The sequence below is a fragment of the Camellia sinensis genome, chromosome 4 (genome assembly GCF_055761805.1).
Source record: "Camellia sinensis isolate YWXY chromosome 4, ASM5576180v1, whole genome shotgun sequence".
NCBI classification, from domain to species: Eukaryota; Viridiplantae; Streptophyta; class Magnoliopsida; order Ericales; family Theaceae; genus Camellia; species Camellia sinensis.
The window spans coordinates 109091670-109163758 of record NC_138964.1 but is presented as its reverse complement, the minus strand read 5'-3'; the positions used below and the strand labels follow the sequence as shown (position 1 = coordinate 109163758).

Below are 72089 nucleotides of genomic sequence, written 5' to 3'. Positions count from 1 at the left end.
TACATACCCAACTCCGCCATCCTCATCAACATCAATCCAAAACATTAATTTCATTTATCATTAAAAAATCAAGATTTGATATTCTTAGGGAAAAAATCCCCTTTTCTTTATAATTAAATTTCAAAGGTAAAAATCCATCATTTTATCATAACTCAACAATAAATACATTTCCTCAATCATTTCCAACCATTCATTTGAAAACCCCTCTTTTGATTTTTAACCCAAAACCCTAGTTCTGTACAAAATCTCCAAATCACAATATAGTCTTAGAAAATAACAAATAACTAGTTAAAAATCATAAGAAAGTGCGGAGAATCCCTACCTCAAGCTTAGAAGACAAGAGAATGAATAGAGAAACTTCAATGACCCCGAAACCCAACTTTGCTCCAATCAAATGGAAGCTCTTGGAGTGTTCTACTTTTTTTTTTTATCAAAGGGACACGGGTGAAGAAATCAATGGATGTAAGTGTATTTATAGAGAGAATGTGATTTTTGGAGAGAGAGGGTTTCAACTTAGGGTTTTTAGAATGTTTAGAAAGAGAGATATATGAAAAAGTGAACCAAAATGGTGACTTTACGAACTGATATACGCGCAGACCGCTCGAGCGCATGAATGGTCGCTCGAGCGACCAGACACAATAAATGTGACCACTCGAGCGCACAAAGTGACCGCTCGAGCGAAGAATACAAACTCCTAAAAGTTTTATAGATTGAGAACCATCACTCGAGCTCAAGAAAGACTGCTGGAGCCAACATCGCTTGAGCGTAAGAAGTATCGCTCGAGCGTAGAATACTAACTCCCAATATCTATGCAAGCCTGCAAAAGTACTGAGAGATTTCAAAGACCGCTCGAGCGCAAGAAGTATTGCTCGAGTGAAGAAGCCAAAATCTGGACATAAACCATTTTGAAAAACTAACTCCCGACCTGTTCCAAACGCAAGCAAGGAACTCCAATAACCAAACTCAATGAGGAATAAGGAGAAATAAGACATTAACAATCGTATTAAGGCACTACAACCCAGATCCAGAATATCAAATGGGTCGGGTCTAAACCAGAATTGCTAGTGGGGTTTTCAAATTTTGTACTGCCCTACATCACAAATAATGAGGAGGTTGTGGAAGATAAATAAAACAAAATAAAAATATAGAAAAAAAAATTAAGAAGTTGGAGATGATAGAATTATGGAAGAAGATTCCCCGAATGAAGTCGAACAAATAGGTAGAGATATAATCTTATAATAAGGAAATGCTATCGAATAAGCTTTAAAAAAAATCAAAGGGAAAATTTATCAGATAAACTTAAAAAACAATTTAAAAATTGAAAGCCTTGAGAGAGGATGAACATGGGAGTAGAAGTGTAGGAGTGGAAAACGTCTAACTAGTGGGAGTGCAATTTTTTTTTTTTTTTTTTTTGGGCTGGTTTCAGACAAGCATGTTCATCTTTTATTTTTCTTTTAATTGTGGCAATTCTTTGACAATAGTTAATAATTGATTGACCAGATGCAAGAGATAATAATAATAATAATAATAATAATAATAATAATAATAATAATAATAATAATAATAATAATAATAATAATCTTAAATTAGTTAATTCGTCTTCTAAATCAAAAATATATTGAATACTATTGTTAATTTCTTGACACAGATCAGAGATTAAAAGCATAACAAAACAAACAATGCTTATATTAAAATACGAAATCAAAATAACCAAAACTTACAATAGGTCACAAATCCTGGTAGCAGATTGGACATAACATCCACTAAATACAGTCAGACTCTTGATACACTCGAAACACACTCATACTAAACGCACTGAAATTGTGAGAACCCGAATATACAAATAAAATAAATAATTAGATAACAATAATTTTACGAATCTCAAATATTTTATTGTGAATCTTTAAGTGCGAATTAAATATTATTGGAGGGTCTTTTAATTAATTTTAAACTTAAAATAAATTTATGGTGAAAGTATTTAATTTAGAGGCAAGATTTATTATTTTTTTTAAAATAGAGGGTAAGATAGCAAGTATATTTTGTTATAATAATAGTTATATTTTATTTAAATTAATGGGTTAGAAAATAAAATAATATAAACAGATAATAATTTAGAGCCCTTTGTTTAGATATATAAAGTAACCCTAGGTTGCCTAATACAATATATAACAACAGCAACAGCAACCATGGGGAGAGAGAGGTTGAGAGAAAAGAAGAAAAAAAAAGGGGGTTGCAAACAAGGAAGAACTTTTGGGTGTGTGGTAGGTCTCTATCTTTCGTCTTCTCTTTGTTTTTGTTCTTTATCCTTACTCTATTATTATTTAGTTCATTGATGGAGAGGTTGTAGATTTATGTATTTTGTATATATATATGTTAAGAAATCTGAGGAGAAAAACTGGTGCGTAAGGAATTGGTGTAATTCTTAGTTTAAATATTCTATACAGAACCACAAACTTTAAAAATCAAGAAACCATATCAAACGGATGAATTTTGAGCTAAACTTTTTACAGTAGATTAATTACATATTGAATCGCATATCAAAAGTTTCTCATAATTTTTTGGAGTCAAAATCTATACAAACTGATGCGTTCAAATTTATCTAGAAAACTAGTGTAAAACAGTAACTTCAGAAGTGTCATTCTCTTTGGGTATAAATCATAAAATTATCAAATTAGTGTTATTAGAACCAGTTATGAGTCTATTTTCATACATTTTTGGCCTTGTGTTGATTGCTCATGTATACTAAGAGAACCATTAATTTCTTTAAAGTGCTGCAGAAAACAACCTGTTTGGATATAATTAATTGTAAATAATTATTTTGATAAGTAGATCAAGTGAAAACAATTGGGTTTGAAACTTAGGATATATTATTTGATATCTGGAGGGTTTTGGAATTTTTTGAACAGCGTGGAGTGGGTTTTGTAATTTTCAAAGTTAGCGAATAGATTGGGAAAACTTGTTTAAAACTCTGATTTATCGTAAAGTTACTTTTAATTAAGTTTCAATCTGAACCCATGTCTTGGGTAATTTTAGACCTTGAAGAACATGAGCTTAGACAATATTTAAGGATAACGGTGAGTTGGGTTGAGCTGTGTTAGTGCACTTTAGTGTGGGGTACTTAGTTTATTATTCTCTTCAGTATTTTTAAATTAGTAGTGGCTTGTAATCTTCATACTTGGTTCAGGCACTAGTTGGACTTTCATACTCTATTCAAGGATTATATTATTTTGTTTTGAGGTGAGTAGTTGCATGCTACATATTTTTATAAATGTTCCCCTACCCTAAACTGTTGGAAAATAAAATTGTTGTTTCAGAACTAAACTGTTTTGATAAATTATTATATTATCAATGGAATTAAATTATTTCTGAAACATGTATGAACTTGGCATACTGTAAACTATTTTTTTTGTCTCATGTTTATAATGGTGAATTACCATGTTTTACGAAACTGATATGTATTGATTATTGGGACCATCTGTATATTTTAGTCCAGGAAAATTATTCCACTGTGTGTGGTGACTTTGGCCACTAGGGAACCGATCCGGGTTGGGCCGTGATGACTCTAGTGCTCAACGATTGTAAGGAAAAGGCCTAAGTTAAGCTAGGTAACCTTCAATCGGATCGTCTTAGAGAAAAGGCCCGGGTTGCCACCCTGAGGATGACTCTTAGTTCGGTATTGGATCCAACGGGTCTTATAGCCTGGAGAACTGTGTGACATATTACTTGTTATTTCTTGGTACCTAGAAAATTATTTGTGTTCATGTTATAATCTATTTTAAGTGGAAAATGTCATTTATCATGTTCTTGAGAGACATGAGTATTTTAATTGTTGAATTGTGAAACCTTCTTCTTGAAATAGTTTTTTTTTACCAAACTGTATGCCAATCTAGTTTCAGTGATACATATCTTATTTTAGAATTGAACCCCGTTTTCAAAATTGTATTTACTATCCATGTTGCTACTCACTGAACTATCAACTAACTTAGTTGTTTATCATTTCCAGGTGTTAGAAGGACTCAGAGTGGACTCATCGTGTAGTGGGGACTCAATTGCATGGACCTCTAGGACATTCATTATATTGTTTTAGATTGTTATGTGAAGTTTGTGCATATTTCTTTTTATTTTTATGGAGGTTCATTTAGGATTATTTTGATATGTGGGCTGTTTATATCCTATAAGTTTGGATGGTATTGATTACGGTTGGTTTGTCATTTATAATTGCGACTTGTCACTGGTTTGGGTTTTGATTTATTTATTTCTGGGCTATCATCACATTTATTCTTTGCGATTTTGGGTTCATGTTTAGGCTTACATGTGCCTTGGGCTAAGTCCCTGTGGGCCACGGCTGGTCATACCTGAGTTTGGGGTGTGACACAAATTTTTTCAGACAATTTCTCACACTATATTACAATAAGCTTTTGATATTCAAGAAAGTATGTCCTCTTCTGAAGTGTGGCTAGCTTTATATAGATGAATGAGTCTGGAATTGAAATGAATTGAAATCTGAAGGAATCTGCTTTTTGCTTTATGGCTTTATCCTTTTTGTTTCGTTTGATTGCCTTTGCTTCAAATAATTGATGAACAAACAACTCAAATTGAAGAACGAGTTGATAAACTCTATCTCTCAGTCCCTCCAGATCAAACAAGCCAACCCCCTCTAATAAAAAATTTACCATACCCAGCCTATTCCTTTACAAATCCTTCTGATGAATTCTTAGCAGAATTAAATAAACGAAAAGAAACACTCATCAAAGTACTGAATGATAATGAACCCATTCATTACCCTACTATCGACACATCTACTCCTCCCAATCCATCAACACCAAAAAGAGAAGGAAAAGACCCCGCCAAACATAGTGGCACCATCAGCGTCCTACAAGATAACGATATGTTACACAATTTATATGAACAATTCACAGCAACCACTCCAAACCAAATCCACAAAACTTCTATTGTTGCCGCTCAACCACCAGTTCGTAATTATTACCCTCATCCAATCCCAATCAATTTACAACTAGAAGAACATCATTATGACACCCCTTTCTCATATTTCGGTAGTGACCTTCAAGAGTGGAATCTAGATGGAAAATCAGACTATCAAATTTTAAATCTTGGCCAACATATGTGTTAGGTCCCTACTTGTTGCCAATTCCGTAAACAAGCTTGCGTTAAATGCATTGTAATTTTCCTAGTGTTATTGGTTTTGCCGCTTGAGCCCGCAAAGATGCACTGGAGCGGAGTTTGTACCTTCTCAGTAGTTTGGCTTGTCTATAAAAATACTAGGAGGCTTGTTTTTGTGGTCGAGCATGATTTTCAGCGCTTGAGCGTAGACCTGTTTAATCACACGCGTTTTAGTGACTCCGCTCAAGCGGCAAGTCCTGCACTCGAGTGGGGATCGCGCCCTATTTGCTTTAAAAGCTGCGGTTTGTCTGTTTTTAGGGTTAATGCTTCCAGATCTATTTTGAGGGCTCTAGGGTTTTCTTCTGGGGCTATTTTGCTAGCTTTCTTTGATGTCTGGTTGGGTATTAAACTCATGGTTTGAAAAGTGTACATCAAAGAGGTGATTGTTTTATTCAACAACAAGTGTGTTCTTCTTCGGTGGAATTCAAAAATTCAAGCGTGGAGTTTTCGAAGGAGTTTGATGCTGTGCACAGTCGTTGATTCGACAATGGGTGTTATGGATTTAACATCAATCTGATCAATTCCGAGACGAAGGTTGCAGTGAAAGAGATAGAGATTGTTGAAGACAAATTGACAGTGTTTGGGAAATTTGTTTGGTAAATTTATACTCTGTCTTCCTTTCATAGTGGATTGATTTGTGGCATTTTGCCTGTGATTTTTTAATCACAATTGGAGGTGCTCCAATTGTGATTTTTCCACGTAAAAAATCGTTTATGTTGATTTATTATTTTTGAAGCAACAATCTAAATCACTTTTGTATGTGCTAGATGATTTAAATTGTTAGTTTTAATTGTTTGGGAATTGGTACAATTAAATCTTCATCTAATCAAGAATCACTTAAGTTTTTCAATTGGTATTAGAGCAGGTCACTCTTTGTTTTTATCAAAACTATAGGAGTGTGATTTTGTGTGATTGGTGATATGGATTCAATTTGCAAAGGTAACTCGACGTATAGACCTCCGTTACTTGATGGTACAAACTATTCTTAATGGAAAGCTCGTATGAGAGCGTTTTTAAAATCTTTCAACGAGAAAGTTTGGCATTGTATGATCTATGAGTGGAGTGAACCTGTTGTCACCATTGACGGTGTTGATATTCCCAAACCTCTTGATAAATGGACGCATTCAACTATTAAAACTCGAGTTGGAACAGTAAGGCTCTCAGTTCCCTCTTTTGCTCTGTCACACCTGAAAAGTTTCGTCGTATTTGCACGTGTGAGGTAGCAAAAGAGGCTTGGGACATTCATGAAACTATTCATGAGGGTACTACTTCTGTTAAAAAGTCAAAACTTTAACGACTCACCTCCTCTTTTGAAACTCTTTTTATGCATGATGATGAGACGTTTGATGATTTTTATGCTAAACTTAGTGAGATTGTGAATTCATGTTTCACACTCGGTAAAAAAATCCCTGAAGCTAAGGTTATTGGAAAAATTTTGAGGTCTTTACCCGAGTTGTTCCAATCAAAAGTTACAGCTATAGAGGAGGCTCAGGATGTTGATACCCTGATCAGTTGGTTGGAAACTTGCAAACTTATAAAGCCCACCAGATTTCTAAGAAAAAACAAAAAGATAGTGTGTCTTTTACCAGTGCTTATGAGACTGCTAAGACCCTTGAGATTGAGTTTGATCTAGAGTCCAAAATGACGGCTATGTTTACCAAATGGTTCAAAAAAAAATTTAAAGAAAAAGAAGCCTAATTTCAAGGATCCTAGTTCAAAAGATAAGGGTGGTGAAAAATCCAAAACTTTTCCACCAAAAGCTGCTCCAAAAAACTGAAAAGAAGACTGTGAAGCACCAAGGTGTCAAGTGTTACGAATGTTAAGGGTTTGGTCATATTGCTCTTGAATGTCCATCGAAAAAGAACCAGAAGAAACTCTATACAATGACTTGGGATGATGAAAGTAGGTCAGAGCAAGAACCCGAAGACACCGAATCCGATAAAGACGAAGATAGTTCCTACATGGCATTCTGGTCTACTATCACCCAACCATCTCCAAAGCCAATTGAGTTTGCTCATGGTCAGAATTTGCATCGTGCTCCTACCTTTGATGAGAGTAATTACTTGTTCTGGAAGATCAGAATGAGGATGTTTCTGAGAGCTCATGACCCTGAGGGTTGGCAAGTCATTGAAGAGGATGTTGAAAGCGCTGACAATCCGAGCAATCAAAGAGTTTTGACTCCCATCCGTGAAGCAATTTCTGATGAAGAATATCAACGGATTGCTCAATGCACAAAGGCTAAAGATACATGGGACATTCTGAGTCAATTTCATAAAAGAGGAGAGTCATCTTCACCACCATCTATCAACTTTCATGCCTTAGTTGCTCAATTGGATGAGGTCCAGGAGAAAGATGAGCAAAAAGAAGATGATGAAACCTCGAAAGACAATGATGAGATTGATGGTGATGACCTACAACAAGCTTATGAAAAGCTTTACAATGAATCTCTGAATTTGTCCAAGATCAATGATAAACTAACTCTCAAGCTCAAAGCATGTGAAAGCAAGAATGTCAAGCTAAAGGGAGAGATTGGAGCTGCAAAAAGAGATGTCTTCATGATCTCAAATGACAGGCAAGACCTCTGCGAAAGCTTCTAGCTTGTGAAACCGAGAGGAATGAACTTTTGATCATCTATGCCAAATATAAAGAGAAGATTGGAATCCTTGAGATGTCACAAGCCACGTTGGAAGAGTTGATTGGTCAAAAACAGGAAGAACTCAAAGTTGCTAGAGCCACGATTGATATGTGGAACAAAGGGTCAAAGACATTTGAAGGCATCATCGGGTCTCAATAAATGAGTTATGACAAAAGTAGAATAGGCTATACTGCTGCAACATTTGAAAAGGGACAGGCCTCTACATCGCATGACCTGAAGACTCAAGCAAAAAGAAAGCTCAAGGGTGATCCTTCTCTTCATCAACCCAAAGGGGGTAAGATCGACAAATTGGAGGTAAAACCTGTGTTTGTTTGTCATCATTGTGATAGGTATGGCCATATTCGTCCTTATTGTTTTGAGTTGTTTGGTAAAGTGTTTAAAAGAGGTAGAAATTCTAATACTTCTTGAGTTAGAAGACAACCTTACATGTCTAGGCAGAATACCGAGATTCTTGTGGGTGTTCACAACGCTAAGACGTCTACCAAGATTGCCAGTCCTGCTTCTACTAAGACCAAAAAGATTTGGGTAAGAAATAGTGACTTAACTTGTTTTGTTGTTCACACTGCACTAAAAGCACGTGACTCACACATGTGGTATCTTGATAGTGGGTGCTCTCGTCACATGTCTAGTGACAAATCCTATTTCACATCTCTTGATAAATATGAAGGATGATTTGTTACCTTTGGAGATGGTGGCACTTCTAGAGTCATTGGTAAAGGCTCTATAAGTGTGGCTGGTCTTCCTAAGCTTGAAAATGTTTTCCTTGTTGATGGCCTTAAAGCTAATATGTTGAGCATTAGTCAAATGTGTGATTCCCATCATGAAGTATTATTTTCAAAAAATAAATGTGAAATTTTGGATAAGAAAGGAAATACTGTCATGCATGGGGTTCGCACATCTGATAATTGCTATGAGATTGTTACCACTAATGATCTTACTTGTCACTCGGCCGTCATAAGTAACCTTGACCTGTTGCATCAAAGATTAGGTCACATGAATTTCAAAGACCTAACTAAGATTGCCAACAAAGAGCTTGTGAGAGGAGTACCTAAAATAGGGAAGATTGTGAACCATATGTGTGGACCTTGCCAACTTGGGAAGCAAACTCGTACCCCTTATAAAAAAAGTGAACAACTTCATAACTAAACGTCTTCTTGAACTGGTTCATATAGATCTTATGGGACCCACTCGTACTGAAAGCATTAGAGGTAAATGATACATATTTTTAACCGTTGATAATTATATTCGTTTTTCATGGTTTAATTTTTTAAGAGAAAAATCTGATACGTGTGATGCTTCCCAGGCCTTAGTCCTTAAAATCCAAAATAAGCAGGGTGTTTCTATTGGGCGTATTATAAGAATCCAAACAGATCATGGTCGTGAGTTTGAAAATTGTTCATTTTCGAATTTTTGTGATACGCATGGAATTAAGCATGAGTTTTCTACTCTGATTACTCCACAACAAAATGGAGTTGTTGAGAGGAAGAACAGGGTTGTTCAAGAGATGGCCAGGGTCATGCTCCTTAGCAAGAAAGTTCCTCCTAAGTTCTGGCCTGAAGCCTTAAATATAGCTGTTTATGTTATGAATCGTGTGTATTTAAAGCCCAGCACTTTACAAAACTCCATATGAATTGTTGAAAGGATTGAAACCTAATGTAACACATTTCAAAACTTTTGGGAGTAAATGTTACATTTTCAAAGATAGAGAGCCTTTGGGCAAATTTCATGAAGGTATTTTTCTAAGGTATTCCGAAGTGATGAAGGTATTCCATACTTTGTCTTTAATGGAATCGATCAATGTGGTTATAGATGACACAGGTTCTCCTACTTCAGCAATAAATGAGGAAAAAAATGGTGAGTCTCCAATCCTGAATACTAAACCACAAAGTCAAGAAGAAACAAAGGTCCAAGCTCAAGAAGGTGAGCCAACACCAGCTTTTAAGGTAAGTTTGAGTCCAAAGAGTGCACAAAGAGATACCATTTCTGATGCTCCTATCACTACAAGTCCAAAGTTCAAGCCATCAGCAAGGGTAAAACTGAATCATCCGGCTTAACAGGTGATTGAAAGTGTCTCAGATCGAATGAAAACCTAAAGACAAATTCGGGAAGAGGTATCTCATATGTATTATGCTTAATTAATTGAACCTAAGAATATAAAAGAGGCCTTACTGGATGATAGTTAGGTCAATGCTATGCATAAAGAGTTAGGTCAATTTGAACGTAACAAAATTTGGACTCTTGTTCTTAGACCTAGAGACATGAATGTGATAGGTATCAAGTGGATATTTAAAAATAAATCTGATGAGAATGGTACTGCGGTTAGAAATAAAGCTAGGTTGGTTGCTTAAGGCTATACACAAGTAGAGGGTGTTGACTATGATGAGACGTTTGCCCCTGTTGCACGTCTCTAATCTATTCGTATTTTATTTGATGTTGCATGTTTTCTTGGTTTTAAATTGTTCCAAATAGATGTGAAAAGTGTCTTTCTGAATGGGTACTTGAAAGAAGAGGCTTATGTTGAGCAACCAAAAGGGTTTGAGGACCTAAAATGTCCTCACCATGTCTATAAGTTAGACAAGGCATTGTATGGGTTGAAACAAGCCCCTCGGGCTTGATATGATAGGCTTACTACCTTTCTTCTTGATAATGATTTTTAAAGGGGTAGTGTGGACCAGACCTTATTTGTGAAACATACTAAGTCTCATATACTTGTTGCTCAAATTTATGTTGTTGATATTGTGTTTTGATCCACTGTTGATCATCTTGTGAAATATTTCTCAGATTGCATGACACATGAGTTTAAGATGAGCATGATGGAAGGGTTCTCTTATTTCTTAGGACTTCAAATTAAACAGTCTCTTTCGGGTATGTTTGTCCCTCAGACCAAGTATGCCAAAAATCTTGTGTCTAAGTTCGATCTCGAGTCAGCTAAACATGTACGCACTCCCATGAGCACCAATCTTCACCTTTCCAAAGATTCCTCTGGTACTGATGTTGATCCTACCCTTTATAGGAGTATGATAGGGAGTCTCTTGTACCTCACATCCAGGCATCCTGACATTGCATTTAGTGTAGGTGTTTGTGCCCGTTACCAAGCCTGTCCTAAAGAGTCTCACCTTCTTGTGGTCAAAAGCATCATTAAGTATGTTAATGGGACTTTGGGTTATGGGATTTGGTTCTCGATTGATACTACAGCTGAAATCACTGGTTTTTCTGATGTCGACTGGACAGGATGTGCTAATAATCGTAAGAGCACATCTGGAGGGTGTTTTTACCTTGGGAATAATTTGGTTGCCTGGCATAGCAAAAAGAAAAATGAAATTTCTCTTTCAACCGTTGAGGTTGAGTACATTGCTACAAGGAGTTATTGTGCCCAAATGTTATGGATGAAACAAATGCTTCATGATTATGGTATAGACCAGAACACTCTCACCCTTTTCTGTGATAATACAAGTGCCATTAATATTTCTAAGAATCCTGTCCAACACTTTCGCACCAAACACATTGACATTCGTCATCATTTCATTAGAGAGTTAGTGGAAGAGGGCCTTGTTGTTCTTGAACATGTACCTACTGAGCATCAAAAGGCTGATATTTTTACAAAATCCCTTGATCTTCTTAGGTTTGAGTTTCTTAGAAAGACCTTGGGTGTAGGGTTTAGTCACTAGGGACTTGTTACTTGTGTGGGTGAGCGTGATTGGCTTTATTTGTACTTGGATGCTATAATCTCATTGTCATTGATTCCTGTCATCTCAGCATTTAGACTCATATAAACACCCCCCATGCTGCTTGCAAGATTTGTTATTCTTTGTTCATAGCTCATTCTGAATGCCCATGCTCATTGACTTCATGATCTTATTCTATACACATCCTTGAGATAAACAGTTGCAGGGGTTTCCGTACAAGTGATCAAAGTTCTCTATGGACCACTAATAGTGTCTCTTATACATTTTTAGAGGAATTGACCTATACTGGCATATCATGGGTGATGTTGAGGCTCTTAACCATCTACTATCGTTTTTCATTTCCACGGTTCCTCCCTTAGTTCATTATAGTCTGGGCATTAGGAAAAGGCTACCTCAGAGGCACCAACCAGGCTATCCTTATTGATTTCATGCTTCTTTGGTTTGGTCTCCATACTCTTGAGCATGCATGCCACCAATGAGTGCCCACAAGAAAGAATAGTCAACAATTAAATAAATAAATAAATAAATGACTCATTGATTGAGGGGGAGCCTCCGCTTTTACTCAACGAATACCTCTTGATTTCTAGTGGTTTGACTTTTCTCAGTGATGTTTAGTTACTCTTGCCGGAGGTACAACCATCCGATCACTACAAGGATTAACTCTAGCTCTATGGCCTCTCAAGGATTGCACACACACACACCTTCATTACATGAGTATTCATGTTTGTCTGTGAGTTGTGTATTCTCATGTAGCTTATGCCCATTGATCAATATTTATCTGATTTGCTCATGATATTGTGTTTCATATTTTCAAATTGCGAGTTAGCAGGCTTCATGGTTTTTGGATTATCTCTTCTTAGTGTCACATTCATGCTATTGTGCTCATCTCTGTTTGTTTCAGGTCCCACTTAACAAAGTGAGTTGGTTTTAACTGCTCAAAAGGGTGTTTCTTGCCTCTAGTGTTTTTTTTTGTTCCGCTCGAGCAGCAAACATAGCGCTCGAGCGTATTTTTCCATTATCTGGTACTTTTACAAAAGTGAACGAGATTCTGAGAGGTTGTTTTTTACGCTCGAGCTCTCTCTTTTTCGCTCGAGCAGAGAGACGCGCATAAGTGAGTCCACTCGAGCGTTAAGTCTCACACTCGAGTGGTAAGCCCTAGTATAAATTCTGCCACCCTTCGTTTCAGACTCATTTTTTTCCCCTGTTTTTGCGATTGTCTCTCTCTTTCCCCTAGGGTTTCCATTGCGACTTACTTGGGCTGTGATTTGGTTTTACTTCTTCATTTTTCTCCTCTGGTTCAACTCTGGTAAGTTTCTCACCCCAATTTTTTTTTTGTGTTTTCTTTACTCTCTCTCTCTCTTACAGTATGTTTTTGGGGTTTGATTGTTTTTTGTGCTTTAGTTTGTTTTTGTGATTAGTCTGTGATTTGGTCACTTGTTCACACATTTATACAGAAGGTTTTTGAGCATGTTGATGTTGTTCTATGTTATATTGGTGAGAGTGGGCATATTATTTTTGGTCCATGTTATGCTGTTCACACACTTGAGCATGTCCAGTTTTTTTTTTTTTTTCATCTGTGTGCTCCATTGCTGCTACTGTGTTATTTTGCTTTGGCATTTGTCCTATGGCTGTTTACTAATGACTTATGCTTTGTTTGGGCTTTGGAATTTTGGTTATACTACTTTGGTTATAGTTCTTGAGTTTAGTTCCTACTACTGTCTATTACTAATGATTTTTGTTTTGTCTTCCCTGTTTCAAATTTTTTTTTTTAGGGGAGAGGGGTGATCTGTCTAATTAGTGTTGGTTTTTGCTATTTGTTTTATGATGTCTACCTCTAAATGTTGCAAATCCACCGCTAATCGCCCCAGTTCAATTCTGCATGTTTCTCTTCCTCTGACAAAGCCAAAAACTTTAGGGAAGCCTTCATCTCCCGGACTGTTTACCTTGAGCGTCATGTACAACCTAACACTTTTGAGTCTATCCCGATTAGATCTGTCTTTGAGCCTTTAGGAGGTGACCTCGTTCTTTCCTTCTCAGGGCGTCAAAACTTGGATTGGGTCCGGGAGTTTTACTGTAACATCGATGGTGTTGATGATATAGGACTGTCTTTCAAAACCTAGGTTCGGTCTAAAGATACTTTTGTCGATCAGGACCTTATCCGCTCTCTCCTCAGCATTGGCCAGGTTCTTCACTCTAGGTTTCCATTCTGTGTTCGCCTCGATTGTGACTTCAATAAGGTGGCCACTGCCTTGTGTGGTACACCCCGCACCCAGATTCAAGGGGCTCTAATCAAGCAAAATAAGCTCATTCCTAAGTTTAGGAAGCTCATTCCTAAGTTTAGGTTGCTCAATCTCATAGTGTGTGCCAATCTCATTGTCACAACCCATAGCTCTGAAATAAACCAAGACCAAGGTTATACTTTGTACTGCATTGATCACCAGTTGCCCATCAATATTGCCACTCTTATTCTCCGCAAAATGATTGTTGTTATTGGGAACAAACAATTAGGGTTGCCCTATGGTTGTCTAGTCAACAGTCTCCTGTCTAGACTTGAGGTCTCGGTCTTCAAGGAAGATGAGTGTGCCACTCCCATTAAACCCTTTACTAAGAAAACCGTGTCTCAAAGTCATGCTCATGTTAAGGGGGAGTCATCTAGGGCAAGTCCTTCTTCTACAGGTGATACTAATCTTATGGCAGAGGAGGCCGAGCTTGATGCCACCACAGCAGGTGCAAAGGAGCCAAATTTTTCTCCACGGACTATGCATGACCAGCTTCACTGCTTTGAACAGTCCATAACTCAGCGGTTGGTTCACATGGATGCTCAGTTGGCTGCCTTCGATGGTCGACTTGATCATCTTGAGCAGTCTGCCACACAAACTACTCTTCAGCTTGCTCAGATTCTTTATTTGCTTTAGTTGCAGCAGCCACACCCCCACTGCCAAATCATTGATTTTGTTCCTTCTTGGACAGTATTTTTCTTCACTTTTGGACAGTTTTTGATTTTTTTTTCTCTTGTTTCTGTTTGTCTCCTGGACAAAAAGGAGGAGTCTTAATTTTTTAATTTTGTTTAGGATATTGTTGGGTTGAATACTGCTGTTTTGTTTGGGATACTGCTAGGTGGAATACTATTGTCTGGACACACACACACACATTCTTTTGGCATGGATAATTGTTATATATCTTTTGGCTTATTTGACTTGTCTTTTGGCATGGATAATGGTTATATATCTTTTGGCTTATTTCTCTCTATTGATCTTATTATCCAATTTCCACAGTTTTGGTTTGTGTGTTGTTTCACTAGGTGTTTTGGTAACCAGATTGGTTTGAAGTTTTTTTGCTTGTGTTCTTAAGTGTGTCTACTGCATGTGTTTTCGAGCAAGCAAAGATGCGCTCAAGCGGAGTTTGTACCATCTCAGTAGTTTGGCTTGTCTATAAAAATACTGGGAGGCGTGTTTTTGTGCTTGAGCATGATTTTCAACGCTCGAGCATAGACCTGTTTAATCATACGTGTTTTAGTGATTCTGCTCGAGCGGCAAGTCCTGCGCTCGAGCGGGTATCACGGCCTTGTTTTCTTTAAAAGCTACGGTCTGTCTGTTTTTAGATTTAATGCTTCCAGATCTATTTTAAGGGCTCTTAGGGCTATTTTGTTAGTTTTCTTTGATGTCTGGTTAGGTATTAAACTCATGGTTTGAAGAGTGTACATCAAAGAGGTGATTGTTTTATTCAACAACAAGAGTGTTCCTCTTCGATGGAATCTAGAGATTCAAGCGTGGAGTTTTTAAAAGAGTTTGATGTTGTGCACAGTCGTTGATTTGACAATGGATGTTGTGGATTCAACATCAATCTGATCAATTCCAAGATGAAGGTTGCGGTGAAAGAGATATAGATTGTTGAAGACAAATTGACAACGTTTGGATAATGTTTACTCTGTCTTCCTTTCATAGTGGATTGATTTGTGGCGTTTTGCCCATGGTATTTTAATCATAATTGGAGGTGCTCCAATTATGGTTTTTCCACATAAAAAATCATTTGTGTTGATCTATTATTTTTGAAGCAACAATCTAAATCACTTTCGTATGTGCTAGATGATTTAGATTGTTAGTTTTAATTGTTTGGGAATTGGTACAATTAAATCTTGATCTAATCACGAAAAGTTTTTCAATATGGTTATGGCCGCCAATGCAATCCTAGCCAAACACCCTCCCACCAATAATGATGGTACAATTGCCTGAATGCTTATCTCAGGATTTTCTGGCCAACTTAAAGGTTGATGGGACAACTAGCTTACCCAAGAAAAACGTCAAGCCATTTTAACTGCTGTTAAAAGAGACTATGATAACGTCCCAATCCTAGATCCTATAACCATACAACCTACTAGTGATGTTGTTACCGCTCTACTTACTGCTATCACCCAACATTTTATTGGCAATGCACAAATTGTTTTACAAAGATCCAAAGAACTTCTTATCAATTTACGTTGTCCAACCCTCACTCATTTCCTCTGGTATAAGGATTTATTCCTCTCTAAATTCTATCAAAGACATGATGCAAACCAAGATTTTTGGAAAGAACGTTTCATTGCCGGTCATCCAACACATTTTGCAGAGAAGGTTAAAACCCGCATCCGTGCTAAACATAATGGTCAAATTCCATATAATCAATATACCTTTGGCGAACTCATATATGAGATTTGTGCTTAAGGGATTTCCTTACGCAATGATATTAAACTCAAAAATCAATTGAAAAAAGAGCAAACCACTGGACGTACAGAACTTGGTCAACGTTTTTACCAATTTGGTTACAATTCTGTCCTTCCTCCAATCACCGGATCTTCCTCCTGAAAAATTCCTACTCGTAAATCTCGAAAATACACATCCAAGAAATACAATAAATTTTTCAATTACAAAAAAAAAACCTTACTATAAAAAGAGAAATTTTTCCAATAACAAAAATACATCCACTTCTAAATCTAAACCCAGTTCCTCAAAAACGTCTGTCACTTGCTGCAAATGTGATAAACCTAGTCATTATGCCAATAAGTGTCTTACTAAAAAGAAAATTCATGAATTAGATGCTTCTGATGAACTTAAAAGCCAATTAGAATCTATTCTCCTCCTAGACAAAGAACCTCAATCAGAATCTAAAAACTCTTCTGATAATCCATCTGATGATGATTTCCAATTAAATAAAATAGGCAATGATATTATTACCTCCTCTGATGAAGAACCAGAAGACCGTCCTGAATCCTCTCATGAATGTCATTGCCAATCAACCACTGATTATTATAAAGCTATTTTAGAAATGAATGGTCTCAGCATTAATTGAATTTATTGATAGCATTGATGATCTCGAGAAAAAGCAACAAGCCATGTTTAAATACTCCAATTCAAAACAAAGAAATTCTCCAACAAACCATGCCACACAAGAATTAAAATATGATACATATGATTTCAAAGATGTCCTTGATCGAGTCAACAAAGTTCCTACTCCTTTAAACACACCCACAATTCAAGATTTACAAAATGAAATTCGTACTCTTGAGATTGATATCCAAAATCTCCAATCTAGAGTTTTAGCCCTAGAAGAGAATCCTGCCAATACAAATGATTTCATGGCTCATACGGCATTCCCTTATGAACCATATCTGCAAGAATCATCCAATAAACAACCTGACAAAAAACCACTTGTTATTAATGATTCTATCAATTTACTCCTTAATTTCATCACATTTCAAAAATGGTATATTGAACTTAAAGTGGTAATTCATGATTTCATCCTAACCACAATTGCGCTAGTTGACTCTGGTGCTGATCTTAATTGTATCCGAGAAGGTCTTGTACCTTTCAAATATTTTGAGAAAACTGATCAATCTCTCAATACTGCTAATGGTGGCTCAATGGAAATTAATTATAAAATATCTCATGTAGAAATTTGCAAACAAGGCAAATGTCTTAATACTGAATTCTTATTAGTTAAAACTATGTCTCAATTAATTATCTTAGGAACTTATTTTCTAACCATGATTGCACCTTTTACTGTCACAAATGAAGGTATTTAGACTACCCTTATTAATTGTTCATAAACTTGTTTGATATCATAACTTGTAACTGGAGTTGTTCTGGAAGTGCGGGTTCCTTCTATAGGTGGTTTGTTGGATGGTTTGGCGTAAAAAGAAAATCCAGCACCTCGAAGAGTGCAGGTTTTGCTTGGAGAGTGTACGAATAGAACTAGTTCACTATTAAGGACATGCCAATTTTTTTGTATAACATTAAAATGTGCAAAAAGAAGATGTAGAGGAACTATGGTTCGATGTTGTGGGCAATATTGATTAAAATACCAATGGAAAAAAGGTATATGTTGTTATGATTGCTATAAAGTAAGAAAATATTCAGATCTAATAAGTTGTTGTTGCTTAGTGGAATGATTTTGTTTAAAATAAATTTTATTTTTAGAATTGTAGGGAGCATTATATTCTTTGGAAAGTAGATCATGGTTAATTTTAAAATCATTTTGGATAACATTAATGGACTCGATGTCAAAATCGATGTCATGGAAATGACTAAAATCAGTTGCATAATTTGTGTATGGGAATTGATTTGGTTGTTGTCGGGTTGAATGTAAAGGTAGATCTATAGAATGACGAGCATGATTTTGTGGAGATTGAACGAGAGTATGATATCTTGTAAAAGGTGGTTGGGAATGTTGGAACAATCTTCTGTTTACAATAAATAAATTGAAACCAAATCAAACAAATAAAATAAATAACTTATAGGATTTATTTTACTGAACCGAATGAATGTTGAAAAAGATCAAGTCGAGTATGGGACACTCTGTCCTTAAGACAGATTCGCTCCGCTACGGTGCTTACGGACAAGTGGCGTCTATCTCCCAGGATACAATGATCTTCACAAATTATAGTAGCATTCCAAATAACTTGTACGGCGAACAAAACCTTGTGTTCTATACTCTCTCTAATTTTCCTAAAAACTAATATAAGGAGAATTTATGCAAATAAGGAAACAAGATAGCAAAATGAAATTTTTCAGTCTATTTTTTGGATTAGAAAATCTACTGGAATGCTTTGGTATAAATAGACCCAAACAGGTCTATAAACCAAACTGAACAAGTAGGTTTTTTGAATGAACAGGTGCAACAGATAACTGCTGGGCAGTTTCTATCTGTTGGAAAACTGGTGGCAGATTTGAATCTGTCCGGGTGAAAAACTGTTTGGACTAATTGAACTGTTGTGGAATTCAGATCTGAAAAGAGGCACATTATGGACAAAAAGTTTTGAATTCAAATTCAAATTACATTGGCGTAAAATTTAAATTAATTTTTCGCATAAGAAATTTTGGAAAAAATTCAAATAAATTTTGTCTAAAAAATTAATATTAGAGCCGACTCGACCCACAATCCACACTTGCACTCGGCACGGCATAGCTCGGTCAACCGGTCGGACAGACGGTGGCGGCAGCGTGCGCGCGCATGTATGGTGGTTTGGGCTAAGGTTCATTTTGTTTATAACTCCTCCCTTCTACAAACTTGGGGTGCCCCTTGGGACTCAACCCAAGTGTTGCCACCTAGAACTTATATACACACATAAGTTCTCTTAAGTTTCCAATATGGGATAACCATTTCAAGAAAACCCACATTTTACTTCTTTAAATGTCCATTTCACGAACTCGAAAACGACGTCAAGTTCCCATTCACTCATAAATGGTTTTGACGAACCGTCTTCACCATGTGACTTGCCACGCAGCAAGGAACACGTCACCTCTTCAGACCCACCCCAAAAGACGTGTGGACTCCACTCAATTTTGGGCTCAAAGATGGCCCAAAATAAGCCTATATAAAACCAATTTTCCAACAATCCCCCGCATAAAGGGAATTTGACGGAGAGAAAATGCAACAATATGATCTAATTACAGAGAGTACAGAAATTGGAAATATTTTGCAAAGGATAGGTAGCTTTTGGCTTTGAACCTTCCCTTGTGAGACACTATCGGGTTTACTTGCTAACCAGTGAATATGATGTCTTGAACTGTTCAGCCATTTGTGTAAACCAAGACAATAGAAGTCACACAGTATATCCTCAGACACAGTTTAGTTCTCACTTTTGTGTTCATTTTGGCCCTGAACAACCTGGTCTTTTATAAGTGCTCTAGAGAATTGTAGCCCTTCACAAATCTCATAGAACCGGCCCAGTTCACAATAACATAGGTGATTCTTATGAAAAGTATCCTGCCATACTCCACTAGGTTTACCTAGATACAAGAATCATTAAAGTTTTATTTAACCTAAAACGATGCAGATATCACTATTTCATCATAGAAATAGGTACGAATTTGACTCCCTAATGATCCTTATGAGTCATACACAACTCGGTTGTCCCTTTGAACCTAGATCTTAGGATCTCCAGTCAACTAGGTTGGGTTGTCGTTGTGGTAACTCTTATGTAATAGGCTTAAGTCCCATTCCCCTCGGTGAATTCTCAACTAATTATCTTGCTAACCCTTTGGTTAGTGGATCCGCTATGTTGTCTTTAGACTTCAGATATTCAATGGAAATATTCCATTAGAGAGTAGTTGTTTCACGGTGTTATGTCGACGATGAATGTGTCGTGACTTACCGTTATACATATGACTTTGTGCTCTACCTATTGCTGATTGATTATCATAATGTATGCATATAGAAGGCACCGGTTTTGGCCATATTAGAATATCTTCAAGGAAGAGGCGAAGCCATTCTGCTTCTTCCCCAGTTTTATCTAAAGCTATAAACTCTGATTCCATGGTAGACCTAGTGATGCAAGTTTGTTTGGAAGATTTCCAAGATACAGCTGCCCCACCAAGAGTAAAGACATACCCACTAGTGGACTTTAAGTCTCTAGTATCCGATATCCAGTTTGCATCACAATATCCTTCAAGTACTGCTGGATATTTGGTATAATTAAGCCCAATGTTATGAGTAAATCTGAGATATCTTAGAACCCTTATAATTGCTTTCCAGTGTTCTACTCTTAGATTACTCGTATATCTATTTAATTTACTTACTGCATAAGCTATATCTGGGCGAGTGCAGTTCATCAAGTACATTAAGCTTCCAATAATTTGGGCATACTCTAATTGCTAAATACTTTTCTGTACATTCTTAGAAAGAAAGAAATTAATATCCACAGGTGTTCTAGCAAGATGATCATCATCTTTGCTACATTTATCAGGTATTTTGTCAATGTAATGAGATTGTGACAAAGCATAACATTTTGATGTTTTGGTAATTTTCATACCAAGAATTACATCAGCAATGCACATGTCCTTCATGTCAAAATGTTTATCAACATTTTCTTGGTAGTTTTAATCATGTCATTATTACTACCTCTGAGGAGCATATCATCCACATAAAGACATACTATAACATCGTCTTTGTTTGTGTTTTTAATATAAACACATTTGTCACATTCATTAATTTTGAATCCATTTGACATCATTGCTTTGTCAAATTTCTCATGCCATTGCTTTGGCGCTTGTTTTAAACCATATAATGATTTAACTAATTTACACACTTTCTTTTCTTTTCCTGGAATAGAAAATCCTTCTGGTTGTTCCATGTAAATTTCTTCATCTAACTCACCATTCAAAAAAGTGATTTTTACATCCATTTGATGAATTTCTAGATTATATAAAGATGCAATGTGTCAATTAGCATTCTAATGGATGTTATTCTAGTAACCGGTGAGTATGTGTCAAAGTAATCAAGACCTTATTTTTTTCTAAAACCTTTGACCACAAGTCTTACCTTGTATTTGTCAATTGATCCATCCGCTTTTATTTTTCTTTTGAAAATCCACTTGTACCCAAGAGATTTACAACCTGGTGGTAAGTCCACTAATTCTCAAGTGTGATTTTGCAAGATGGACTCAACTTCAATATTGACAGTTTCTTTCCATAAAGGAGCTTCAAGACTGGACATAGCCTCTTTAAAAGTTAAAGGCTCATTTCCTAACAAAGATGTTAGAAAATCTGGACCAAAAGATTTTGAGGTTCTAACACATTTACTACGTCTAAGTTCCTCTTTATCAATTTGATCTATCTCTTGCTCTTGTTCTTGATTATGTTCTTGATACTGACTAGTAATAACATCATGAGATATTTTATTATTACTAGTCTCTTATCCAGTCTTATTTGGAAATATATGTTTAAAGAACGATGCATTCCGAGATTCAATAATAGTATTTACATGCATTACGGAATGTTCTAATTTATGAATCAAAAACTGATATGCACTACTATTCTTGGCATAACCAATGAAAATACAATCAACGGTTTTAGGACCTATCTTAGTCTTTTTAGGACTAAGAATAACTACTTTAGCCAAACACCCCCACAGTTTTAAGTATTTTTAGGATGGTATTCTCCCATGCCACATTTCATAAGGTGTTTGATTCACTTTCTTTCAGGGTATTTTATTTAAAATATAATTAGCAGAACGTATTGTTTTCCCCCCACAAGTTCTGAGGTAATCCAGAACTTATTAACATGGCATTCATCATTTCTTTTAAAGTCTTATTTTTCATTTCAGCAATTCAATGTTGCTGAGGTGAGTAAGGAGCAGTGATTTGATGAATTATTCCATGTTCTTTACAAAATTCACCAAAAGGTGATTCATATTCACCACCTATATCACTTCTAAGTTTCTTAATTTTCTTACCAAGTTGATTTTCAACTTCATTCTTATATTGAATGAAAGTTTCCAAAGCTTCATTCTTGGTTCGAATTAAATAAACATAACTATATCTAGTATAATCATCTATAAAAGTGATAAAATACTTTTTTCCACCTCTAGTTTGAATTGATTTAAAATCACAAATGTCACTATGAATTAATTCAAGTGGTTATGTACTTCTTTCAATTGAATGAAAAGGAGTTTTGCATAATTTTGCCTCAACACAAATTTCACATTTATGATTTAAATCAATGTCACATTTAGGTAAACATTCCATATTAATTAATCTACACAAAGATCCATAATTAACATGTCCAAGTCTACTATGCCATAAATTTGAAGACTCAAGCAAGTAAGAAGAAGATGTATTTTTATTAATAACAGAGGGTACAACAGTCTTTACATTCATTTTGAAAAGGCCATCAGACATGCAACATTTTCCTGCATACATCCCGTTTTTGGTAAGTATAAACTTGTTACTTTCAAAAACTAGCCTAAACGCATTTTTACTCAACAAAGATCCGGAAACAAGGTTCTTGTAAATGTTCGGTACATGCAGCACATTGTTGAGAGTGAATTCATTTCCAGATGTCATCTTCAAAATAATCTTTCCTTGTCCTTCAACTTTAGAAGTCGAGGAGTTGCCCATAAAAAGTTGTTCACCGTTGTCCACCGTTGTCCACTATAAAGTAAGATATGAACATCTTTTTGTCGGCACAGATATGGCAAGTAGCACCAGTATCCACCCACCATTCCTTAGGATTTTTGACAAGGTTTGTCTCAGAAACAACTATAGAAAGATTTATATCATCGACACCATTGGAAATATTGTTCACTTTGGTCATATGGGCTTGAGCAGGCTTCTTGCTTGTTTTTCTTTTGCTTTTGCCTTTGCTACTGCAATCTTTGGCCTGATGTCCCTCTTTGTCACAGATGTAACACTTACCATTAAACTAGTACTTTTTAGTTTCCCCTCCTTTAGAGCCTTGTGAGGAACTTTCTCCTGAAAACTTCTGCTTCTTTGCTTTTGGAGCACCTTCCACCACATTTGCCTTAGACTCCATTGGATACTTACTAGCCTGCTTTTCAGAATTGCGGTTGTCCTCTTCAATCCTCAAACGCACAATTAATTCTTCTAAAGACATTTCTTTGCACTTGTGTTTGAGGTAGTTCTTGAATTCCTTCCAGTCTTGTGGTAATTTCTCAATTAAGGCAGCAACTTGGAAGGATTCACTGAGAGACATGCCTTCTGCATGAATGTCATGTAGAATGAGTCAAAGATCTTGAACTTGGCTAATCACAGTCATAGAATCAACCATCACAAAATTCAAGAATTTTCCAACCACAAATTTCTTTGAGTTAGCATCTTCTGTTTTGTACTTTTTCTCCAAAGATTGCCAAAGTTCCTTTGCTGTTTTAATAGAACTGTAAACGTTGTATAATGTGTTGTCAAGTCCGTTCAAGATATAGTTCCGGCAAAGGAAATTAACATGTTTCCAGGTATCGACCGCAGCAACCACTTGCCGATCATCCTCTTTCAGAATAGAAGCATCCTCAAGGAGAAAGCGTGCCAGGTTTAGAGTTATAAGATAGAATAACATTTTCTGTTGCCATCTTTTAAAATCAGTTCCTAAGAACTTCTCTGACTTCTCACTGTGATTAACTGGCACAGTTATAACAGGAGGAGGGGTAGACGTAATTACAGCCATCATACCAGTACTTGTTTGATCATTAGTTTGACCAGTTTTAGTAGCCATGAATTCTAAATTATTAAACAAAATTATGATTAGAATTTTATACTACACAGAAAATTTAAATCAAAACCAAAAAATTAAATTCCATAAAATAAAATAAACAAGAATTGTAACTTTTATTTTCAATTAATTTGAAAATAAATAAAATTTTATTTAGCCAAATTAATTTCATACAGAAAATTAAATTTCTTTAACACTTCAATAATTAAAATACTGAAACAGAATTTTAATTAATGAACACTCAAAAATAATTGCCGAAAACCAAAATTAATTTCTGACAAAATTTCACAAATAAATATTCTGAATTGTTAATGACACCAGTATATTACTACTAGTTGTCAAAGAAAATAGACAGTATATTACTGCTATCTGTCAAACAGTATATTACTACTATTTGTTTTCCAACCAGAATATTATTTTGTAAAATCACAGAAAATAATTTCTGTAAGAAGAAGAAAGAAGAAAGGAAACAAACGAAAAATTCTATATAAACAGAATAATTCAAATCTATCTTAAGATTGTTGGAACAATCTTCTGTGTACAATAAATAAATTGAAACCAAATTAAACAAATAAAATAAATAACTTACAGGATTTATTGTACTGAATCGAATGAATATTTAAAAAGATCAAGTCGAGTGTGTGACACTCTGTCCTTAAGACAGATTCGCCCTTCTACGGTGCTTACGGACAAGTGGCGTCTATCTCCCAAGATACAATGATCTTCACAAATTGTAGTAGCACTCTAAACAACTTGTACGGCAAACAAAACCTTGTGTTTTATACTCTCTTTAATTTCCTAAAAACTAATATGAAAAGAATTTATGCAGAGGATGAAACAAGACAGCAAGATGAAATTTTTCAGTCTATTTTTCAGATTGGAAAATCCGTTGGAATGCCTTGGTATAAATAGACCCGAACAGGTCTGAAAACCAAACTGAACAGGTGGGTTTTTTGAATGAACAGATACAACAAATAATTGCTGGGCAAATTCTATCTGTTGGAAAATTGCTAGCAAATTTGAATCTGTCTGGAAGTTTTGAATTTGTCCGGGTGAAAAACTGTTTGGACTAATTGAACTGCTGTGGAATTCGGATCTGAAAAGAGGCACACATTATGGACAAAAAGTTTTGAATTCAAATTCAAATTACATTGGCGCAAAATTTAAATTAATTTTTCCCACAAGAAATTTTGGAAAAAATTCAAATAAATTTTGTCTAAAAAATTAATATTAGAACTGTCCCGACCCACAACAGCGCCTGGCACGGCCCGGTCGGCCGATGACGGTGACGCGCGTGCGGTGTGTGGTGGTTTTGGGTAAGGTTCACTTTGTCTATAACTCCTCTCTTCTACAAATTTGGGGTGCCCCTTGGGGCCCAACCCAATTGTTGCCCCTAGAACTTATATACACACATAAGTTCTCTTAAGTTTCCAATGTGGGATAACCATTTCAAGGAAACCCACATTTTACTTCTTTAAATGTCCATTTCACGAAAAAAAAAAATGACGTCAAGTTCCCATTCACTCATAAATGGTTTTGACAAACCGTCTTTACCGTGTGACTTGCCACGCGGCAAAGAACACGTTACCTCTTCGGACCCACCCCAAAAGACGTGTGGACCCCACTCAATTTTGGGCTCAAAGATGGCCCAAAATAATATAAAACCAATTTTCCAACAAGAAAGATATTTGAGATGACGTACGAACATATCTGGATCGTTGAAAATGGAGAACAACTGATCCATCTAGATTTTGGAGCATAGAATTTGGATTCGTTTGGGGTTGTGAGGTAAGGGCTGGAGCTGCATTAGGTATGACCCATGTATTGTCATCGTCTTCTGCATCAGCTTGTAAAATCTCGTTCTAAGTTATGACTTGTGGAACCGTTACTTCAGAATTTTCTTGATGTGTATGAAATAGTATGGTAGATTGTTTGGGATTTGGAGCCACATATTTCAGGACAAGAAGTAGTCATGGCCTTGAGATAGACTCGGTAACAAATCATGACGTTAAAAGATGGAGAATCCATTTTGTATCTTTTTGTTTGGATATTAAAAGTGGGGGTTTTAAGGATGGTAGGATCTATTAAAGAAACTTCAAAATTCGAAAAACGTTCAAAATAAATTGGACCATAAGCAAGACTGGATTTAATAACGCCTAAGAGGGAATCATCATAATCATGGAGGCGTATATCTCGAAGGGTGCATATAACAAATTTATTCAGATGGAGGCGAGTCATAGGTTTGACACCAACTTGGACAAGACCTAAATGAAGGAAATTGAACTTCTTTTGAAATTTAAGAATTGTATCTTGATCGAGTAATTGGAAATTTTGGTTATCTTGGGTTATAGGTAATATTTGTTCAACTATTTTGATTTTGTAAGTCTGTTTGAGTTCAAATTTTTTTATCATAAAGACAGTCAATATTTTTGGTAAGTAATTTCCAATTTTGCAGACGTTGTTCAATCTTTTCTATTTCTAAATCACTTTGGTTAATAATAACAAGTTTTGTTGAGGAACCTTTACCAAAAATCAAATTAGAAAATGATTTTAATATTCTTGCCATTATAACTGTAGCTGTTAACATGTGGTTCGACAAAAGCTCTAACGGTCAATGATGGCCTCTTGCCTAATGACCTAATGGCTTATAGACTTCTGCGACTTGAGTGCTACGCCGGTTATAAGGTAAGAAATAAAACTAATCTTAGTTCTATTTTTTTTTTAATACCAAATTAATCTAAAAACTAACTTGACTTTGATACCAAATAGGTGGACTCCTATAAATCTAAAGATTACAAACTACGTGAGTGGCGCAGTTTACATGCAGATTACAAACTGTAATTGTTTTTGGAGATGTTTCAGACAAGCATGTTCATCCTTTATTTTTCTTTTAATTGTGGCAATTCTTTGACAATAGTTAATAATTGATTGACTAGATGCAAGAGTTAATAATAATCTTAAATTAGTTAATTCTTCTTCTAAATCAGAAATATATTAAATACTATTGTTAATTTCTTTTTCTTTTTCTTTTTCTTTTTTTTAAAAAAAACATAACAAAACAAACAATACTTATATTAAAATACGAAATTAGAAAAAAGAAAACTTACAATAGGTCACAATCCTGGTAGCAGATTGGACATATCATCCATTAAATACAGTTACACTCTTGATACACTCGAAACACTCTAAACACACTCAAATTTTTTCACACAATTTCTTACACTATATTACAATAAGCTTTTGATATTCAGGAAAGCATGTCCTCCTCTAAAGTGTGGCTAGCTTTATATAGATGAAGAAGTCCGGAATTGAAATGAATTGAAATCTGAAAGAATCTATTTTTTGCTTTATGGCTTTATCCTTTTGTTTTGTTTGATTGCCTTTACTTTGTCGGTGGAGAGAGCATTATTGATCATTTGTTTCTTTTGAATTGTCTTTTGGCATGGATGTGATGGAACCGTTCTTTGTTTATCTTTACGAGGTGACTTGCAATTGTGATTATCGGTTAAGTCTGTGGATATTGAGGGAATTACTGTCCTTAGAGTCACATGGTTCACAAAGCTTTGGATGCTGAGGGAATTATTGTCCTAAGAGTCACATGGTTCATAGATTATTAAGGTCGATACCCTAACACGTGTCAGAATAATCATCATCAAGATTTTGGGTAGGAATTTTTGGAGAGAATTTGGTGGAGGTAGTGGGGGGAAAATTTTTTGGTGATGAAACTAGAGGTTGTTTGGATTTTATGAGAATTTGAGGGAGAGATACAAGATCATCATTCGAGTCGGAAAGAGACTCTGCGTCAGCCATGAGGATCATTTTCATTTTGATGGCCTTTTTGTATGTGTTCAAATTCGGATCTAGAAATTAAGGGATACTTTTCCTTTAATTTTTTCTTTAATTCTACCTTAAAGGTATTATAATCAAAAGACTTATTTGATTTTGGACTGGAAGACATTATTGATGGAGCTATATTGATGGCAACCTTCTTTTTACAATCTTTATAGAATGAAATTAATTAATCAAGAAATTGGTCGGGTGAAATTTTATAGTTTTTCTACCAATTTTGTTACAATTTGGCATGCAAGATATTGAGTGTTGCCAAGTACTCGAATAGTAAATTGCCAAGCCATAATCCATGGAAATTTGATATCTATTGTAAAATATAAAAATTCTGGGTAAAGAGGGATGATCTCCTTCCGATAAATATCATAGGACTCTTTGAGGGATTCTAGCAAAGCTTCAAATTGTAAACCAAATTGAGTCCACCATGGCTTGAACCAAGTGGGAATTGATTTTGTTAAAATATCAAAATTGGATCCAAAACAGATCCATCATGAATGTTGGAAGAATCGATTTTGGAAGTAAAAGATATGGTACCAAGCTTGTTGGTAATCATAATAATTATATTGGTTTGCTTTGATATTTGGATCGGAAAATTTGCAAAAAATTGTTGGATGTCCCCATTCCCCAGGAGAAATTATTTTGAGTATGTGGAGTTTGGAGTATTGGAGAAGGCTTTTGTCGTCTCTAGAATAAACATGTTCCACGGTAATAGAACAAGTTTCTTCAAGAATTTTTTCATAGCAAATTCTAGAGTATTGGCCAAAATGTTGAGGATAATGCCAGTTGTCCAGAAAATAATGAGATATGATGGTTTCTGGCTTAGTATCTGGGTTTTTGATGAAAAAGGTGCAATGGTCAACAGTAATGGGGGTAATGGGATAAGCAACATCATGGGTATAATAGCCATGATCAGTTGATGTATGGGATAAATTGAGTCCTCCCTTAGAGGAAGTAGCTTGTGAGGGGTTATTCAGTCTATAAGCCATCCAGTAAAAATATGTTTGAACTCGTATTCTTTGTTTGCGATAATAATTGAAAATGTGATGATATTTAAATTGCTTTTGACTGGGGCTAAACTCCTGATTAGGTAGTGTCTGAAAATCCCTATAAAAATTTAGCAGTAAGAAAATTAGGCAGGGAATTTGTTTCACCTCGCATATATTCAATTCTGAAATAAAAAACACATAAAATTGCCTGTCAACGAGCAAAGGCTTGTCTAGAAACAATATTCTTGACATCCTTTTCTAAAACCTCTTTGGCAGCTTTGCAATCGATACGTAATTAAATTTCTTGATTTAATAAATCATATTCAAATTTCTTAATACAGGAAAAAATATACAATATTTCCTTTTGAATAGTAGAATACTGTGTTTGTGGTCCTTTTCATATTGTGGAGGTAAAATGAACAAATTGTTCTTTACCTTTAGTACCTTTGTGGATATCTTTATAAAATTCAGAAATATAATTTAAGCTTCCAAGAAACCTTTGTAGTTGGGTTTTGTCACGGATTTCATCTGGGAATTTGTTAGCAAATTCAATAGACCTTTGAATGGGGATGATAGTGCCTTTGTAAATAATGTGGCCGAGAAATCGTACGGATGTTTGGAATAATTGCATTTTTTTGGCACTAAGAACTAAGCCATTGTACGGGGAGGAAATAATTCTCCTCGTATAATCCTGTTGACCAAGTCCACGCTCCTCCGTACGACGTCGTTTTATCACCTGAAAACACAAACGTGAGCTAGCCGGCGGGTGTGTGCCGGAAACCTCTCCGATGCCAAAGTCAGTAAGCTTGACAAATAGACAAAGTTTTATGCTCTCAGAAAGAATTGTGTTCAATTACCTCCCCCAATGTGATGTTTGTGGGCTTTTATAAGTTTCCCGTGGCACAATCCTAGTAGGACTTGTGTTTCTCCATGCAGTGTCCTCCTAGGATTCATACTCCTAAGGATAATGCTTATCCTTTTACACCCTCCCCCACTGCTTAAACCAAGTGGGATGGTTTCCTCCATGGCCGAACCACCATTTGACCAAAATAAATCTTGGTTATACTTAAGCCACCGAGTGGACCGAACTCACTCATAGTTCGGTTCTTTTGTCTTCCCTTTCTTATCTCGACTTTCCATATAGAACCCATAGTACGGCTTTAGGCCGAACCAGCGACTTTCGACCGGTATAGCCCCAAGACTGGCACAACTCCAAGTTGCTTTCGGACCGAAGTACCTCTACAGTCACTGCGCCGAAGTAACATTGTCCCTCTTATGCCGGAGTAGCTTTGCCTCTCCTCGGCCGGAGTAACCCTGTCTCTCCTGGGCCGGAGTAACCATACCTCTCCTGGGCCGGAGTAACCTTGCGGCCTTTTCACCAAGTCCTTGGCACTTTTGGGCCACGAAGCCTATCACATAGCTCGGCCCAATTGTTACCAAAAATTACCCTCTCAGCCATTATTTTTAATAATATTATAAAATTTGTAAAGACGCTTGTTGTGTTAAGACACAAAATTAGAATAGATTAATACATTATCGTTATATACAAGTGTAAAAGCAATATAAGGATTGAAAACATCATTCATAATATTTTGGAATTCAAAATGGACATTTTTTAGGCCAAAAGGCATTACATTAATTCCACTCGTAATGGCCAAATGGTACTGTGAAAGCAGTCTTGTAACGGTCTTTTTCAGAGATTTGAACTTGCTAGAAGCCAGATTGCATATCAAATTTTGAAAACATTTTTTCTTCATAAAGACGGTTTAATAAATCTTTTTTATTGGGTATCAAATCTACTGTAAAACATTATTGAGTGGTTTATAGTTAATTACTAACCTAGGTGTTCGCCGTTCTAAGTTAGCATTTTTATTGACATAAAAAACAGGGTAAGACCATGGAGACTTACTCGGTCGAATTAATTTTTTTTTATTAAGATCAATGATTTTTTGTTTGCAATGTTCTATTAATTTTTTTATCCATTTGAATTGGTCAAGCTTTGGTAGGGATTTGTCATTCATTGAAATCATTTTCATATAACAGATCAACTGTATGCTATTTATGGTTCTAGAAGGCATGAGCTAGTTCAGAACATAAATCATTTTCAAAATTTTCTGAATAATAGATTGAACATGAGGTTATTGTAATTCCTGGTCAACTACTTTGTAAGAAATTTCTCTTTGGAGTAAACAATTTATATATATATATATAAGATTTGTTTTAAGCGTATTAATTTCATGTTTCTGTGGAGGAAATAAAAATTTGAAAACTATGTCATGATTAATAAGGATAGTCGAAATACCTTCATTTGTGACAGTAAAAGATGCAATTATGGTTAGAAAAGGAGTTCCTAAGATAATTAATTGAGACATATTTTTAATTAACAAGAATTCAGTATTAAAACATATACCTTGGTTGCAAATTTGTGCATGAAATATTTTATAATTAATTTCCATTGAGCCACCATTAGTAGTACTAAGATTGATCAGTTTTCTCGAAATATTTGAAAGGTACAAGACCTTCTAGGATACTATTGAGATCAACACCAGAGTCAACTAGTGCTATTGTGGATGATAAAAAATGCATATTTTAAGGACTACAGTTATTTTCAGCAAAAAAAAAAAAAAAACTATCTTTTTTAAATATAGATAAATAATTTGCATTTAATTGAACATAAATGATACATCTCTCTAATTTAAGAGTTCTAAAAGACTACTAATGATGTAAAAAATTAAAAAAAAAAATCAAAATATCACATCATATATGACTCATACACTAATTAAAAATTATTAAAGTTCTTAATTTAGAACTTCCAATTTTTTTTTTCTTAATTGAAAGATCAAAATTTAAATGACCCCTCTACACAAAAATCCTAGAATGGCCATTTAAATCTTGTCCGTGCATTTCCTGTCTTGTTCAAGTGTCACAATCACAAGTTACCCATTAAAATGACAATCTCCGTACACCCCTTACCCCTCACCACCAAAATGCAAACGAAAGGTTGTTTTGGCACATACGTAATACGTTACGTGTATAGTAGAGGTGAACATAGTACGGATTGGGATAAAATCAGGACTTATTTGTTGGTTATAATTTTTCAAAAATTAAAATTAATTTAATTTGCTTAAATTATGGAATTAATTTGAATTAATGTATTTAAATATGAATTGGATCGATTTAAGACTACGAATTCATGTAATTAAATAATAAAAAATATATAAAATATTTTAATTCCATAAAAATATAAACATAGTATCATATTAGTTCTACAATAACAACATATATTTTCATAATAACGGCATACTATTCTAAAATTTAAACAATCATAAGAAAATTAGTTCCACATAAGTATTTAGATCATTATAAATTAAAACTAAAAACTAACAAATAAAAGTAATAAAAGAAGATACTATGCGAGTTTAGGTTTGAGTTTAGGTTTTATATGGAATAAAAAAAGATACTATGTGGGATGGTGTATAATATAAATATAAGTTATTTTTATACGGTCTGAATTGATTCCAATCCAGAACCGTAGGTTCAATCCGGAACCAATCTGTGGACTATAGATTTTTAATTTTTTAAATCGGAACCGAATCACGGATTCAAAAAATCAATCCAAACCTACCAGATTGGATTGGATTGGATCGGATTATGAATTTTATAAATTCCTTGCTCAACCCTATATTGAAGTAGGGGTGATCAACAGATACGTCCAAATCGATTGAACTGAATTGATTTGTCGCATTTTGGACGAATGCATAATGATGAGCGGGAGGTTGTAAATTGATTTTTTTCAATTCATCTAGCTTTGGACGGATGACGAATTTGAAATTCCTTTAGTCGCAATAAAATCACCAAACTGCGAACATATCTAGTAATTTATAAGACTTGTATTTTTAATTTGTTTAAATATTCTGTTTTTATTTTCAATTAAAAAAGAGTTTAGATATTCTGTTATGTTTTCAATTTAGAAATCATTTTATCAAATGCCAAGTGTTGATATTTGATATTTTTGTGTGGAAAATATAAGGCTTAATTTTGTCATTTTTTAAAAAAAAATCAAATTAAATAGTTTTTAAATAAAAAAAGTAATGAAATAGTTTTAATAATGCATGGTTTTTTCATATGTATTTATTATTGGTATTTGACAATTTATTGATAATTTTTTGATTACGTTGAGTTGGATTGTTATAAAAAAAAAATGTTGACAAATTATTGTATTATGTTCAAAAATTGTAAGAGTTTAAATCGCCAAACCGATTCACATTGATCCACTAATCTGCCAATCGCCTCAATCCGTATCCTTCAATCCGGCGAATGAATGGTGGATTAGAGGTTTTCCGGCTGCAACTGAACCTCGAACACCCCTTGAAGGAAGTAAACATATAATATACAGAATTAAAAAAGAAAAAAAGAAAAAAAATAGAACTTATACTTGTAGTTGTCAATATTTGTATTTATAATTGTGAACATTTATCTCACATCAATGTATTTTGTGTTTCATTTTTTCTGTGCACCTAAAATTTTCCTTTTAGTAATGATATATAAATAGAAATTTTTTAGTTTTTTTTTAATTTTATATATATATATATATATATAACGATGTATGTGAACCTTTCACTTTAAAACAAAACACATATAAAAATAAATTTATTTACAAAAATGATATTACCGTAATATTTTTGTAAATCGTTTTATATAAATTTTATTTATGAATAATTTTATTTTTTATTTTTTTATTTTCTGGTTGTCAATATAGCTAAAGCTTTGACTAGTTGTTATTCATGTGCAAAAACAAGAAAGACTAGTTGTTATTGGATTTCAGCCTGTCAAACTAATGACTGGCTACAACCTGTTTGTTTGAGCAACTTGCTTGTTTGAGCAATTTGATGTAACACTAATATTATGAATCTACAATTACTACCGAAAATGATTGTGTCTATTTGGGTAGGAGGTCACTTTCTATTTCTTTTTTTTTTTTCATTTTTTAAATGATTGTGTCTATTTTGATAGGAGGTCAATTGTTTAGCACTTTTTCTAATTTGTAATTATTTTTTAAAAATAAAAATAAAAATTAAAGTCGAAATATCAAATTAATGAACATTTCAAAAAAAATTACAAATCAATGATAAACTTAATAAATATTAATAATTAAAGTTATAAAATTTATATAAATCTGTAATTATTTTTTAAATTGTTCACTGATTTGTAATATGGGAAATAACATATAAGTGAAAAGTGCAAAAAATAATTTCAAGTGCATGGAAAAGTTTATAAAATTTACTTTTAATGTTGTAAGATTTATCCTTAATATGTAAATAATTTTTTTAAGTTACACAAAAATGAAATTCCCCGTGTGTGATTTTCCCAAAATTAAACTCTTGCAAAGCACACTACTATCCTTTTGAATGTCAAGTTGCCATTAAAAGCAAAAGTTTTCATCAAAATATAAAGAAAAAAATAAAGAAATCATATCCATATCCTAATATGATGAATATTGTTTGGGAAAAATAAGATAAAAACCATTTATTTTTCTCTTGTATAATCTAATTAATGAAGATGTATGAAAAATGACACTTTTCTTAGCTTGTCCCAAAACAAAACCAAAAAAATTGTATTTCTCTTGATTTATATCGCTAGTTTGAATAGTAAAAATTAGAGAAATAAAGTGAAAATGGAAAGAAGTGGAAAATAAACTATTTCTCCGGCAACCTCAATTTTGAATCTCTCCAAAAATTAACAGATTGTGAGAGAAAAAAACTAAATGCTCCATATGTCTCAAATTGTTTGTTCGACACGAAAATGAGAATATAAAAATATTGTATCTCGGGTTGAAATTTATAATTTTTGTACCTACTATTAATTACTAAAAAAAAATTTAAAAATTTTAACACAGGAATAAATTGTTTTTTTAAAGTTTTTGTTTTCATACTAGACAAATAATTTGAGACAGAAATAGTACTGTTTTGTTATAATATCAAAAATCATTTCTCATTAATTTTTAAAGCTCATTTGAGAATTGATTATTTTAATTAATTTTTTAACTCTTTATAAAAATTAAAAAAAAACTTTTTAAAAAATAAAGACACCGATGTGATAGTTGGTTGGCCTTTTTGGCCCTCCAAATAAATTGAAAGCATGCCATGTTTTCCATAAAAGAACGCTCGTTTACAGTTCACAAAGTGGACGGGACGGTACTGTTAGGTCTGTAGGATTTATCACGAATCTTATTTTGATAATTTAAACAGTTATATAAAGTTCGTTGAGTATTTTATTTTTGTAAAAAATTACTTAAATCAGATATTGATAATCCCTTGATCATAACATATTTTTGTTAACAATTTATTTTTAAAATCATATTTATCATTAAAAAAATATGCTCTGATCAAGGTTATCGATATTCAACCAATGTAACTTTTTGTAAGAATGAAATTCTTGATGAGTTCTACTCATTTAAACAGTTCGAATTATTGAAATGAGACTTATAGTGAGTTCTACGAGCCCAACAATACTGTTCAGTCTACTTTGTAAATTGGAGGCAAGCCTGCTCCTTCATAAATAAATAAAAAATGAGGCTTATGTCTTATAATCTAGTAAAAAAATGGGAAACACTATGGAACACATTCCTCAAAAAGTGTATACTATATACACTTTATAATTAAAGAAGAAAATGACATAATTTACACTTTCTGAGTTATAACTAGAAAATAATATCATAATTAACATAACATGAGGTACAAATAAAGAGCTCATGAGTTATAATTAAAACAATATCATAATAAAAAAAATTAATCATAATTAAAAAATGAAAATAACATAATTATAAATGTATATGATATAGCTTTATGTTAGAATTTTCCTAAAAAAATCATTTATTTGCTTTTCCTGAGTCTCTTCAAACCAGACATTAGAGAAATGACACATATGGTTGATTACAATTTTCTGAATTTAAGGTTCGTTTGGGATGTGAGTTTGCTTTTTAGTTTTTTAGCTTTTTAGATATTTTAGCCTGTGATTAAAAAGTCTGGTCTGGGAAATATTTTTTGGTTTTTTAATTTTTGTAAAAGAAAAAATGAAATGATTATGTTTAGATGTGACATTTTGTTTTATTAGGTTAAAAAGTCTATTTTGTCTTTTGTGACTATTTTAGCCAAAAAAACCTCATTTTAGCTTATGCCCAACGAAGGCTCAGTTTTTTAGAAATTATTTTTTTTTGTTTTTCATATTTTTTTATTTTTAGTAAATATTTTTTAAATTTTAAATAATTTTTTTTACTTTTTCAGATGCACTTTACTTAGATGTATCTAAATAGTAAAATATTTATAAAAAAATATTTTAAAAAATTAATAAATATAAAAAAATATGAAAAATATACTGAATTTTCAATTTTTTTTTTATTTTATATTTTTGGTATTTAGTGAATTTTTTAACTATTTTTTCATAAATATTATACTTTTTAAATGTATTTATGCTAAGTATATTTAAAAATTACAAAAAATTACTTAAAATATTAAAAAAATTAATAGAAACCAAAAAAAAAATAAAATAAAAAACGACAAAAATAAAATTTTTTAAAAAATGAATTCTAAAAATGGAAATCCGAGTGAATTATTTTCCACTACAATCTCCCTTGAGAAAGCAATGATTATTTACTCTTCAAACCCCACTTATCTTTCCACTCTTATCTCCCTTGAGAATCCAAGGACTATTTTCAAACCCAACACATCACATGGTTGAGAAACCAGAATGCTCTTTTTCATTTCTTACGAACCAAACAGACACTGATTTTGTCAAAGATGTGTTTGCTTTGACAACAAGAGAGAGACAGAGTGTGTAGAGAGAGAGAAACAATGATATGTATGTAGAGGGAGAAAGAAAAACAGGGGATGGAGAACGAAAGACAGAGGAAGCAGGGCTGACAAATGATGAAAGCGAGAGAGAGAGACAAAACTCCCACCGTATATTCTAGATAGAGAACCATTACGAGGCATCTATCTCCTAGTTTTGAAAAGAATTGTATACTAAAATTTGAAATTTGGAGTATTTGATTCCAAGTTTTGAAAAGAAAGAGTTGATTGATCATTCAGAGAGAGAGAGAAGAGAAGTGGGTATTGAGTAATTTGATGGCTGAGATTGGATTACAAGGAAAGCTTCTAAGTGCAGTGGTAGCCATTGTTCTTCTACTTCTTCTTCTTCATTCTTTTGTGTTTGTTTCCACAGAAAGTAGCATGAAACAGGACTTTCCAAGCAAAGAAAATGGAACTATTCAAGAGATTGATCCGAATTACTTTAAACAAATACTCAAATTCTTATGGCAAAAAGGTCAAGTGGGTTATGAGCATGTTTGGCCGGTAAGTTTTTTTTTTTTTTTTTTTTTTTTTTGAGTTAATTACTAAGATCCCTCAACTATTAAAGAATATATTTTTATTGTATAAACACAACCTTTAAAGGTATTCTGAAAAAAAATGAATATATTTTTATAATTGAGGTATCAATACGTACTAATTTATAAATAAAAAGTAAAGTAATATTAGTTAATAATTAAGATTTCTTATAATTAACCCAAAAATAAACTGTTCTAAGAGATTCAACATGATGTTAAAGTGGCTGGTTTAAATTTGTTTATTTGATTTGTGAAATTGCAATTGACAGGAAATGAAATTTGGTTGGAAAATCGTAGTGGGGACTGTAGTTGGCTTCTTTGGAGCTGCATTTGGGAGTGTTGGAGGTGTTGGTGGTGGAGGAATATTTGTTCCAATGCTTACTCTAATCATTGGATTTGATGCCAAATCATCAGCTGCAATGTCAAAATGTAAGTGTTGCAAACATAAATTTTATATATAAAACTTTATCAGCATAATGTGGTAATGACAGTTTTTAAAATAATAAGTTAATTTAACAAATTTTTTAATTTTGAATGACTTGATACAAATCCGTTACGTAATTCTGTATAGATTTGTTACATATTATTGCTCATAAGTTTCCACAATCATGGATGCTGAAGTTTCCCATGGAGATTATTCAGATTCCTTTAACTTTTTTTTTTTTTTTTGGTGGTAGGGATCAAAATTTCCTTGTCATTCTGTCCCTGTCTCAATATGTTTATAATCGCACGATGTGATAAAAATCTCGAAGCAGGAGAATATGAGGTACAATAGTTTGACGGAAGTACATTGGAATAGAGGAATTCAAAATTTTAAGAACGGATCCTTGCTGATTTTTTTTAAATTTTTTTTAATTTTTTTACACACAAAAATAAATAAATAAATAAAATTTACAGGTTAGAAGGTTGTAATAAGAGCATAGCTAACAATATGGGGGTGTGATACACTTAGGTGTGGGTGACTATTGAATCTTAAGATGGAGGGGTGTAATACAAAATGGACTAAGGAGAGATTCAAATTAATTAATTAAATTGTAAAATTGATAGAATTTTATCAATCTTGCATCATAATCTTGAGTCAATCAAAACACGGGATGTGATTCACTATTCAAAAGGATTGATAATCTTTGAACTAACAATCTTTGGAATGTTAATTGCTGTGCCCAAAGCCCAGAAACAAATGCAAATAATTCACCCACAAACAAACAAACAAGTTTTATGTGGTTCGACAATGCGTCTACGTCAATAGGCAACGAATTTTACTAATTTCGAAGAGAGTACTAAACAAATACAAATACAAATACAACAATGGAGGAGGAGGATCTCACCTCAATTAACTCACATTTTCTCTCTGATATCTACATCTTTGCTGCTGTTCAAACCCATCACATGCACTCCCATTTATACACAAACCGGGAGAGCTAAAGTCAAGCTTGACCACCAACAACCAACAAGCTTGCCGACAACCATCCTACTCAACATTTAGCTCGGCTGAACCAGATTTACAAAATCCATAGCTCACTTCTTTTTCTTCACTACACAACCAATTTTGACTTTAATGGAGAAGTTGAGCCAACAATCAACAAATCTCCATCTTGACAAGGATTCTCCAACTCCAAAACAACCAAGTCATGCAAACTTGAACAACCAAACAAGTGATTCAAAGCAAACACAAACCAATGCCAAACAAACCAAAAACCAATTCTGCTGAACCAGATGAAGCAAATGAGTGCGCTCAAACAAACCAAACCAAACCAAACAGCAGATTTGAGAGCTCGAGACATATGGAGTCAATCCAAACAGATTGCAGAACAAAATGAAATAATTCTTTCAGTTTTTCTGCAACACATTCCAAACTCCATATTCCACCATGGTGCCAAATTCCAAATTCCAAATGCAAAACCAAAGGAGCCAACCAAGTCATACTCAATAACTACAAACAAAACCATGGTGAGCAAACCACTTGAACCAATGTTGAGGAGACCAATCCAAAATCAATAGGAGGCTTCAAATTCCCCTTCCAAGCAACTCTGAAAGTGGGTACCAAATTCAAACTTCAAGTTTGATCAATATCAAACACAAGTATGCTTTTACGAGCTCGAACCAAACAAATTCTAAGAGAACCAAAGTGGGCTCTTATCCAAACAAACCAAACATATTAAGCTTTAACCAAATTCTGAAGTATGAAGCAAACTCTAGATTCCAATTCAAACTTCACATTTCAAATGGCAGACAAAAAATGTCCAACCATCTTCAAAGTTGTCACAAATTGCCCAAAGGCACATGCACCAAAGGTGCCTAATTCCAATAGTCCTAATTGACTCAACTAAGTCTGCAAACGATCTATCTCCTCCAAATCCAACGACAGATTAGGGGATGGATCCAAATATAACAAGAAAGCTACGAATTTTCCAAAACTTTCCTTCCACAATGATGAGATTCAAAATCACCATCATCAAGTTTTTCCTCAACAATCTTATCTCTAATCTTCAATAAACATCAACGATCACAACACTTCAGTGGAAGCAAAACAAACGAAGCCTGATTCATCACCTAGACTACCAATAATTGATGTCTTCGAATATGGAGTTGAAGAACAATGCAAACGATGAGAGGAAGAAATGATCACAAGTCTCACGAAATAGGAGGCATCAATGGATCTAATCAAGCGCAACCATAGATCTAAATGAGATTTAAAAATAATCTTTGCAAATCACAACTTCAAAGAAGTAGCCAAGAATCTATGAAAGACTGCCAAAACAATGCCTCCAAGAGGTTGCAAAAGAATGCCAAAGCTCTACCAAAATCTGAAGTAGATTGCTACAAAATCTTCTCTAAATCGACAAATGCAGATCTTTCAAGATCAACAAATGCGGATCCACCATAGAGGATCACCAAGTAACCAAAGGTTACACCAAAGATTTGAAGGTCTACCACTAGGTGGACAAAATTTATCACCCCTTCACCCATATGGGGTGATCCAAAGCCGTTGTGCAATCAAATTCCATCAGTCCGCCATTCAAATTTTCCATTCCAAACAATATGCAATATTTCTCCAACTTTTTCAGGGATCAAATTAAAATTTCTCAAATTTTTAGGGGTTAAACTGAAAATTTCAAAAATAACTGGGGCCAAATTGCAATTTATCAAAAATTTAGGGGTAAAAATGCAATTTCACTAAAAATTAGGGCCAAAATACAAATTTATGAAATTATTGATGATGTGGTAGGTATGCGGACGTGCCATACATGTGGCACTGATTGGGCTACTGACTAGGCGCTGATTGGGCTGATGGCTGATGCCATCCCTGCAAATCTCAATTTCTTGGGAAGACGATGAATGCTATATACGCGCTGAATCTTTTAGTAACTATGTGGGTTCATTCGGACACCGTTTGAGTTGTTCTTTATGCCGTCGGAATCCTCTCGACGAGACGAACCTCTTGGTGTATTGAAAAGTTGATTCGACAACTTCAAATTTTGGGCAATTTCAAAAAACAAAGCAAATGAAACTCTGTTTCGCAACAAATGCACAAACAATGCTCTGCTCTGATACCAATTGTTGTGCCCAAAAGCCTAGAAACAAATGCAAATTATACACCAACAAACAAGCAACACAAGTTTTACGTAGTTTGACAATGCGCCTACATCGACGGGTAGTGAATTTTCCTAATTTCTAAGAGAGTACAAAATAAATACAAATACAACAATGGAGGAGGAGGATCTCACCTCAACTCACTCACACACAAACACAAATTTCTCTCTGATATCTACATCTTCGCTGCTCCTCAAACCCATCACATGAACTCCCATTTATACACAAAATGGGAGAGCTAAAGTCAAGCTTGGCCACCGACAAGCCACCAACAAGCTTGCCAACAACCACCCTACACAACATCTAGCTCGGCTGAACCAGATTTATGAATCCATAGCTCACTTCTTTTTCTTCGCTACGCAGCCAATTTTGACTTCTACGGAGAAACTCAGCCAACAATCAACATTAATCTCATCTAATCCAACCCACCCAAACAAACAAACACTTAATGAATGAATAAGTTTGTTTCTATGCAACCCATGGGGGTTTGGCCAGCGGTAAAGACTTGAGAATGAGATCCAAGGTCTTGAGTTTGAGTCCCCCAATGGGCCTCCAATTGTTAACTTCAAGGCCCCATGATTAGTCGAGGTGCGTGCATACTAGTTCGGACACCTAGTTATCAAAAAGAAAAAGAAAGAAATGTTTCTGTCTTTGATTCTGCATAGCTCACTCCTATACATCACTCCACACTGAAAATTAGAAACAAACACAGATCTGAAACTGTGTGCCTTTGTTTGCTACCCATTGAAAATTAGTGAAAACACAGCTGAAAATGGTCATTTTGTTTGCTTTGTAGGTATGATAGCAGGTGCAGCAGCTGCAAGTGTTTTCTTCAACCTCAAGCTAAGGCATCCTACTCTTGACCTACCCGTCATCGACTATGACCTCGCCCTTCTCTTTCAACCAATGTTGGTGCTTGGAATTAGCATCGGAGTTGCTTTTAATGTGATTTTCGCGGACTGGATGGTTACCGTCTTGCTCATTATTCTGTTTTTAGGTAATAATCCTTCCAATTTCTGGCTTTGCCTCTGTTCTCTTCTCCAACAATCTTCTTTACCGGTCAGGATTATCTGCAGGCACATCAATTAAGACATTTTTCAAGGGTCTTGAGACATGGAAGAAAGAAACTATAATAAAAAAGGTAGTGATCTCTATTTTCACAGTAGTTTGTTATGTAATGCAAATATTATTGATCTCTTGTCTCACTTATTTTTTATTTCCAGGATGCTGCTAGACTCTCGGCATCTAATGGTTAGTTTGTCCTGCCCCCTCTTCAATCCTAGAATTTCGAAGAATTAATCCCTGTTAGGTTAATTTTGTATAAAGTTTTGATTCGATCCAAATCATTTTTAACGCTGTAATCAGATGGTGGTAGTGAAGAAGCAGAATACAAACCTTTACCTGGAGGCCCTAGCAATGGCACTCAAATGGAATCCAATGAATCTAAAGCACCAGAGGTAATGTGCAGAAAAATCAACGTGTATATTTGTGACTAGTTGTCACGAGGGCTGACTATTGTAGTGTTCCCAGGTTTCTATTATCCAAAATATTTACTGGAAGGAACTTGGTATTCTTTTTGCTGTCTGGGCCATTATCCTTGCTCTACAGATTGGCAAGGTTTCTATTTGTTTTATTTTTGTTTTTCTTCAAACATTTTCATTGACAATATTTTTTATTTTTAAAGCAAAGGTACTGAGAAACTATTTGTGTTTGACACAGAATTACACAACAAGCTGTTCTGCAGCATACTGGGTACTGAATCTGTTGCAGGTAATTTATGTTGCTCAAGTAAGAGTTAAAAAGGCCTACATATGTGATCATTGCTCATCAAGATGAGTGGTTTTCTTTTTCCTTTTGTGGTTTTTTCAGATCCCCGTGGCTGTTGGGGCATCTGGATATCAAGCAATAAACTTATACAAAGGGAGGAGAGTAATAGCATCCAAGGGAGAGGAAGTAACAACTTGGCGAGTGCACCAGTTGGTTCTTTACTGTAGCTGTGGCGTTCTGGCCGGGATAGTTGGTGGGTTGTTAGGTCTTGGTGGTGGTTTCATTCTGAGTCCTCTGTTTTTGGAGTTGGGAATCCCTCCTCAGGTGCATTTCATGCTTTCCAATCAACTGTAGTTTATGTTTGATCTTAAAATGATCACCTATGAAGCACGGACACGGATACATAACACAACACGAACATGGAGACATGCAAATTTTTAAAAAATAGGGGACACGATGTGCTGGGGATACGTTCAATATATATAATCAAATTTATTTATTATATGTCATAAAATTATTTTTTTTAAAAAAAAGCATTAAAAGATAATACAAAATAGTACTATTAAAATTATAAAAAATAAACATTTAAAAATACAAATAACATATTATTGCATTCCATCAATATAAAAAAATTTATTAAAGTTCAAAATAGAAGAGAGAGAGAGAGAGAGAGAGAGAGAGAGCTGATGATTTACACTGACTGACCATATAAAAGAAAAAAAAAAAGGAAAACAAAATAAAAGCTCAAATTAAAGGAGAAGAGAGAGAGAGAGAGAGAGACTACGAGAGAGAGAGAGAGAGAGAGAGAGAGAGAGAGAGAGAGAAGATCGAAGAAGAAGAACGAAGAAGAGTAGCGAAGTGTACCTTAGATAACTGCAACAGCAGCGAGTGACGACCACCGATGAGCGACGAAAGACCACTGACGACCAGGTTTCTCTCTGTTCTCTCTTTCTCTTCTGTTTTCTCTCTCGATTTAGGATTAGATATTGTTTGGTTTTTGTGTTTTACAAATTGACCCCCACAGAAGTTTCATAAATTATGAAATTGACCCCAAACGTGTCCCGATCGTGTCCTCTACGTCTCCACTATGTGTCCGACTGCCAAAAAATCAAAAAAAAAATCAAACACTCTACTGCATGTTGGACATGTGTCCACCACGTGTCCATGCCCGACATGTGTCTCACACTGATACGCAGCCCTCAGAGAGGTCTTCGTGCTTCATAGGTGATCACCTCTCCATATATGTGGACATTGGGTCAAAATTTGAGCAAACTATAAAAAAGAAATTAATTCACTCCACTAATACTGCTTAGAAACCCTAACCTCCAAGAAAAGAAGAAAGTGGATGAGTTCTTTGATCGTATTTATTGAGAAAGCTTTTAATATCATGAAAGATCATCGAGTTCAAGTTAAGAAACTCACTTTAGTATATAGATTGTTTTATGATCGCTATCTTTGGTAACGCTAAAAATGTTAAATATGTTTTCATAATATTTTTCACATTTTATTCTGATAGAAATCAATGTCGTAGTTTATACCTTCTTTGTTTTAAAAAAAAGTTAATTATATATATATATATATATATATATATATATATTTGCAGTGTCTACATTAAAAATTCCCGATCCATCCCTGTGTATATCCTCTTCAATAGCTAGCAACTAGGGCTTTTCCTATTAATGGCAGTCACGGGAGATGACTGACTAGTTGAGCACATTCTTATGCAGGTGTCAAGTGCCACAGCTACCTTTGCCATGCTGTTCTCCTCATCCATGTCAGTCGTTGAATACTACCTTCTCAAGCGTTTCCCAGTTCCATATGGTTAGTCTTCCTATCAAATTTCTTATTTTGGAAGGATTGAGGTGTTGTTTGTTTGGCAACTTTGTCAATTTTTTCTCCTCTTTAGAGAAAACTAAAAACAATGTTTTTGTTTTCATCTTGTCCGGAGAGATTAAAACACACATATTTGGTTGTTGTGATTGTGCAGCTCTCTACTTTGTTGCAGTGGCTACCATTGCAGCCTTTGTAGGGCAACATGTGGTGAAAAGAATAATCACCATTCTAGGGAGGGCATCTTTGATCATCTTCATTCTGGCCTGCACAATTTTTATTAGTGCAATCTCATTAGGCAAGTTTTATTTTTTTGGATTGATTGTGTTTTCCTAGGAATTATTATTATTATTATTTTGACTTTTTCTTGGAATTTAAGGGTTGATTATTTTGTAACAGGTGGTGTTGGCATAGCCGAAATAATTGACGAGATCGAGGAGAAGGATTACATGGGTTTTGAAGACATCTGTTCGTATTAACTTTAGGGGTATATTTGTGTTGGAAAAGATAAGATTCTTAAGGTAAGTGGTGAGATAATAGGATCCACAAGATAAGATTCATAGTGTTTAATCTCCCTTACCTTTCTGGCCTGAAATTTTGTCAATTTGTCAAGATCTCAAGCATTAAAGACTAACAATTTTTTTTTTTTTTTTTTTTGGAGAAGAGCAGGAACATCGTTCCATTATTTGGGGCGTGAATGAAGTTCGAATCTGAATTTTATGCCTAATAAAATTTTTTCCTTCTCACTGAGATGGGAGTAATTATCCTATATTCTTGGAACACCATGTTGATTATGTATCCGTCCATATGTTTATAAAATTTCATTAATTAAGCATACAATTATGTGATATCTAGACCCATGTGATAATTTCTGTTGGGTTTTCCTTGACTTCTGTTGTGTGCCTTGGATCAATGACGGGTCATTTTGGTATACAGTTTTTAATTTAAGTTCCATGTTTCGCATTAAATTTTGCCATAGCACTGAAAATTTTCACACTTTCTTTCTATGTATAGGAATATGAAAATGAAATATGTGGTGTAGACTTTGAACAAGGGTATTTGGTGGCTTCTCTGACATTTTTCCATCATGTGTCTTCATCAGAGCTCAAAAGGCTCAGGTAGCCAATTAAGGTGCAAGACATCAGGAAACCAACTGTTGTGAGATTGTGATTTAGACCTTGGGTGTTAAATGGTTTATGTGAAAGCACATTCAACCATCAGTTCATCATTTGAAGGGTCCCATTTTGAGAAACTATCAAAAACAACTTGTGATGTAACTTGTCTATATTTCATTCAACATGATTGTTAGTCCCAAGATTTTATTGATCATAACTTTTGATGATAAAATTTTAAAAAGTCCTGTTAATGACATTTTAAAAAGTTGTCAACAAGAAACACAAAATGACAAAATATTTATAATCGCAATATACTTTTCACATTTTTCAAAATACTATTATGTATTTTTATACGTCTTTTACACATTTCAATATATTTTCTACAAATTTTTCAACACTAAACGAGCTTTGCATTTCTCTATTTTAAAAGGGATTAAATATAGCGATCCCGGGTTTACCCTTGTTGTACAGTGATCCGGACATGTGTCCGTGGATGTTGGTAGTTCTTTATTATCTTGTTTGCATCCTTTTTACTTGTATATTGAGTTATAGGATGTGTTGGGCAGGTTTGTTACAGGTTGGTTGTGCTTGGGAGCCTAGTGTTGCTGCCCAGATTTTTGGACCTTCGCTCGAGCGAGGAGTTGTTCGCTCGAGCGAGAGTTGAGTTGTGTCTGGTGGGTCGAGCCAGAGTGGCTTCGCTCGAGCGAGCGCTTGCACCTGGTTCTGGACCTGAGAGTTGCATTTCTTGGCTCGAGCGGTCTGGTTTGTTCTTCGCTCGAGCGAGACGTCTGTTGCTCGAGCGTGCTTCTGGTTGCAGACCTGAAGGTTTGAGTTGTTGGCTCGAGCGAGCATTCTTTCGCTCGAGCGCACTTTTGAGTTTTTGGCTCGAGCAAGAGGTTCTTGGCTCGAGCGAGAGTTTTCTGTGTCTGGTCGCTCGAGCGACCAAGTCTTCGCTCGAGCGAGCGTGTTTTATATCAGCGGACAGTAGCGTTTTTGAACATCACTTTTTCACTTCTTTTTTTTTTATCAAACCTAGATCCGAGACTCTCTCTCTCTACACTTATATTTTCTCCAAGAATTGATCTCCCTAGAGTGTGAATCTAGCCTAGGGCTTTTGTTAAAAAGATAGAGGGCATTGAGAGCTTTGTTTTAATCTGAAAAAGTTTGGATTTGGAGCACGTTGGTCTTTGAGTCTTCATCTCCTTTTTGGCTCAAACTTCGAGGTAGGGATATCCTACTCCTCTCTATGGATTTTGTCTTTAAATTTTGGTATTTTGAGATGTTGGGGTTGGTTTGGTAATTTTGTGAAAGTTTGGGGACTTTTGTGTAATTTTACAAAAGTTGGGGTTTTATTCATAATAAACCTGAATGCATATTTGGCATAGAGAAATGGAATAAATGTTAAGCCATTGATGAATATGGGACCTAAGGATTGAAATGTTAATTATGGAAATTGACCTAATTACATTGTTTAATTAAATGGGATAATTAATTGAGAAGAATGAGAAAAATGAAATGTTGATTGAATATCCATTGTGCATTTATTTTCTGTTTAGAAATAACTGCTTTGGGCTATCGGTGGAGGATAGTCGTGATTGTTGTAGACAATGCATGATGATTAGGCAAACTGAAACTAATCAATGAGGTGTGTCATGGAACTTGACGGTTGATAGAATACATTAACTATATGTACTGAATGATTGTATATAGAACCAATGTGTTTGTATACGTTATGTGTAGAGGAGGAGATGGGGGATGTACTCCGCGGTTTAGGGGAAGATAGGGGATGTACCTCTAAACCGGATAGTGTTGGGAGAAGATAGGGGATGAACTCCGTAGATACAGCTCATATGCTTGTCTAGAGAAGTGAAGATAGAGCTCATATGCTTATCTTTGTGAAGTGTGGATAGAGCTTATATGCTTATCTGTGGACATTGTTGTATACATATCTGTTGAGAATGGGGATGATGCTTATATGCCTATCTGTCGAAAAAGGGAAAATGAAAAGTAATTTGGACTCATAAGTCGTATGACATAAATATGTAATTTATGTGAATGTATCAGTGTTGGCCATCTATCAATTGCTAATCTTTTAGTCATTGTTCATGGTTGGTTTAGTGTATTTCTACTGGGCTGTGGCTCACCCTATATGGGAATATCATTTTCAGGTACAGGAAGCATGCCATCTCCAAGGACATAGCTTGGGAGGCTAGAGGCGGACATACTTTTTATCATTTACTTTTGATGTATTACATGTAAATTCAAGCCAAGGGCTTAATGTGTATGAGTTAGTACTCTTTTGTTGTAACCAAGTGTTAACTTGGAAAGCTGTAAGCCTGTAGGGCATTTGCTTTTATTGTTAACATGTAATACTTTTTGTAATGAAACTCTCGGAAATGAAAGAATGTGGAACTTTTTGTATATCATTGCATGTCTTCTTTAATGGGTTTAACGTTATTATTTTGAGGGCGTTACATTAAACTTGCTAACAATATTTTTAAGTAAAACACTTATCATGAGTTCTTTAGTTTCATAGAGATGAATTAAAATTGATTAAATCTTATTCATGCAATTGAGAACTCAATCAAAATTTTTGGAGGTTGCTAATTCTTGAATTATGTAAACTGCCGCTTGAAATTTTTTTGGGGATTTTCAGAGGACGGGGTAGAAGTGTTGGACTTCTTGTTTTCTGGTGTTCACCTTCGTTTAGTAAATCATTAGAGATTTAAGTATCGACCCCTCTCTTGAAGGCGTCAACTCTATGATAAAAAAAAGTCAAACGTATTTCAACCACAATATAAGTTATCGACTCCTCTACAAAAGTGAGACAGCCTTGTTTGGGAATTTCAAATTTGGCAAGCACACGATACTTTTCTAAGCTTTTGCATTTAATGCTTCCCAACTACCTCAAACATTCAAAATTTATTGAGGAAATATATAAGAAAGATATCTATACACATTTGAACAACTATTGAATCACATAACTATAGACTCCCTATTTTGATCGGCTTTAAGACTTGAACACCTTCTCTAGGCACTCGATGATGAAAATCTAGAAAGCGTGTTACCCTTTGATTTCTCCAATAGATAGCTCAATCTTAAGGTGGATCCCAACCTTTCACCTGTTTTAACCAAATGTTTTTAAACCATTAAATCCATTTTTCAAAATGTTTTTAGCCATGTGTAAATCCAATCATTGTTTATGATGTTCAAGCTCATCTTTCAAATCAAAATGATAGGACTTTTGGTAACCAAGCAAGAACAAAATAGGAATGAGTGGAAAGGAGGAGAATCTCCGAGAAAAATCTTGGATAGTGTTTGGTAAAGTTTTCTAAATATGATTTGAGAATAGAGTTGTATTTTGAGTTTGCGAGTTTTGAAATTATGATTTGAGTATGGAAAATTTGTTTGGTTATGAGTTTTGAAAAAAGTTTTGAATTGAGTTTGAAATAAATGACGTGGCATATGATATTTAATTCAAAAACTTACAACCCATAACTAAACACATAACCCAAAATCATATTCAAATCTCATAAAAAAAATTTTAAAAAAATCTGGAAATATTTTTTATTTAAAATATAAAAATAATTGGTACAAAAAAAAAAAAAATTGAACATTATTCTGGTCAGTCGGCCGGACGTCCGGGTTAGTCAAATTTTCCCGCCTGGAAATGAGTTTTCAAATGTAGATGTTGTAGACCCCCGGAACTCTACTCCGCGCGCGAGTGCGCGAATTGTAGTTCTTAGTTACTACAGTTCGAACTCCTGTCACGGTTCTGAATCTAATCTCACAAAGTGAAATGTAAGACTCATAAATCACCAAAGAGTCCAAATCTGGCAAATCATTTTGGAAAATCGATTTTAATCAAAAAGCGCCAAATATAGACTGCTTTGCCAGATTTTAGAGTCGCCACCTAAATATTTTGTTTTAGAAAATTTAGGAAACCCTGACTCGTGCCTAAGGCCACGTGTCCGTCATCACCAAAATTGCCTTGGCTCGGGAACTTGGGTACGAGAAGGAAAGGTCATATCATGAGCACTCCCACTCGCCCGATCAAAGATCGGCCTCTACTAACATGATATGTCGTTTTTGAAAACACATGTGTTCTTATTCCGATTCATTAGCTAACCTTACTATGTGATGTGCACAACATACAAGTATAGACTAAATCGCTCAAGTTGGAACAAAACATCTCATGTTTGTTTTTTGAAAATGGTTTGAAGTTGCTACTAGCAAGTAGGCTAAGACACGGATTTTACCACCCTCAAGTGGGCTTAGAAAAACATGGTGATTTGCCACTTCAAGTGGACTTAAAACTCGCATTTCGATGAATTGTTCCAATTCAAGCAATCCAGTCTTCATTCACAGGCATTCATGCAGTTATAGCAATTAAGCAAATAGTCTCATGGCAAGCATGCTAAACATGGCAACATACACATCTCATGCAATATGCTAAAGCGTAAACACTTACAGTGTACTCCGAGCCAAAGAAAGAAGCTAATTAGAAATCATGCATGAATCCTAACTATGCTGAGATGCCTAATGCAACACGTGCAAAATGCAATGAGATAGGCTCGGCTACCTAAGATGGCATATGAAATGCAACAATTGATACATGTATTGAAATTAGAATTGAAATACAATGCAGTTTGTATGATGAGCCGAGCCTGGTGCATGCAAAACAAATGAATGATGTAAATATGCTAGCATAAGGATGTTAATTGAAACATGCCCTAAAACTAACCATCAAAAGCGATTAAGTAAAAGGGAAAAAGAAATGGGGGTTGGAAGACATGCATCACACATACGCACACTTATTACAAAATTTACCCTCTCGACGGAGGGTCCGAATAATATGCTAACTAGCTAATCTAAGCTAATTAAACTAATTATTACAAAACGAAACTAATTAACTAACAAGTTAACTAATTATTACAAAATGAAGCTAATTAACTAATAAGCTAACTAACTAGTTATTACAGACACAAATTGAATAGTTAAGCGCATTAACTACTTAAGTGCAAAAACGAATGCATTAGCTAGCTTAAGCAAAGCGACTAAGTAAAGCAGTAAAGAGATGTCCTCAGGGTGAGAAGTTCATGCATGCTCGGTCGCCTCGTTCGGAAATCTATCGCGATGCCCCAACTTGCCTCTGTTTTCAATTGTTCTCAGAACACTGTACAAAGCTCCAGATAGCTTTTGCTACACCATGGGAACCTCCAGAAGCATGGCCGACCACTTGTTGATGTTGTCAACCACCTGTCGACCACTTACCTTTGCTGTAGACCAGAAAAAGTGGTTGGCCAGCCACTTTTATTGGTCTGCCGACCAGTTTTTGCTGCACTTCTCCAGTTTGCTGCAATTGAGAACAAGAAGGGGGATGGCAATGTATTTGCAAGATATGTGTGCACAACCACCCTCCCTATCATTTCATGATCTCAAGGGAGTACGGTTCTTGACTCGCGGGCCACCGATCGAGCATCGCTATGCACGAAGGCCGAGAAGCCAAGATTGCACAAATCAATGTAAATGAATGCACAAATAACACATAAAGCCTTAACCTCTATCATGCATGATCAAAAGGGTCGGCGACCGAGAATCGAGACACATTTCATCACTTCAAGTATAAAACGTCCATCGTTTCTCGTGTTTAGACTAACACCCTATCCAAACACAATGCAATGTATGCAGCAACATGAGCATGGCAAGCACAATGCAATGCAACATGATCGACTTATCTATGCTAATGGCATGCGAACAATGCTAATGCAACATAATCAACCTAGCAATGCTAATGGCATGCAAACACAATGCAATGCAACATAAGCATGCAAACAACAATGCAATGTAATAACATGCAAACAACATGTGAGCACACATGCTCAATGGACTTGAACCGAATATAGACATGACCTCAATCATGCCCAAAACAGTGGCCAAAATGCTAAAATGATGGCCTGAGATGCAAGACAATGCATGCACATGTAATGGCCCATTAACTAAGCATAAGAGTACAACTCTCAAAAGTGCTCAAGGAGTGACAAAGGTAAGAGTGTAGCCACACTATAAGCACTGAAATCATGTATGAAATGATGCCAAATCATCCAAGCAACATAAGCATAGCATGCAAGAGGGCCTAAGGCCTAAGGCCACCAAGAGGGACTACACAAGAGACATGCAATGCATGGCACAAATGACTGAGCCAACCATGGACAGAGCTCAAATAGGTCAAAACAAAGACCAAAACATGCTGAGATAGGAGCTCAAAGGTCTAGGCATGCATGCATACAAGCTAGGCCATAAACAAGGCAACAAAGGCATGACCCTTAGAGGCACTTAAAGGGTGAAAGAAATGGGAACATGTCAATGCTATATGCTCTGAAATAACATGTAAAATGATGCCAAATCATGCACATGTCACAAATGAAGCATGCTAAAAGGCTCATAGCTTGAAACTAGCAAGGCCAATTGCACTACAACTATGCAATACATGAAGCATATGGCCAATACAACCCAAAATAGTCATAGAGCATGTCAAAATGATGCTAAAACATGTATGGATTAGAGCTAAAACAAGATAGCATAAAGGGCATGAAGCATGGAGTATGCAAGGCCAATAAGGAGGATTACACTACACCTACCAAAACCAAGCATGAGATGACTTTACCAATAAAAATCAGAGTTATGGCAAGTCAAATTAACACTAAAAATGGGCTAATACCAAGTCAACACATGCTAGAATAACAAGCTCACTCATTAGGCATGCAAGACTAGTAAAGAGGACTTACACTACAAGTGTAAGAAGCAAATGAAGGATGCCCTAATCAACCAAAAACAGAGTCGTATCATGGCAAAATAGGACCAAATACATACTGAAATGGTGGCCCAAAAGCCTAGGCAAGATGGCATACACAATGGCTCAGTTTTAAAGCATAAAGCACCAACCCTTCAAAGCATTGAAAGAGTGAAAGATGTGAGTGTATGGACACACTACATGTACTGAAATCACATATCAAATGATGCCAAATCATGTGAATAGCCCAAGTAATGCATGCCAGTGGCTTGGAAACTCAAAGCTAGTGAGCATGAATGAGCTATAACTATACAAAGCATGGCATGCATGACCAAAACAACATAAATCAAAGCTTAAGCATGCTAAAACATGACCCAAAACTTGCTGAGGTAGACCCAAAACAAGCTTAGCAAACATGCTACTTTGATGAGCTACAAGGTAAACACACAAGACACAAGGAGATGAGATGACCCCCCTCCTTTTTGGGACCTCAAAACACCTTTTCCACCACTGAAATTCCTCTAAGTTTTAGTGGTGAGAAGATCAAAAAGAGGTGGTCCCAATAGCTTAAAAAGATAGCACAAAACAAGGCCAAACAAGGCACAAGAGGGGGTGGACCACCCCTAACACCAACAAGGCCTTAAACAAACATGTTAAGCACTAAAAACAAGAACTTTTTGCAGTAGAAAGTCAAGCCAAAATAAGCATGCAAATAGGTCCAAAAGCTTAATCAAAATAAGGCTTTAAAGGGCTAGTTGACTCACCCTTGAAGAACAACTTCAAAGCTGCAACTCCAGCAGCTTTTCTGAGCTCAAACCAATCCAAAAACACCAAAACCAGCTTGTAGGTGCCTCAGCTCCAAGAGTATGGTGTTTCACTATGTGTTTGTGTGAAAAAGTGTGAAGAAACTACACTTTTGGGCACAAATATGAAAGGAAAGGAAGGAGTATAGATATAGATGACATGTGTAGCCCCCAGCCAAATTTCTCAACCTGAGACAAGAGGGAGGAGGTTCCCTCTTATAGAAAAACAAGAATCAAGCTTCTTGAACAAGCTAAGAGCTTGAACCAATCCATCCATACACGTGTATGAAGGATGCAATTTGTGCACTCCAGCTGGCACATCTGGCATCCACAACTCCTGCAGAAAGTGAAGGAAAGCTGTCGACCACTTGAAGTGGTTGGCCAGCTACTTAAAGTGGTCTTCGAGAAAGAAAAGTGGTCTCCCAGAAAGAAAAGTGGTCGGCCAGGGGGGAGAGGTGGTCTACACCAGGAAAGCAACGTGGTGGCATGGTGGGAGACCACTTTTTCCAGCTGCAAACCACTTGTAGACCACCAAAAGTGGTCTACATGGAAGAAAACTGGATGGCGGGGAAGAAAAGTGGTTTTCAGGGAGAGAAATTGGTCTCCAACCCTCATTCCACCCTCCAAGCAAGGAAAACAAGGTTTGTGCCAAAAGCAAACCAAAAAGGATGAAGGACGAAAGTCCGCGGGGCAAGGCACGCAGCCGGAAGCCTCGAAAACTAGTCTACGGGCACCAAAAGTGGTCTATGAGGGAAAAGTGGCCTACGACCACAAAAAGTGGTCTCCCAGACCTCAGTGTCCCTCCAGGCAAAGGCAACAAGGCATGGTCCGAAAACTAGGCCAAAAAGAGAACGCGATCGAAGGCTCCGAAAACCGAAAACTAATCTCCAAGAGGGAAAAGTGGTCTACGACCACAAAAAAGTGTTCTACAGACCTCTCTCTCCCTCTAGGGAAGGGAAAACAAGGTTCGGTTCAAAACCAAACCAAAAGGGAAACAAGACAAGGCGCTCGGCCAAAGGCTCCGGAAATCGAAAACTGGCCTCCAAGAGGAAAAAGTGGTCTACGACCACAAAGAGGTGGTCTACAGACCTCTCTCTCCCTCCAGGGAAGGAAAAACAAGGTTTGGTTCAAAACCAAACCAAAAGGGAAACAAGACAAGGCGCTCGGCCAAAGGCTCTGGAAACCAGAAACTGGTCACCAAGAGGGAAAAGTGGTCTACGACTACAAAAAGGTGGTCTACAGACCTCTCCCTCCCTCCAGGGAAGGTCAACAAGGCTTGGTCCACAAACCAAGCCAAAACAGAAAGAGTTCAGAGGCCCGGAGGCAAGGCACTCAGCCGAAAACTCCAGAAACTCGAAATGAGCACAAACATGCACTATCACCGAGCGCTCAATCGATGACGTCTGAGTCTTAAGGTCAGTAAAAAATGGGGTGTCTACAGGTGTAGAATTATAATTTGAAAACTCAAAACAAATACCACATTGAAATCAATGGGTGAAAATGTGTTTGGAGAGCTTCTCCAAACACAGGCTTGATTTCTCTTCAAAATTGACTAGCCATACAAAATAAGGTCTAGCCATACAATTTTATGACTGGCCGGCCATTTTCTGACTGAACAGCCATAAAATTGATGGCCGAATTGTCAAAAGACATAGCAGTTTTGAGGAGATAGTCTCTCCTATATATGTGAGGTTGCCACCTCCACAATTTTTTGCTTGAATTATGGACCAAGCAACCTCTTGGCCTATATAAACACCTAAGAATTGGATGAGCCTAGAGACACCCATATACTCTAAGCTTTGAATTTCTCTCTCTCCCTCTCTCTCTCTCTCTCTCTCTCTCTATATATATATATATATATATACACACACACACACACCTATACATACACCACTAAAGTAATGAATTGAAGCTTTTTTTGTTGTTGTTGTTGGAGATTCAAAGAAGAATTTGAAGACTTGAGGGTGCCTAGAGTGAGGATTGCCAATCAAAGAGCTCTTCCTATTCTTGAGGTAATCTCTTGAAATTTTCTCATAACTTTCTCTTCCATTTTCGCTCTTTTTCTCTCTTGCCAAACACTCTGAAATTCTGAATTTAGTAGTTTAATATGTGATTGGGCCTTATGGATAGTGGACGGAATTAGCCACCCCTCCATAGGATGTGTTGGATTATTTGAATTCTAGTTTTTCTTACACTTTTTCTCTCATTTTCTCACCTCCCAAACACCTCATTTTATGATTTTCTTTCATAATTTAGATTAGTTTTCAACTTGTATAGAGGGTTCTAGTCCTATTCTATGTTTTATTTTCACACTTTTCTTGTTTTCCTTCATTTTCCATCACTTTCTCACCAATTTTCTCATCATCCAAAAATGTTTCATTTTCATAATTCAATCCTTACTTATATTCCAATAAGCTTTTAGGATTGTCTTGTGGGATTAATTGGGTGATTTATGGGTTTAAATTGGTGATTGAAGTGTTTTTCAATCTAATTTTCTTTCATTTTCTCTTACTGTACCTCATTTTCTCTCTACTTTCTTGGAAGCCAAACATGGCTTCCACCTAGAAATGATTTTGCAATCTGCTCTCTTATTTCCTCTTAACATGAATTGGAGCATCTATTTGCTCATTTTCATGAAAGATGATGTAGATTCTTGCCCATTTCTTTGATTTGCTTCTCATTTTAGTTCCATTTCATATATGTTTCTTCTATGATCATCATTGATTTTCTATATCTTTGATGATAAGTCTAGTATCTCATCATTTCTTCCATGATAAGTATAACAATTCTCTCTCTTTGTTTTGCTTCATCGATCATCAAGTGATTTTCTATATCCATTGGTGATTGAAGAAGATCATCATCCCATCTCTGCCAATTTAGCTTGTTTCGATTTTCTTTATTGCTTGATTGCTTCAATGATATAGTATCACTTGGTAGCTTCTCTTGTGTTTTCATTTGATATCTTTGTTAGTATAGTTGAGTCATCCATGATTAGCTTTTATTTTGGTTAGTAGTTGTCCCCATTATTTTTGGTTGAGTAGTTTATAGCCTTGATGTTTATCTCTCATATATTCTTTTCTATCTCTTTTATTTAGAGCTTTTCTTATATTTGCATAATGTTTTCTTTATTTCATCATGCTTTCATGTTTTGCATCCATTTTTCATGCATAAGGCTTGGCTTATTTTATCTCTCATTTCTTTATTTCTTATATGATTATGTACGCAACCCCATGTCTTGAAATGGTTCATATATCATATGATTAGTAGCCAAGTCTTTAGTTGCATTTTTGTGTGTGTGTGTTGCATTAGTTTCTTTACATTTAGGATCATGCATATTTTTCTAGCCCTTTTAGCTCAGCTTGGTGTGGAGGAGTACTAGGTGAGTTTTTTTCATCTTTGCATCTTGATTGTGTGCATTTTTCTTACTATGTCTAGCATTCTTACCATACGGTTACTTGCTTACTTGATATATCTCTTTGGACGCCGGTGGATGGAGGTTATTTCACTTCAGTTGGGATGATATTGATTTCTATGCATGTGGACTCATCTTTTCTTTGAGTTGGACTTTTTCAAACTCTTTTTTCAAAATACATGAAATTAAAGAATTCCAAACTAAGTGATTTAGTCTTTACTTGTTTACTTCACATAATAATTTTAGTATTAATAATCGGAACATGAGCATATATTGGTAATGAATCTCATATCTAGAAGTAGTAGAGGTTGATCTTCGGTTAGGTGAGCGGGGCTACTCAATTCATGACCTTGCCCCCTCATACCTAAGTTTCCGAACCAAGACACTTTGGTTACGATGGCCAGTGGCCTTTGGCACAAGTCAAGGTTTCCTAATTTTCCCAAAAGATTAGTTGGCAACTTTGAGTTTGGAGATGTAGTCCATTTTTGGCATTTCTTGTTATTAGTGAATTTTCTATGGATTTGTCGGATTTAGACTCCCATTCTGTTTCACATTGCACTAATGGAACCAGACCAAGGGTTCTAACTGTCGGGCCCGCTCGGACCCCCCGTCTAGGAGATCCCACAATAACACCAAAAGTCATCAAGAGCATTCGAGAGATAGTACTCTTCAACTTTCAAAACTCTGTTATCTTTGTGCTTCATTATATAACTTAATTAGTTAGAATTATTGTAACAATCACTCACTTGTACAGCAATGCTACGTCCACAAAATGTGGGACACAGAAGCCAAACACAGAATACTTGGACAATAGAAAAACACCATGATAGCCGCATTTGCCACATGATAGCTGCAATCAACACCATGACAGCCACGATCGACAAGCTCTTGCCGGTCATCCAGACGGACGACCGATGAATAGTTTATGTGATTGGATTCTATGTTCCATCCTCTGTGCTCTTAGACTTTTTTCTCACTTGTATTTACTTCTCTGTTCATTTTCATGATTGTATTTTATTGTTAGGTATATTCACTCAAGGAAAGAACAGCTAAAAAAGTTGTTTAGGGACACCTTTTTGGATAATTTTAGAAGAAAATACCTTGTGTAAAAGATCTAAGAAGCACCTACAAGATTTTCAATTAGTAAAACTATTTGCAAATAGTGAATAAAGTCAAGGAAAAGCTTAGAATATGGACTCAGTCTCAAGTGGAACTGAACCACTATATCGCCTTTAGCTCTTAATTTTCATTCATTGCTTATCTCATCTATGTTTATACTCTTGTGTTTTCCACTGATGCCATTATTGGGAACTCCCTACTCAGACAGCCTATCCACTAGGGAGTTGTGTGGGTACACTATCCCCCATCGCTTTGTGAGAGATCACAGCTCCACTACATAAGTGGACTAACTCTCTTAGACTAGTATGAGGCCTTTTTAAAGCCGTGAGGGATTAGTTGTTGGTTTCGCCTAACTCCAAAGCGGACAATATAGTGCTAGTTAGGGGCGTTAGCTACTTCAGCTCCAAATTAATCTGCTTTCAATTTTATGTTTTCATCTACTTGTATCGCGAGAGAGAGAGAGAGGGAGAGAGAGAGTTGACTCAATATGCCAAGTGCCCTTAATCATAATGTGAAAAAGCAAACAGGCAACAGATATTTCACAGAACAAAGCACCATTATTTAAAGAAAACAATTTATTAATTCATTCATCAGAGTATTACTAAATAAAAGCATTACATGTAACATCGAATAAAATGCCCTACAGGCTTACATCTTTCCAAGCCAACACTTGGATACAAAATTATGAGTTCTAACTCAATACAAGAAAAGCCCTAGGCTTGAATGTTTACATATACTAATAAATAAAGACAATTAACAAAAGATAGTCTTCTTCAAAATCCAGAAACCAAACCCTCCCAAGCTAAGTCCTTGGAGGTAGCTTATCACCTGAACCTCAAAATGATGTTCCCATAAAGGGTGAGCCACAGCCCAGCAGAAATATACTAAACCAAATATAAGCATTGAATAAAGCAATAGCATCCCATAATTGGTTAACCAAGATAATCAGTTATATCTTTATCCAGTTTCATGACATTAATGTCTAAGACTCGTTTTACTTTCCAATATATTAATTCAATATGGCTCAGAACCTGGCCAAACTTACAACAGTGTACTATATATATCAAATTCACATTCTTCCAATATCAACAAACAAATGAGACTCAGGCTCAAACCAAAACACTTCATACTTCCAATTTGATACACATTTTAGTGCTGTATCAACAAAACACTTCAATATAAATAAGCACACATAAAAGTGATGCTAATGGAGTCCATCCCCTATCTCCTCCCAAACAAAATCCGGTTTAGAGGTCCATCCCTTATCTTCCCCTAAACCGTGGAGTACATCCCCTATCTCCTCCCACACAAAACAAAGTATGTAACACATAACATATACATCACACAATCAATACACATAATGTCTGTATTAATTCAACAGTCAAAATTAATGACTCAACCAATGTGATTAGTTTCAGTTATACCTAATCCACATGCATTGTCTACAACAATCACGACTATCCTCCACCGATAGCCCAAAATAGTTATTTCTAGACTTGGGAATAACTCTAACAACAATTCAATAGGCGAGTGATTTAAATTATCAAACTACACCATTTAATCAATAATTTCCCAATTTCATGAATTTAACCAAATTCCCCAATTCCCTTAAATTAATTATAATTAATTATTACAACTAGGGTTTTCCCCAAAATTATCAAAGTAACCCCAACATATCAAAATACCAAAACTTAGAACAAAACTTATAAAATGGAGTAGGAAATCCCTACCTCGAAGAAATAGCCCCAAAAGAGAAGATGGAGATGAAGACCCAAACTTCAAAGTGCTCCAAACTACCAACAATTCAGATTAAAACGAAGCCCTTGACTCACACACTCTTTTTAATGAAGGATCTAGGGTAGAAACACACCCTAAGTGGATCAAATCCAAGAGAGAAGGTGAGTAGGGTGAGAGAGAAGTCGGACCTTAGGGTTTGGAATCTAAAAAGATGATGAAAACTGATTAAAAACCCGCTGCTGTCTAATTAAACTGGACAGGCTCGCTCGAGCGAAGAATTGGTCGCTCGAGCGACCAGACACAAGAAATACTCGCTCGAGCAAAGAAAAGCTCGCTCGAGCCAAGAATGCAAAGCTACGGGTCCAAACCAGACGCAAACTCTCGCTCGAGCGATCAAACCCCGGCTTGAGCGAAGAACCAAAAACAACAGCTCGCTCGAGCGACCAACTCCTCGCTCGAGCGAAGATCCAAAATTCTGGACAGCAACACTTGGTTTCTAAACCCAACCAACCTGAAACAAACCTGCCCAACACATCCTATAACTCCAAATGAGAAAATAAGGGACAACAACAACAATTATACAATGACAGAATCTACGGAACCTAAGTCCGGATACAATAATCAAATGAGAAAAGACCGGGGTCGCTATAACCTCCCCCCCTTAAAAGAATTTCGTCCCCGAAATTAAGCATAAGTTTTTGAAAACAGGTTGTTTTTTTTTTAAAAACAGGTTTTTCTCAATTCCCAAAGATATTATATAACAATAATAAACAACTTGACCCAATACTGGTCACTTTATCTCTTTATCAAGAGGCATCTCACAATATATAAAACAACATATATTTTAGCCTGCATCACTATTATGCATTATTCCTTTCAATGTTAGCAATTCCCATATCATATTCAATTGCATGATATATACAACACATTCAACAATGTAATCAACATATGCAATGTTACACTAAACTTCTATAATGAAGCAAGTTTCAAGATACACCCATTTACCAAAACATACTCAATGTTTTACAACTTAAGACATATGTAAAGCTCTTAAGTTCAATAATATAACAGAATCTAATTATAAGATTACAAATCAACAAACATGTCCGGATATTTCTCGCGGACTTCCAATTCACGTTCCCAAGTGGCTTCCTCCACTCCGTGAACTTTGACCAAAGGGATGGTTTTGCCTCGCAAAACTTGATCCCGCCTATCCAAGACCCGAACCGGTCTCTCCTCATACGAAACATCCTCATCAACCACTAAATCGGTCCAATCCAACACATGTGATGGATCCGGCTCATACTTCCGAAGCATACTCACATGAAACACGTTATGTACTCCGGACAACTACGGTGGCAAAGCTAAACGATAGGCAGCCTCGCCAATCCTCTCAAGGATCTCAAACGGACCAATGAACCGAGGGGACAACTTCCCGCTCTTCCCAAATCTCATCAAACCCCGTCTAGGTGATATTTTCAGAAAGACATGATCACCCACCTCAAACACCAAAGGTGTCCTCCTATGGTCGGCATAAGATTTCTGACGACTCTGTGCTGTAACAAGCCTCTTACGGATAAGCTCAACTTTCTCCGTCGTTTCCCTCACCAACTCCGGACCCAACAGAGGTGCATCACCCACCTCGGCCCAACAAACAGGAGATCTACACGGTCGGCCATACAAGGCCTCAAATGGTGCCATACCGATACTAGATTGGAAACTGTTGTTGTAGGCAAACTCCACCAACGGCAAGTGCCTCTCCCACGACCCATTGAAGTCTAGAACACAACCCCGAAGCATATCCTCCAGGATCTGAATAGTACGCTCGGACTGCCCATCAGTCTGAGGATGATAAGCCGTGCTAAAGGTCAACTTAGTGCCTAAGGCATACTGCAAACTCTGCCACAACCTGGCAGTAAAATGAGGATCTCTATCTGAGACGATCGTCACTGGAACCCCGTGCAATCTCACTATGTCCCGAATGTACAAGTCGGCAAGATGATCTATCGAATCTCTCACGCGCATCGGAATGAAGTGCGTCGACTTAGTCAACCGGTCTACAACTACCCAAATAGCATCACTACCCCGCTGAGTCCTCGGAAGACCCACAACGAAGTCCATAGTGACGTGTTCCCATTTCCACTCGGCAATGGGCAAGGGTTGCAACAAACCCGCTGGCCTCTGATGTTCAGCCTTCACTTGCTGACAAGTAAGGCACTTAGATACGAAAGCTGCCACATCTCTCTTCATACCCCGCCACCAAAACTAGCGACCCAAATCCCGATACATCTTAGTGCCTCCCGGATGCACCGCAAGGCGTGAATGATGAAACTCTCGAAGTACCTCCTCTCGGCAAGACTCCGGCACAAATAGACGGTCTCGGTATCTCACACTCAGGTCGGAATACACCGTCAAACCCTTCTCAACCTTCCCACCGAAAATCTTCTCACGGAGAGATGCTACCTCAAGGTCACCTCTCTGAGCCTTTAACACTCGAGTCACAAGTGTAGGCTGTGCAACAACAGAAAACAAGGCCGCAGCCTCAACGGATTCGCCCAGAAGTAAATCAAACTCCCCAAGTGCACCCAACATCTCCCATTCTCGGATGGCTATACTAGCTATGTCACCAACAGGTTTCCTGCTATGGGCATCGGCCACCACATTGGCCTTTCCCGGATGATAATGCAACTCAAAGTCATAATCCTCTACGAATTCCATCCACCTCCTCTGCCTCAAGTTCAAGTCTTTCTGTGTAAACAAATATTTCAGACTCTTATGATCCGAGAATACCTCAAATTTCTCACCATAAAGGTAATGCCTCCAAATCTTCAAGGCAAATATCACAACTGCTAACTCTAGATCATGCGTAGGGTAATTTTGCTCGTGAATTTTCAACTGACATGAGCCATAGGCAACTACTTTCCCTTCTTGTATTAACACACAACCCAGACCCTCTCGTGAGGCGTCACAATAGACTGCATAACCCAACCCTCTCTCTGGAATAATCAATACTGGAGCGGTGGTCAGTCTAACTTTCAACTCCTGGAACGACTTTTCACAAGTCTCACTCCATGCAAATTTGACTCCCTTCCGAGTCAATCTAGTCAAAGGCGAAGCTAATCTGGAGAAATCTTTCACAAACCGACGATAATACCCAGCTAATCCCAGAAAACTACGGATCTCAAACACACTCTTAGGCTGTGCCCAATCTTGCACCGCCTCAGTCTTGGATGTATCAACAGACACTCCTTCCCCAGAAACTACATGGCCTAAGAACTTGACCTCTTCTAGCCAGAACTCACACTTCCCAAACTTAGCATAAAGCTTATGGGCTCTAAGTAACTCAAGCACCACTCTCAAGTGTTCCTTGTGCTTCTCCTCAGAAGGTGAATAGATAAGGATGTCGTCCACGAAGACAACTACAAAACGATCTAAAAATTCCCGGAATATCCGGTTCATCAAATCCATAAAAATTGCCGGTGCATTGGTGAGCCCAAATGGCATCACCAGAAACTCATAGTGGCCATACCGCGTACGGAATGCCGTTTTCGGAATATCCTCCTCCCTGACTCTTAACTGATGATAACCCAATCTCAAGTCTATTTTCGAGAAACAACGGGAACCCTTCAACTGATCGAACAGATCATCTATACGAGGCATAGGGTACTTATTCTTAACCGTAGCCCGATTCAATTTCCGGTAATCTATACAAAGTCTCAAAGCACCACCTTTCTTTTTAACAAAGAGGGCCGGTGCTCCCCACGGCGAAACACTAGGACGTATAAAACCCTTATCTAGCAACTCCTGGAGTTGGATCTTCAACTCAACTAACTCAGTTGGGGCAAAACGATAAGGTGCCATCGAAATCGGCGCCGTGCCGAGCACAAGGTCAATAGAGAACTCAATCTCCCGATGCGGTGGCAAAGCAACAAGATCCTCAGGAAAGACGTCCGAGTACTCACAAACCACCCTTGGCAACACAATCTGTGTCTCATCATCCTCACTAATCGAAAGGTTAGCAAGTAGACCACTATGCTCACTCCGTCCTCGTGGAACATACCCCGGTGGCAACACATCACCAACCCGGTCCCCCAGAAAATGAAAATACTCTCCGCTCACGGTACAACAAGTGACCCTCTGGCGGTAGCAATCAATAACTGCTCGGTATGACGATAACCAGTCCATACCCAAAATAACATCGAAACCCCTCATAGGCATAACTACAAAGGAAAATGGGATTCTATGATAATCAACCTCTATATCACAAACCCTAACACCTTGTTTCAAAATCAATTCACCCCCAAGAGGTGACACTACACAAATAGGAGATGCTAACTGTGCTAACTCCAACTCCAAAACAGATGCAAATGCAGCAGACACAAAGGAATGAGATGCACCTGTATCAATCAAAACATTAGCAACCGAGTTGCAAAACAAGAAGGTACCTCTCAGAACTGATGGTGCCGGCACAAGATCCTGCGCGGTAATAGCATACACGCGCCCAGACGACCTCTGATCAACCTGCTCACCCCTAGGAGCATAAGATTGCTGTACCGACTGGGACGATGAAGCCCCCTGATTGGCCCTCGAGGCCTGACCCGACTGAGCTGGCTGCTGACCCTGAATCGGCCTCAAACTAGATGCACCAGGTGTGCCACCCAACTGCGGGCAATACCTCTTCATATACCCTGGCTGACCACACTGATAACACGAGAGTGGCTGGCCTCTACCCTGACTCTGGCTTTGAGATCGAGCCGAAGATGATGATGCTGCTCTCTGCACTCCTCCTCTCTGAGGACAAACTGGAGACTTGTGGCCTAGCTGGCCACACTTGAAGCAGGTAATGTCTCCCTGACTGCCTTTCCCCGAACTAGCACTCGGCACAGGAAAAGTCGATCTAGAAAAGCTACCCTGAGACTGCTGAGGATTAAAACCCTTCTGTCTCCTACCATCACTCTGACCATCCTGACTCCTCTTGGAGCCCTTCTGTCCTTCCTCCTCCTCCTGCATCATGATTTCCATGTGGGCTGCAGCATCAACCATACGCCCATAATCCCGAATCATAGTTCCCCCAACTCTCAGCTTGAGGCCACGCCTCAACTTCTTCTCAAACTCGATACAACGGCGTTCCTCAGACGCCACCAACTCAGGTGCAAACCTGGACAAACTAGTAAATGCAGCCTCAAACTCGGCCACTGAAGAACTCGACTGCTTAAGCTGACAAAACTGGTCTCGCAGCTTCTCTCTAACTGCTGGAGATAAGAACTTCTCCTGGAAAGCATTCACAAAAGCCTCCCATGTACCTCCTATACGACCCTTAGTGAACTTCCACCACTGACCCGCATCTCCCTTCAACTGAAAAGATGCCAAGGTCACTTTCAACCCCTCGTCTTCGATGCCAAGCATCTCAAACGTCTTCGTTGTCTGCTCGAGCCATTCATCTGCCTTAAGCGGCTCTTTCGAATCACCCACAAATTCATCCGGATTAGACCGGAAGAACTCCCTCTTCAGAAAGGAAGGTCCTGCATCTGCAGCAACATCCCGAGCTTGATTCTCAGCTCTGAGAATGCCTACTGACTCCCTGAATGCCCCTGCTATCTCTCGGGCTAGAGCGCCCATAGCCTGCTGGCCTACTGGCTCGGCCACGTTGGCCTGGCCAATTCCCTCCTGAACTACCAGAATCTCCTCTGGCACAAGCACCTCTTGCCTACTCGGCCTACCACGCCTACCGCGTCCTCGTCCTCGTCCTGACATCCTAATAAAGGAAACAAAGACATTAGCACATTAATAAATGTGCCGAAGCTAAACACTCGCGTCCTAATGCATTGGACAACAATAATTCATTCCACGTAAGCACATAATCACATAAGCACCTTCGAATTTCATTCCCGGATAATGATAGTCCCAATGCGTTACTATAGTTCCGGTTGGAAGCAGCAGTGATCAAGTGCCTTTCCAACAAGACTACTAGAAACTCAAGGGTCCAATCAACATCCTAGGAACTACATTCCATACCCACATAATCACATAAACATGTTATCACATAAGCATAAAACATTACCTTAAGTCTCTATCAAACGAGACGAACCCAATGTGATACTAATCACTTCCCACGTACCCAAAGTATTCAAACCCGGTACGCTCTGATACCAAGTTGTAACGCCCTCGAAATAAACCCATTATATATACATCATCGACATGCATTATTTAAAGAAAACAATTTATTAATTCATTCATCAGAGTATTACTAAATAAAAGCATTACATGTAACATCGAATAAAATGCCCTACAGGCTTACATCTTTCCAAGCCAACACTTGGATACAAAATTATGAGTTCTAACTCAATACAAGAAAAGCCCTAGGCTTGAATGTTTACATATACTAATAAATAAAGACAATTAACTAAAGATAGTCTTCTTCAAAATCCAGAAACTAAACCCTCCCAAGCTAAGTCCTTGGAGGTAGCTTATCACCTGAACCTGAAAATGATGTTCCCATAAAGGGTGAGCCACAGCCCAGCAGAAATATACTAAACCAAATATAAGCATTGAATAAAGCAATAGCATCCAATAATCGGTTAACCAAGATAATCAGTTATATCTTTATCCAGTTTCATGACATTAATGTCTAAGACTCGTTTTACTTTCCAATATATTAATTCAATATGGCTCAGAACCTGGCCAAACTTACAACAGTGTACTATATATATCAAATTCACATTCTTCCAATATCAACAAACAAATGAGACTCAGGCTCAAACCAAAACACTTCATACTTCCAATTTGATACACATTTTAGTGCTGTATCAACAAAACACTTCAATATAAATAAGCACACATAAAAGTGATGCTAATGGAGTCCATCCCCTATCTCCTCCCAAACAAAATCCAGTTTAGAGGTCCATCCCATATCTTCCCCTAAACCGTGGAGTACATCCCCTATCTCCTCCCACACAAAACAAAGTATGTAAACACATAACATATACATCACACAATCAATACACATAATGTCTGTATTAATTCAACAGTCAAAATTAATGACTCAACCAATGTGATTAGTTTCAGTTATACCTAATCCACATGCATTGTCTACAACAATCACGACTATCCTCCACCGATAGCCCAAAACAGTTATTTCTAGACTTGGGAATAACTCTAACAACAATTCAATAGGCGAGTGATTTAAATTATCAAACTACACCATTTAATCAATAATTTCCCAATTTCATGAATTTAACCAAATTCCTCAATTCCCTTAAATTAATTATAATTAATTATTACAACTAGGGTTTTCCCCAAAATTATCAAAGTAACCCCAACATATCAAAATACCAAAACTTAGAACAAAACTTATAAAATGGAGTAGGAAATCCCTACCTCGAAGAAATAGCCCCAAAAGAGAAGATGGAGATGAAGACCCAAACTTCAAAGTGCTCCAAACTACCAACAATTCAGATTAAAACGAAGCCCTTGACTCACACTCTTTTTAATGAAGGATCTAGGGTAGAAACACACCCTAAGTGGATCAAATACAAGAGAGAAGGTGAGTAGGGTGAGAGAGAAGTCGGACCTTAGGGTTTGGAATCTAAAAAGATGATGAAAACTGATTAAAAACCCGCTGCTGTCTAATTAAACTGGACAGGCTCGCTCGAGCGAAGAATTGGTCGCTCGAGCGACCAGACACAAGAAATACTCGCTCGAGCAAAGAAAAGCTCGCTCGAGCCAAGAATGCAAAGCTACAGGTCCAAACTAGACGCAAACTCTCGCTCGAGCGATCAAACCCCGGCTCGAGCGAAGAACCAAAAACAACAGCTCGCTCGAGCGACCAACTCCTCGCTCGAGCGAAGATCCAAAATTCTGGACAGCAACACTTGGTTTCTAAACCCAACCAACCTGAAACAAACCTGCCCAACACATCCTATAACTCCAAATGAGAAAATAAGGGACAACAACAACAATTATACAATGACAGAATCTATGGAACCTAAGTCCGGATACAATAATCAAATGGGAAAAGACCGGGGTCGCTATAGTAACGCCCCAAAAATTTAAGCATAACAAAAGAACAACAACCATGGCTCTTTATGGTAAACTGGAATAATTCCCTAACACTTAAATCACATGATCATGAGGTTTGTACAAAATAGTTCCACATGCGAATATACATTCAATAATTCCTAGTACATGAATCTATAGCATGCAAAACCTTCAATCAAAAAATAAATAAATACCCTCGTGGGTTTACAATTTCAAAGGCTCAAGCTCGGTTACACAAAAATGGTCCCTCGAACCCATACAATTATAGCCCTTGGCTAGCAAAATATACTACAACAAAAATAAGAGCCTTGTGCTCTCGACATATACATCCACACCCTAACTTGGTGGAATCGCCACATCTTTTCCTCCACCAACATCCCATAGGGTGAGCATAAAGCCCAGTAAGAAATTCTTAACAAAGTATATACATTTTATACAAGCCTCACAAAATGAAATGCACATGTCATGCTATGCTACTTAAAAGAAAATCACTTTTATATCTTTTGAAACCATCGTGCCCAATGATAATTTGAAATATCCACAATTCAAAATTTATCAATTTAATTCAATTCGATTCAATTCAATTCAAGGAGGCGGTAAATACGACTCCAGTAATCCCTAGGTTAGTATCTGCAAGTAGGCATAGCTAGCACTACCAAAACCCCACTTTACCGGTTATTAACGGGAAGGGAAGTGGTACCTCATCCGCATGTGTTTTCGATCTTCCTATAGCGATCCCGTTTTTTGCCCCGATCTTCATTGTGTCCCGGACTTGGGTTCTGTGGTTAAATATTGTATCCATGTCTTGTTTTTCCCTTTTGACTCTTTATATTTGTGTTTTGGTACTTGTTGAACGTGTTTGGAACAGGTTGGTTGTTTGTTGGGTTAGATTTTGTTGCCCAGATTTTGGCCTCCTTGCTCGAGCGAGGCTTCTTGTGCTCGAGCGAGCTTTTTGTAATTTGCTTCTTCGCTTGAGCGAGGTTTCTTGCACTCGAGTGAGAATTGGGAGTTCTCGGGTTTTCTTCCAGACGCAGCATTTTTGGGGAAGATGAAGTTCTTCACTTGAGCGGGACTTCTTGCACTCGAGTGAGCCTTGTGTTATTTGTTCCTTTGCTCGAGTGAGGTTTCTTGGTCTTGAGAGAGGGTGTGCATCTTTGAAATACCTGAAGGTTTGTATTCTACGCTCAAGCGAGGCTTTTTGCGCTCAAGCGAGCGTGTGCGTCTGTGACAGACCTGAAGCTTTGCATTGTGCACTCGAGCGACGCTTCTTGCGCTCAAGCGAGGTCACTTGTTATGTCTGGTTGCTCGAGCGACAACTCTTTCGCTTGAGCAAAGGTCGCGTATATTAGTTCGTAGCAGAGCTTTTCTACATCACTTTTTGTATCTCTTTCACCCAAAACCCTAGCCCAGCTTCTTCTCTTTCTAAAATACTTTCTCTCTCTATAAATTCACCTTGATTTGGGGGTCTCTCAACCCTAGTCCTTTTGTTAAAAAGGTAGAGCACCTTGAGGGCTCCATGTTGATCTGAATAGATCGTGGTGTCGGCTTGTTTGAAGTGTCTCCATCTTGTCCTTTGCTCGCCTAACATTGAGGTAGGGACATTCTACACTTTGATATCCTTTTTAACCTAGGTATTTGTCATTTTGTATAAATAGTGGAATTTGGAGGCATTTGAGTGAAACTAGGGTTTGAGCTTAAGATTGGAAGAGGGGTTTTCTATTTGGGTCATGAAAATATATGTAGGGTATTGAAGATAGGATTATATGGGTTAAAATGATGAAATTTAGACTTGTAATTGATATTTGGAAAAAAGGGAAAAATTGCCCTAATTTGTGTTAAATAATTATTTTGTATAAATAATGAAATTGGCATGGGAAATATGAAATTGGAAAGGTGTATAATTAAATGGTGTAGTTGGATTTGTTAAATCACTCACCAATGGAAATTTGATAAATTATCTGTTTGATGGATTGCATCTCTATTTAGAAATATCAATTTTGAGCTATCGGTGGAGGATAGCTATGATTTGTTGTAGAAACTGCATGACGATTAGGTAAATTAAAACTAATAAATTGAATTATGTCATTGAATATGATGGTTGGATTAAACCATTGAACGTGTGATTTGGTTAGTCATTTTATATGACAATGTTTTCAAATACATTGTATATGTATCATTGTTTGGAAGAAGATATGGGATGTACTCCATTGTTTGGGAGGAGATAGGGGATGGACTCCATTGAAAATTAAGTTGGCTGGAGTGTCCAGGGTGAAAGTCCCGAAATCTTATATAATTATGGGTGCCGGTTCCCTCGGATGTGATTCCATAACATGGCAAGAAATAGAAGTGTTGAATCAATGAATGTATTGAATTATGAACCATTGAGTGTGATCTCATTTTGGTTGGTTGGATAGTAATGAATTTGGTTAATAAATTAACCCGAAATGGATGAATGGAAATGAATCGAGGTAGTGGTTATCTATATTGATTGGTCTTGGAAAGAATATGTATTGGTTAAGAATATTTCATTTTTGTCTGATGTTTATATCTTAGTTAAATCTCATATATTGTTTTAGCATATCTCTACTGGGCTTTTGCTCATCGTACTTGGGAAACCATTTTCAGATACAGGTAACATGCAGCCTCTAAGGACATAGCTTGGGAGGTTTAGGGGCTAAAGACTCAATTTTGTTATTTCGTTTTGTGTTAAATGTTTATTCCAAGCTGAGGGCTTTAAATGTATAGCGCTAGGACTCTTTCTTTTGTTGTAACTAAGAGATGTCTTGGAAAGATGTAAGCCCGTAGGGTGTTTATTTTGTGGTAATTAATTAGAGTTACATGCAATAGTTTCAAGATGAACATTTATGAAAGTGTAATGCATGTAATATCTTTTGCAATGTAGACTTTGATGAATGAAGATATAACATTTCTATTATGTTTATAGATCCTATGAATGGTTGATTTATATATTATTTTGAGGGTGTTACACTTTCACCCCGGACATTTAGGCCAATTTAGTCAATTTCATTTACACCTCCTATCTGGACTTACCAACGTATTTATCCCAAAACGATTCCATGAATAATTATTTACAAACTTTCTTTTCTCAATGCAAAAATTTCCAAACAAACAATAATTCCATAATAATCAAAGTTTCCATTTTCTCCTTTCCATGCTGTCTCGCTAGATAACCACATTTTCATTTAAATCCATCAATAAATAACCCCATTTCCATATTTCTTGTGATCCCAATACTTTACTCCTTTCAAGACTATAGCAACATTCAACAACAACTTCCAATATCAACAATTCTCATATTTCATGAAACTCATCATTCATACATTTATAAATAAGAAAATTTTCCTTCCTTTACTCATTTTGCCATACAAAATAATATATTAACAATGTCATGTGTTTTCAACATCCTTTAAAAACCCCCAAATTTCTAGGTTTTTCTTACCACAACTATACACACCCAAATCATTTGAAAGAATTTCTGCAAAAACATTTTTCCTCATTCAATTTAGTTCAAAACCCTCAAGAAATTATTTCAAAAGGAACAAGGAGCAAATCCCCTGCCAAACTACCCACATTATTGAGTGAACCATCAAGTTTCAATATTAACAAGGGAAATTTCAAAAATCAACAAAATCTTGTAAAAACATATATACATAACTCTAAGAAAAGTCCCTACCTCAAGTTTGGAGAAGTAATGAGATGAAACCCCCAAAATAAACGGTGTCACGTCCCACTTTTTTATTACTCGGAGTCATTACCAAATTCATTAACTTAATTCAGTTTCAGAGATAACGCGGAAATAAACTCATACATTCAATCCGTAGAAGTGATTAACAATACTCTCATTCGTATGCAAAGTGAATATTACATGAACATACATAACAAATTGCCCTTGGGCTTACATCATTAAAAGTACAAGAAGAAGGGTGTAACCCTTTTACAACAATGGCATTCCGCCAGCAAAACTGAGGCCCCGTGGCCAACAAATAAGAAGATCCAAATCTTGTAGCACACCCTGCTAAACACCTGAAAAAGATTCAACAACGCGGGATGAACATATAGTCCAGTAGGGATCTCAACATGATCCTCAACAATAACAACATTACAGATAGCTATGATCATGAACACTCATTCTCATACTAGAATAATAATGTGACAGTTTATACAAAATAAATATATATGTATATATGAACTTTTCTCGAAAACAACTATTTAATTCAACGCTATACGCGATTCATCTTTCCTTTTTCCTTTCATTAACTCTCGTTCCCAATCTTTTATAATATTAACAACTACTTAGGAAAATAGATTCACTAAACCCATTACTCTCTCCCATTTGCCACACATACAACAGATGTGCCTTTTCAAAACATATTTGGCATTTCAATGCAATTCCAATTATATCATAATTATCCATGTACACCTCTATAAAAAAAAATAACAACTCAACTACAAACATAAAATCAATCAATGAGTCAACTCGTCCCTCCAACACTGTAACAAATACAATCCACAATGTTTCCAGATACACTGAAATAATAACAAAACAACACTGCACTACTAGCTACATGCGTAGTAAGCCAAAGATACACTTCTTACCACAATCTACCAGTTTACCAGGCGCTAGCTGGAAGGGTATGGTACCTCTGA

General features: G+C 36.4%; 1 protein-coding gene across 4 annotated transcripts; it reads left to right on the top strand.

The window, feature by feature from the left end:
• The first annotated feature begins 36448 nt into the window (after positions 1-36448).
• LOC114280118 (sulfite exporter TauE/SafE family protein 3) lies at positions 36449-45720 on the top strand. 4 transcript variants are annotated; one of them, XM_028222462.2, is made up of 13 exons: positions 36449-37182; positions 37484-37643; positions 41605-41805; positions 41885-41949; positions 42032-42059; positions 42174-42265; positions 42339-42425; positions 42528-42578; positions 42678-42899; positions 44303-44396; positions 44563-44703; positions 44805-44933; positions 45420-45720. In XM_028222462.2, the coding sequence occupies exons 1-12, from the start codon at positions 36955-36957 to the stop codon at positions 44882-44884; spliced, it is 1449 nt and encodes a 482-aa protein (XP_028078263.2). In that variant the 5' UTR covers positions 36449-36954; the 3' UTR covers positions 44885-44933; positions 45420-45720. The 4 variants fall into 4 exon arrangements, with proteins under 4 accessions (XP_028078263.2, XP_028078265.2, XP_028078264.2 ...); XM_028222464.2 differs by lacking the exon at positions 45420-45720 and adding an exon at positions 45075-45253; XM_028222463.2 differs by lacking the exon at positions 45420-45720 and adding an exon at positions 45070-45253.
• Positions 45721-72089: the final 26369 nt, after the last annotated feature.

What these genes read in the sequence shown, in the direction of transcription:
- LOC114280118 (XM_028222462.2), top strand. Translation starts at nt 36,955, where the DNA reads ATGGCTGAGATTGGATTACAAGGAAAGCTTCTAAGTGCAGTGGTAGCC. An exon ending in ATGAATCTAAAGCACCAGAG is followed by an intron (nt 42,266 to 42,338) that starts GTAATGTGCAGA and finishes TAGTGTTCCCAG; the next exon opens with GTTTCTATTATCCAAAATAT. An exon ending in TATTAGTGCAATCTCATTAG is followed by an intron (nt 44,704 to 44,804) that starts GCAAGTTTTATT and finishes ATTTTGTAACAG; the next exon opens with GTGGTGTTGGCATAGCCGAA.